Below are 70,899 nucleotides of genomic sequence, written 5' to 3' on the forward strand. Positions count from 1 at the left end.
ACTCTCGAGCTCGTTCCGGAGGTCGTCCATCCGGGCAGCCAGCACCGTCTCCACCCAATGGCCAGGTCGGAAGCCAGACTGATACGGGTCAAGGGTCAAACTTTCCTCCCAGCATGCCAGGAGCTCATCCAGCAGAGCCCTTTCCCAGAAACGCCCGAGGGTAACCGGGCCGAGATTTACTGGGTTGTGAGGATCCAGCAATGTGTTCTGTAGTAGCGGATAAACCGCTGAATCCTTAAGCCTCTCCGGGAAATCCCCCCCCCCCCATGAGAGAGACAGATGGAAAATCTCCCAGAGAGACCTTAACGCTCTCTCCTACCGTCCCGTCACACGATTGGAGTAGTCAGGGATAAGGAGGGCTGGTGGTCACCCCCACCAAATTCAGCAGCTTGGGTTAAAGAAAGCTGGCTGAAGCCATCAAAATGTCCCCCCTCCCCCCTCAGATGGCCAAAGGGAAATTGAAAGTGAAAGTGAAAGTGAAATTGTTCATTATAGCCTAGGATAGGTTCTTTTTTACTGTTATTATACTCATTTCTATATCAAGTGTGGAGGGAAGGTCATGGCAGAGTAATGAGATGCTGTGATTCTCAGACAGGATTGGACCCTGGCCCGAAAACTGGGGCAGTCTAGCCACCTGGAAGACGAACTGTGAGTGGGGGCGGTTGGGGAGGGGCAGGTGTCTCCTCTCCAGAGCAATGTCTGGCATCACTCATAATTCCTATACTTTCAGGAAGGGAATTGTTAATTTCCAACCCCGCAGCACCTTAGAAGAGCTGCTGTTTGCCCCCCACTTTTCTCTACTGAAGGAGTCTCAAACTGGCTTACAGTTGTCTTCCCTTCCTCTCCCCCAACAGCCACCCTGTGAGGGAGGGGAGAGCTCTGAAAGAGCTGGGACTGGCCCAAGGTCTCCCAGCTGGCTGCCTGTGAAAGTGGGGTGCGGAATCAAACCCGGCTCTTCAGATTAGAGGCTGCCACTCTTAACCAGGCTGCACTTAGGGACCACCTCGCTCTTTCAGAGTTTGAGCTTTCAAGGATCAAAACTCCCTTCGCCAGGGACCGCCATTACGAGGTGGTTGGAGCCAAACGGCTCTAGGCCACACACCAAAGTGTGCATAAAGCAGTCTGCAGGCCAAGAGGGTTGTTATAAAGGTGAACTGTCACGGGGATAGGTCAGATTGGGTCTCTGTGCTAGTCTGTCCGGAGCCGCAGGGAAGAGACAGATTCCTGCAGCACGCTGCTCCCTTCCTCTGGCTTTCCATTCTCTGTGGTTAACCTCAGTACTTTCCATAGATGAGATGGGTAGTCATGTCTGTCTGTCTGGAGCAGCAGGAAAAAAGCCAGAGTCCAGGAGCCTCTGAAAGAAGGACGGGAATCGGTGGCAGGGGAGGTGCTTTTGTGAGTCGCGGCTCACTTCTTCCGATCAAAAGTGTTTGTCTTTAAGGTGCCCCGGAACTCTGGCTCTTTCTAATCTTTTGTGCGTATGAATCATAACAAGGTGCTGTTGGGCTCGAATCCATGGTTCATGTAAAATGTAGAAGAAGAAGAGTTGGTTGGTGTACCCCAAAACAGCTCCCAATCCCCTTGCCTCCCTCTCCTCACAACAGACGCCCCATGATGCAGGTGGGGCTGAGAGAGCTCTGTGAGAACTGGGACTGGTCCAAGGTCACCCAGCTGGCTGCCTGTGGAGGAGCAGTGGGAAATCAAACCCGCCTCTCCAGATTAGAGGCCACCCTTCTTATCACCTGCTCCACGCTCCTGGACTCAAAACTTGCTTTTCTCCTGCAGACCACACAGGTACCCCCTGAAACCATATGCCCAATGGAGTTGACATGGAGAACTCACTCAAGGGTCCTTGGGGCACAGTCCCAATTCTGTAGGGTTGCCAGCTCCAGATTGGGAAATACCTGGCGAGTTGGGGGCGGGGCCTGAGGCGGCAGGGGTGGGGGAGGGATCTCAGTCGGTTATGATGCCGTGGAGCCAACCCTCCAAAGCAGCTGTTTTCTCCATGGGAACGAATCTCCGTCATCTGGCGATCAAGGGGAATAACAGGAGATCTCGGGCCCTCCCTTCAAGGGCTCTCTTCAGGATCCCTTCTTCCTCTTTCCCCCTCACCTTCACCTTTCTGACCTTTTGTTGGCTGGATTAGGAGGCGTCTTTCAGGGAGCGGTTCCTGGACTGCATTGATAGGATCACCGTCACCATCAACGAGAGAGGAGAGCAGTTCAAGGAGGAGATCTATAACGCTTCCTTGATTAGGGACGCTCTGCAGGTGAGTGGGGGCGGGGCCAAGCGGAAGCTGAAGGAACCCTGCCAAGGGCCTAGATGGGCCGCTTGGCTTGCAGGCCCCGCCATTCACGCCCTAGTCAGGAGGCCTTGCTTCCCGTGGGGCAGGGGAGAGGAAGAACCTTCCCCAACGGCCTTCTCATGAATCACACCCTTGGCCCGTCAAGGTCACTCTTGTCCACTCCCTGCCAGAGGGTGTTGTGATGGCCACAGGAATAGCGGGATGGGGTGGATTCATGGAGGAGAAGGCTGCCAATGGGCACTGGTCAAGGTGGCTGTTTGTATGTCCTTTGGACTGGTCGCAGCTTCCCAGAGTCTCAGGCAGGGTGCTTTCACGTCCCCTTCTGATTGGCCCTTTCAGCAAGAGATGCTACGGGATCAAACCAGGGACCTCCTGTATGCAAAGTGGAGGCTCTGCCATGGAGCTACGCCCCCTCCCCTCCTCCTCGTCCCGTTTCCCACCATGTTTCATTGCTGACAACCATGCGAGTTATTTTCTTACATGTTCCATTATCAAGACTTCATAACTAGACATTTGGGAGAGGAGCTTGGGGAAGAGAGGGGAGGGACCTCAAGAGGGTTGTTGTTGTTAGTTGCGAAGTCATGTCCGACACATCGCGACCCCACGGACACTGATCCTCCAGGCCTTCCTGTCCTCTCCCATTCCCCGGAGTCCATTTAAGTTTGCACCGACTGCTTCAGTGATTCCATCCAGCCACCTCATTCTCTGTCATCCCCTTCTTTGTTTGCCCTCAATTGCTCCCAGCATTAGGCTCTTCAACCCATGAGGTGGCCAAGTATTTGAGTTTCATCTTCAGGATTTGGCCTTCTCAAGAGCAGTCAACTCAACAGGGTACAAAGCCCTAAAAAAAGCGTTGTGCGGGAGGGTGGACTAGATGACCCTTGACGCCCCTTCCAATTCTATGACACTATGATTCCCCTGATTCGGCTCCTTTCTCATCACCCGGGGCGAGACAAGGCCGATTTGGCATTCGGGGAGGCTGGGGGGGTGGCAGCCGGCCTCCTCTCACCACCGGGACTGGTTTCTCCGCTCCCGGCGCGGGAGGAGGCCGTTTTTGCCTTCGGGGAGGCTGGGGGGGTGGGGTGGCAGCTGGCCTCCTGTCACCTCCGGGACCGGCTTTGCCGCTCCCGGGGCAAGAGGACGCCGTTTTGGCCTTCGGGGAGGCTGGGGGAGGCAGCAGTTGGCCTCCGCTTGCCGCCGGGACCGGCTGTGCCGCTCCCGGGGCGAGAGGAGGCCGATTTGGCATTCGGGGAGGCTGGGGGGGCAACAGCTAAACTCCTCTCACCGCCGGGGGCAAGGGGAGGCCGTTTTTGCCTTCGGGGAGGCTGGGGGGGGGGTGGCAGCTGGCCTCCTCTCACCACCGGGACCGGCTCCGCCGCTCCCGGGGTGAGAGGAGGCCGTTTTGGCCTTCGGGGAGGCTGGGGGGACAGCAGCCTGCCTACTCTCTCCACCGGGACCCGCTGCGCCGCTCCCGGGTCCAGAGGAGGCCATTTTGGCGTTCAGGGAGGGTCGGGGGGCGGCAGCTGGCCTCCTCTCATGAAAACCGTGGCTTTAGTGATCTAGCCGGTTTATTTTCACAGGTTTTCTTTTTCTTTTTTTCTTTTTTTTAGTTCGGATACATGTGTTTAATAGAAAAAACAGATAATTTATTTACTATTATACTTAAATAATGGTGTATTTACAATAGACTACCCTAATGTGCCTCAGAGTCCTCTGAGACATACAATAAGAGAAAACAAAATAATAAATGCGCCTTAGCATATTTCATCCTCAAACAGGGTTGGTTCTCACGAAAACCGTGGCTTAAGTGATCTAGCCGGTTATTTTCACAGATTTTTTTTTTTTTTAGAGTTTGGCATTGGTCTTCCTCTCCTTTTTTTCACAGTTATTTTCACAGATCTCTTTTTCCTTTTTTTCCCCTTTTTTTCCCCTTTTTTTTTCTTTTTTTAGTGTTTGGCATTGGTCCTCCTCTCCTTTGCACAAATGGATGAAGAGGAGCAGAGCTACATTGGGGGCAGCTGCAGGTACAGCAACCGCAGGTGAGTCCAGTGATTTCCCCTGGACTCGCTCCAGACAGCATGATGGCCATATGGTGGCACTATATAGACAATTGTGAGCAATGCAACACATGCAAAAAGGAGGCCAGGAAGCACCAGTTTCTGCAAGATGAACAGGAACAGGCACACTATCGGTAAATCAAAGAACCTGTGGAGAGAGAGGACAGGTTATTCTCAGGACTACCAGAGGGCTCCTTGCCCGAAAAGCCATAACAGTTGAAAGGGAAAGAGAAGGCAAAAGTCAAACATAAAAAGCTACTGGAGAAACTGTGGAATGGCTAATAGAAGGAATTACAGATTTTAAATAAATCAGGCGCCCACAGTTCTGCTTCCCGACCATATTCTACATGATTGTGCCACTTCTGGGGTTTCTTGAAGCCTGAATAATATTTCAGGGGTTTCTCAATGGAAAAACAGTTGAGAGAGCCTGCTCTAGAGGAAGGAAATGTTCTCTATTGGATCCAACCCATGGCCTGCGCTCAAAGTTCTCTCGTTTATGGTTAGTTCATATAGGTCACAGCCAGAAATATGGAAGAAAATGCCTTGAATTGCGTTTAGGGTTTCAGACTTCATGGGTTTCAGACTTTTCTCTTCAACTTGAGCAAACAACACCTAAAATACTTTATGGATTCTTCTTAGAGAGAAGCAGAAAGGCAAGAATTAAAGAGCTCCTACTAGGCTCATCAGACTAGCACTGCTGAAATGCCTGCTCTGGACAACTATTTTTGCACTTTACTGTCTGTGCCCATCTTCTTTTCCCACCTCTTCCTATTTTGTTTGTGCTGTAACTGGTGTGACCCACTTATGGGGCTGACCCAGCAGCTGACTATGCAGAAGTGCTGTGCTGAACAGCAGTGAGACATACTCAGTGTTCTTGCCACAATCTGACACAAGCTTTGTGGAAGTTGCTTACCAGTCTAAGAGACTTGCACACCATTTGTTGCCTGGCTTCTTCCAGTCAGGCTCATCATTGGGTCCTGCTTCATACCAGCTGGAACAGAAACTCACATATTTTGGAAACTGAAATGCTTTGGGGTGCTAATGAGATCGCGGTTCTCACCATGGGGGCAATAGGGCACACCTCAACCTGGAAAAGAGGGAGGGAGAGACCTTTACGGGGCCAAAAAGGGGAAGGGAAGGCAAAGTCTGACACTGTCCCCTTGCTTGTAATGCCTGCAGAAGGAACATCCACATGGAGGCCCTGCTCAGCAGTGATTCTGCTCAGCTGGATCAAAAGTGGGGGGTTTTCTCCTATCTAGCTTAAAGGAAAAAGCTGTGTTGGGATTTAAAGCGGGGGGGGGGGGGCTGTATTCCACATAGAGAAAAATCTGTGTTGGGAATCAGCCGCAGGGGCAACTGGGCAGAGCACTAAACTGATAGGCTGCAGGTAAAAAAGCACAGCTATTTTCTCATAATTAGGATCAAAGCATTTCCCTCCTGCCTTCCCCTGGACTACCACAAGTACTTTTGATCAGATGTATGCTGCAGTTTCTGGATTTGGGACTCGTCCCCCAAGTACAGAAGGACCACCCTTATGGATTAGGGACGTTAGCCTCACGGTTAGGCCTAGGGACCCCCTGGAGTGACGGCTCATCTCCAGACTATGGGGATCAGTTCCTTTGGAGAAAATGGATGCTTCGGAGGATGTATTCTGTGGCGTTGTACCCCACTGAAGTCTCTGTCCTCCTCAGACTCCCACCTCCAGATCTTCTGGAGTTTTCTGATAGGAATCTGGCAACCCCAGTCGTCCCCCCCCCCCAATCCCCTACCAATGGCCAGGAGGGGCCTGGCACCCGTAGTATTATCTGACTAACGTGGAGACTTACAATTCTGTTGAGACTTGTGTGACTTCTATTATCTCGGTGACTTCAGTTATTTCTATCCATTCATCCTTTGGGGGGGAAAACATTGACGCAATGAAGGTGCTTTAACACAAGTTACACAAATCTGTTACCCCTTTCATTTAAACCTTGTGATGCCTTCGCCATCTGAAAACACCCGACAACTTTTGAAGGCATTTTTGGCATGCTCCTGAATCCCTTGATAACCTTCGAACTGTTACTTTAGTTTTTCAGCATTCTGCGGACGCTTGGATCAACCACTTCCGATGGGGTTTTGCAGCTAGATTTCCCTGTGCAAGGGTTCTGCAGAGGCGGGCAAAGCAATCTGACAGAGAATAAACTCCTGCTACCCTAACTAGCCCATTTCGGTCACCAGGCATTAAATTATGACTGCTCGACCCACAACAATTGCATATAAGATGGTCTCTTACAACATATATAGTACCTACGACAATAGGTCAGGGGTCCTGCTTGTTTAACTATGTGGGCAAAACCAAATTATTTTTGAGAATGCTAATGAAACCAGTGGGCAAGGGGTTCAGAAAAGAAAAGCCTCTTGGATCACCACGTCTAACAATTTTTCTCTCCTGCCCTTCAAAGAGAACAACTTAAAATACATTTAGGAAGAGCTTCACTTCATATTCTACTTCTTCCAGCTACTCAGAACTTTATTCCCACTTCATCGTTGGCCTTTGTTCTGTTTGTCCTGCTCCTGCCCCCAAACAACTGTGCTCGGGCCCCAAAATCCAAAGAGGGGCTGCAGTGTTTCTCGTCCGTTGTAGGGATATTTATTTATCTTACTTTTTGCAACGTTTTCATTAATGGCCATACTTCTCTTGGACTGTGGCACTTCAAAGGAGAGAAGCATCACGTCCCAACATGTTCCCCAAAGGGAAGAAACACACTCTGCATACGGGGAACATAGCATATAGCTGAAAACGCTGTGCTAAACGCTTCTCCCTTGCAGTCATCTTCTCTCTGCCCGATGATTCCCCCCCCCCATCGGAATAGTCCAGTCTACTCCTTTATTTTTCTATAAACTGGCCCTTTTTCCTCTTTAAAAACAACCCCAGTTGCTTCACCCCACAGTAGCTCTTCAATAAGGCTGCCCACCACATCGAAGGGGTAAGCGTCAGCCATGGTCTGTCGCACCAAAGGCCCCGTAAGCTAGAAACTGGGGAGGCTGGCCACAATGTGTCTCATTGAGCCTGCGATACATGTCCACATGGTTGCCTTTCTCTACTTGGTGGGCCATTCAAAAAAAAAGAAAAGAAAAACCAGGACAGGAGGGGGGGGGGTCTTTTAACTCAACTCCAGTCTAATCAAAGACATGATGGGATGATGGGGTCAGGTGGCAGTTCCGGTAAGCAAGCTCCATTTGCAGTTGATACTGCATGGCTCATAATTGCGATAGCTACATAAATGGTGCTAGGTATCCAAAAGGAAGAGTCCTCCCCCCATCCATTTGGTCTTTTCTCCCCCCCCCCACCCAGCCTTAGAAAACTAATTATCTCTATGCAAGGCACATAACCCCCTCTCTACGTCCGTGCAGATGGGAAAAACAGCTCTTACCCAGGAAAGGGGTAATTAACAAATACAATAGTACAGATCTCATTGAGGAGATTCCATTAGTCTAAATGGAACGGTGAGAACAGATGATGGGGGGAAGAGATGGTGGGCTATATGGAACAGAAATGTCAGATCAAGACGTTCTGTATTTATGACCTCACACACCTGTCTGCTTTACCTTAGGGAAGAGAACAAAAGCAGAGTCCAGGGGCACCTTTACAACCAACAAAGTTTTATTCAAGGCGTGCGCTTCCGAGGGCAAGCCCCTCTTCCCCAGAGTGTGAACTGACCATCATGACAGTGGGAATGTATAAGCAGAAGTTATTGGTGTCAAAGACAAAAGAAGCAGGAGTCTTGTGGCACCCTAAAGAGTATTCCCAGTACAAGCTTTTGTGGATCAGAGCCCATTTACGTGAACTGACAATAGTCAAGATATCAGGCAACTCTGACGTTGGAATGAGAAAGGAGGAAGGACCCGTGACATTTTGAATGCTGTGCACAGGCAAGGCAGTCTGTGGCAAAAGGGGCATGAGCCGGCGTTTCAGAGGACATGATTGCCACCAGGAAGATATGAGTCACTCAGCACCTCAGGAAGGATCAAATATTTGAAAATTGTTCTGGAGGGTATAATTCAATTCACCCAAGCCAGTTTCATCTTCTCTGTCCTGAAAGTACAGTGCAACGTCAGAAAGCAACCAGAAGTGTTTATATGTAATTCCTATAGGTGAAAAGGGTCAGGCACTAGGAAGTGTCATGCGTTTTCTGAACATCACTGAACTGCTGTTTCGAAACCTTCGGAAAGATTTTCTCAAGTTTCACTGAAAGCTGTAAGAGTCTCATCTTTCTTTTAAGATTTGAGCAAAGCACTTGAAAATAGGCTTGGGCACTAAGGGCCCAATTCGGCTGATTTGGCTTTGGCACCCATTGAAGTCAATGGTGCCGTTGACTATAATGGGAATTTCAGCTTTTCCCCCTTTCCCAGGGCCTGGGGGGGATGGGGGTTTAAGTTATAACCTCCAAACTTTCAGGGTAGCTCTTCCCTGGCTCCCCTCCAAATTCTGAAATGATTGGCCCAAGGGGCCCACTTCTAGGGGCTCCTGAAGAGGGTGCCCCCACCCATCCCTCCATTATATCCGATGGAGAGTCCGTCCCATCGGAGCGGATGATTTCAGAGGCCAAATGACAGCAGCAATATGATTAGATTAGGAGTGAAGGACAGAGAGGTATCTGGGGGGAAATCAGCCCTGTCGATGAGCTATCTGTGTTAGGGACGGAGAGTAGTCCGTTCGTATTCTTGGTACTCTGCATCATTCCAAATCAAGAAGGGAGGCTTGAAGTTTCAGCACTTTTTTCATAACGGCATCCTGAATTCAACACTCAAATGGAAACAAGTACTTAAAAAAAAACAGTTTATAAAGCAGGTCAGGAAATCCTATCATGGGTGCCCCTCTTCCCAGAACAAAAGGGACCAGGAAAAAAGGTCTCTGTGTTCCATTTGTAATGGCCGCACTCACCTCTTCTTCCGTGTCAGTGCTGTCTTCTTCACTACCTGTCACCACAGGGGACGGCATCCCATCAAAAGGGTTAGGCAGACCGCCTTCTTCACCCTCCTCCTGCTGAACAAGCAAGGTCCTATCAGCTCAGGGCTCGATCAATATGGTCGGTGGCTTTAGTGTCTTCCCTCAAGGTCGCGTTTCTAGGGCAGAGAGAGCACTGCTTCCCAGGACCAAAACGGCAAGGGGTCGTCCCCGAGAAAATGCTGTTCCCCTTCCAGGTAGAGTTTGCAAGGGCTGATTGTGGAACTATCAAGGGCCAACACTGGATATTCACTACACCAATGTTAACATGGGTCATCTTCTTACTTGTTGGGATTCTTCAATCTCCACAGAGAGGGGCTGTGCATGGTAGGCATTCTCATTTTCGGGGGAACCTCTCAGCAGCCTGCATTGAACAGAGATCAGACATAGCATTTACAGGAAGGAAACATTTATTTTGGTGTGACTCCCTACAATACAGGAGAGGAGCGTTCCAGATTTGGGATGTGGAATTTACTATCTTCTACTATGTGGCCTGGCTCAAGATGGGGGCAAATAGGGTGGGAACCCCAGGTATGGGCTGGGCAGGGGGGGGGACCATATATTTAGAAATACTTACGCTTCTTCTCCTCCATAGGAATCGCCCTGCTGCTCTTGAAGCCTGCGGACGTCCGATTTCAATTCCTGTACAAATGTCACAAAGAAAACTTGGTACGCCTGTTCAACTGCTACTGTGGCCACCTAGACAGAACCACAGGCCATCAAACAGTTCAGGTGTCGATGCTTGCCTACTAAAGCTTGGGGAGTCTAGTTTTCTAGGGATGCCAGGTTTAATGGTGAGAATTCCCAGAGTTTTATGTGTGGAAACAGTAGGATTGTGTTAGAAGCTTTTTGCTTCAATATACCTCCTGCCGCCCGACCTAACAGCTCTCTTTCTTGGACAGGACTCCCTCCTACCCAAAGATAGGACAGTTGAGGGTTCACATGTATTTCTACATCCCACACTAAATCAAATGCATATTATACAATATATTACAGATAAACCACTCTGGGTAGGCTCCCCGAAGGTCCCAAATAAGGCCAAGGTCCCAAATAAGGCCAATGTTACCTGAACCATCATTTGGTATTCGTCTAGAGTCACTGTCAACTCTTCCACTTGTTTCTCTTTCTGGGAAAGCCAAAGATAATCGTAGCAGTCAGTAGAAGATTATGACAACCTCGCCTTAAAGCCAATTGCGATCTTACAACACAACAAAGCCAGAGTCCAGTGGCCCCTTGAAGACCAACAAAGATTTATTCAAGGCGTGAGCTTTTGGGTGCAAGATTCCTCAGATTGTCACTCGAAAGCTCACGCCTTGAATAAATCTTTATTGGTCTTCAAGGGGCCACTGGACTCTGGCTTTTTTTTTTTGTTTGTTTGTTTGTTTTTAATAATTTCAAATTTTATTTACAATCCATTACAAGAAAAATACATTTAGCCATCTCCAAAGTTACACACCAATAGACTATACTACATTTATAAACAATAACTTCCAACTGTATTTGTTAAAGAATTTACAAGAAAAAAACATTAATTCTCCTGTGCAAAATTTCAATCCATTCTCATTTCCCCTTAATAATTATAAATCGTAACCAATAGTCATAAATCCACAACTATACTTTTTTCTAATATACTCTATCCATGAGTTCCATTTTGTCTTAAAGTCTGTTATTAGTTTATCTTCGACATAAGTTGTCAATTTTGCCATCTGAGCAATTTCCAATGTTTTCAACTGCCAATCAAATATGGTGGGCGTCTCTTTTAACTTCCATTTTTTTGCCCAGACTATCCTTGCCGCTGTTGTCAAATATCTAAATAATTCTCCATATTTTTTATCTTTTTCATTTATCAGAAAACCTAAAAGATAAGCTTCAGGATTTAAAGCTATGGAGTCCTTAAAGATTTTTGAGATTTCTTTGTGGATATCCTGCCAAAAGTGTCTTGCTCTTTTGCATGTCCACCACATATGGAACATTGTCCCTCTCACTTCCCCGCATTTCCAACATTTGTCCGGTAGGCTTTTATTCATTTTTGATAATTTGTGCGGAGTCATGTACCAACAGTAATGCATTTTATAATAGTTTTCCTTAATATAATAACTGTTCGTAAATTTCAGATCTTTACTCCACATTTTTTGCCAGGTTTCCAATGGAATGTTGTGACCAAGATTCCTTGCCCAAACAATCATAAAATCTTTGACCACCTCATCTTCCGTGTACAGTAATAAACATAATTCATACATCTTCTTGATTAAATGATTATCATCTTTGCATAAATATAACTCTAATTGTGATTTTTCTACTTCAAATTCCCATAGCTTCCTATCCCTTTCATATCTATCCTTAATCTGTCTATATAGCCACCAATCTACATATTTATATTCTTGCGCTAATTTCTCGTGAGATTTAATTCTAAACTGCGTTATTCCTTCTTGAGTAAAAGTCTCAATTATATCCTTATAATTTAACCATTTAGTTTCTGGTGTTACTTGCCCTCTGAACAGAGCTTCCTGTGGTGACAGCCATAAAGGAATTTTAGAATATAATTTTCTTTTATACTTATTCCAAACCTTAAATAAAGCAAATCTTATAACATGATGTAAAAATTGTTTATTTGCTTTCTCTTTTTCGTACCATAAGTATGCGTGCCAACCAAACCTCAAGCCTGCACCTTCTAATGTTAATAATCTCTGATCTCTTAAAACTATCCATTCCTTTATCCAAACCAGACTACATGCATCAAAATACATCCTTAAATTTGGTAATGACTGTCCTCCCCTCTTTTTAGCATCACAAAGAATTTTCATTTTTATTCTAGGTTTTCTCCCTCTCCAAACAAAACTTGCCAAATCCCTCTGCCAAATTCTGAATGGCTTATCCGATTTAATAATTGGAATATTCTGATACAAATACAAAATTTTTGGCAAGATATTCATCTTTATGGCGGATATTCTACCCATAAAAGATAAATTGAGAGTCTCCCATTTTTTTAAATCTTTTTTGACCTCTGTCCATAGTTTCTCATAATTATCCTGGAATAGATTCAAGTTTGTGCTAGCAATATTGATACCTAAATATTTATAAGTTTTAACTATTTGGCATCCTGTTTTCCCTTCTAAATCTTTCTGACTCTCCTTATCCATATTTTTCACAATTATTTTTGATTTGGTTTTATTTATTTTTAAACCAGTTACCTCTTCGAAATCTTTAAGCTTACCTAATACCACATCTATACAATCTAAAGGATCCTCCAAAATCAATATCAAATCATCTGCATAAGCCCTCAATTTAAAGGTCTGTTGTTTAATTTTCAGACCTGTAATATTTTTGTCTTCTCTTATGTCTTGATTAAAGACTTCTAGAGCCATGATAAAAAGTAAGGGTGAGAGTGGGCAACCTTGCCGTGTTCCCTTCTGAATATTAAATTTCTCTGTAAGCTCACCATTTACTATTACTTTTGCCCACTGTTCTTTATAAATCTCCCTTATCCAATTTATAAATGTTCCACCACATTCCATCCTTTCGAGTAAGCTAAATAAAAAACTCCAATCAACAGAATCAAAAGCTTTTTCCATATCGATAAAGAATAACGCCAGTTGTTTATCCGGTCTCAGTTGGTAATATTCGATAACATTTAGTATTATCCTTATATTATTTCTAACTTGTCTACCGGGCAGAAAACCCGCCTGGTCTTCATGTATTATCTTAACCAGTATCCCTTTCAGCCGATTAGCCAGTATATTCGTAAAGATTTTATAATCTATATTTACTAAAGAAATAGGCCTAAAATTTTGCACCTCATTTGTCTCCAGTTTAGGTATAACCGTAATATGTGCCTCTTTCCAGGAATCTGGGATGCCATCAATTATAATCTTGTTCATTGTCTCCTTTAAAGCTATTAATATTTCTTCTTTGAAAACCTTATAATATGCACTTGATAACCCATCAGGTCCCGGAGCTTTACCATCTTTTAGATTGTTAATTGTGTTTATAATTTCCTCTGAGCTTATAGGCTGATTTAATAATTCTAACTGTTCTGAGTCCAATTTCAAAATATTCTGTTTTTCTAAGTATTTCTCTCTTTTCTCCCTAGAGATGTCCTGCTTCTCATATAATTTTAAATAAAATTCAAAAAAACCTTGTTTAATTTTTTCTTCCTCCAGTAATATATTCCCATCTTTCTTTAGTGCTGTAATCAATTTATTTTGTTGTTTCTTCTTTAATTTCCAAGCGAGCCATCTGCCTGGTTTATTTCCCAGTTCAAAATGTTGTTGTTTTACTTTGTTTAACTGTTCACCTAATCTGGCCACCTCTAAGAGTTCCAGTTGTTTTCTTAATAGCTTTAATTGTTGTAGAGTATTTTTATATTTTGGTTTTTCCAACAACATTTTTTCCTTGTTTTTTATTGCCTCTTCTAGTTTCTGCCTTTCTTGATCTTTAATTTTTTTTAATTTACAGCTGTGGGATATCAATAGCCCCCTCATGTAGGCTTTACTTGTATCCCACACCGTTTTCATTTTAATATCCTCCTGCATATTTAATTCAAAGAAGTCTTTTAGTTTCTCTTTACAATCTTTCACAACTTCTTCATGTAATAGTAGACTATCCATCATTCGCCATCTTTGATTACTTTTCCTTCTCTTGGACTTCAAGCTCATTAGTACAGGTCTATGATCTGATATTAATCCCGGTAGTATCTCAATTTTTCTTACATCTAAAACAATATCTTTTGTAACCCAAATCATATCCAATCTGGACCATGAACTATGTCTCTCAGAAAAAAAGGTAAAGTCTTGCATAGTTCTTAACAAAACTTATAAGAATGTCTCTTGGCAGATTTCTTTCTTTAGCATATTTTGAGTTTACACGAAAAATTTCATCCACCTCCAAATTCATTTCTCCCTCATTTTTCTCCAACATCTCACACAAAATATTAACTACTCTATGTGTATCTTCTCCTTCCAGCTCTTGCAGTGAACGCAGTCTTAAGTCTTTCCTTTTGTTTCACTTCTATCCACATTCTTTCTTGATTTTCTCTCTCCTCATTTTCCAGGCTTTCCATCCTATCTTCTAGACTTTCCAGTTTTTCATTGACAATTTTAAAGTCCTCTACTAGTTGAGATATGCCATGTTCCAGCTTTGAAATCTTTGCTGTCTCCTGTTTAATATTGCTTAAATCTTCATCAATTTTATTTACTTTTCTATTCATGTCATTTAAAGTCTCAGTCATTTGTGTTAATTTTATCATCATCTCCTGCATATTCACTTTATCTGGCGTGGGGACAGCAAACTGCATTTGTACCTCCTTTTTTTCCCTGGGAGTCATTATTCCTTTTAGATAAGTAGTAACACTATTCAAAAGTTAATAAGGCAACAACAAAAATCTTCTGTACCGTCTGTGACTTTATACATCAGCTTTCCCTTCCCCTCTTCAGTTTCTCCTTCAGCGTCTTAAACAGGGGTGGGGTGTTTCAATCAGCCTTCGGGAAATAAGAATCTAGCTCAGATGAGTTAGAAGGATTCTTCAACAATACAGCCTCCACTTTACATTTCAATTGTTTAATCACCTAGTTTTAGGAAATGAAAGGTCGCTCCAGCCTCAGTCCCCTCAGGGTCTTTCATGTTGATAGGGAGTTCTTTTTCTCCTGCCGGGATGAAATGCTGCTCTCGGGTTACAGTCACTACGACTGTTTCTCCTTCACAGCTTTCACCTTTATCAGGCACTGGAGCTCCCCCGTCGCTTCTCCTTTGTACTGGAGAATTCTAATTTGCAGGTTAAAGAGTTTTTACCTGCATTCTCTAACACGAAGAAGCTCCGTTGATACGGAGCCAGCCAGCTGGAGCGGAAGTTCCACCGGAAGCCTCTGGCTTTGTTTTGTTGTGCTGCTCCAGACCAACACGGCTACCCACTTGAGGCGATCTTACCATTTATTTTAAAAATGGCTTCTTGTCACCGACTTATGCCTAGCTATGAGGCTGCAGTGACACCTAGTGATCCATGAAGGCAGGTGTGCCCTGTTAATGCACACCTGCAAATGAACAAATCCCGCCAGAACAAGCCACGAGACTCACTTCCATTTGCACTTCCGTTTATCTAAGATCATGGTTTTCAGCGAGGTCTAATGGAAGCACTAGGAGAAGAGGAAGTGAGCTCTGGGTCAGCAGAGGCTGTCTGGTGGGCATGGGACTTGGCCATGAGACCCAAGGGTAAGTCCTGATTAAACCGATAAAGTAGCGAGCTTTCACACGAAACAGAATTCTTCTCTGCAGTGTGCCTCCTGGTAGAGAGTAGCGGGAGATTATACTGCTGCCCCAGGTACCCCAACATCACTGAACCCCACAGGCCAGAGCTCTCGGCTCCATCAGCATGACCTTACCCAGAGGTGTACTCTTTTAAGCCCAATTAAGGCAATGAATTTACACAGGTCAAAGAGAGTTAACCCTTTCAGTTTGGTTTCACTTCTAATTTTCAGGTTGGTGTTATTTGTTAGATGCAGCTCACCTTGTCAAGGTCTGCATTTTTGCAAGAGATAAGCTCTTCACACTCACAGAGTTGTCTCTGCAAGAAAGAAACACAACAAGTCATAACATAAATGATAAGAACAGAGTTTATCAGCCCAACTAAACATGTTAACAATGCTGCATAGGCTCATCAGGTCTCCCGTACCTGCATTTCGGCTTTCTCTGTGCTCAGCTGTCTGATTTGATCCTTAAAGTTTTCTTTTTCCTGAAGCAACATCTGGTTCTGTAGAAAAAACACACCAGAATTTGTACACGGTCATCTCGTGCTGAATCAACTATATTGATAATTTTTCGGTTGGGCTTTTTCTCCAGCTGAATGTGGAAACTGAGAACATCAACTATCCACTTTGGTGGGTTTCCGCCTTATGCATACTTAAGAGAAACAGACACGTACATTCGTCCCATGTCGTTTCATACCGTTGGTCACGTGTCCACTATTCCCCACCGTTTGGCTCTACATTTGGTGACCAGAAGCTACAACTGTAAAAGAAACAAGGTCCTTCCCGGAGCCCGATATCCCCTTTATAAAAAGACATTTGTTTGGGTCGTGCTCTTCAAATACTGGCCTGGCAATTGGGGTCCTTTTTGCCCTGCTTACCTCGTCGTACAGTTTATCTGCTTGACTCAAAAGGCAATGCTGTTCTTTTTCCTAAAGTTTGAAGGGGAAATGTCTTAGTTCGTTCATTTTTTTTGACATCACATTTTACAGCACCCAGGAGTGGTTCAGGAGTCTGCATACAGATGGGAACTTGTGAAAAATGGGTCATCAATTATAGACCTCTTGTCCCATGAACAGCAAGTACCACAAATTCAGAGATAGTTCACAAGAAGCCACATGGATAATATATTTACACCACACATTTTCAGACATTTTCAGATGTATTTACACAAAACGGCTGCAGTAAACAGGAGCCTGCCCACAGTTTCACAGTAACTAGGAAGCTACACTCTCTAATCCCCCCAAAGTTGTGATTTCAGTAACCTACTGCAAATTACGACAAATGCACCTACACCTACATGTTTATGGATAACCTCCGCAAGTGAATATCAGGAAGTACTGACCAGCTGCCTTCCTTGCATGTGAAGTTTTCTATTCTCCTCTTCCAAACTTCTGGAGAAAAACTTCATGTCTTCTAATTCATCTGCCATTGCTCTAGCTTGTTCTAGGGCTTGCTGATTGCTGTAATAAAGGGCAAATAGATATTTACTGAAAATGCTCACATTTCAAACTTTGCTGGGTTTACAGGTATGCAAACAAAGAGTGTCGGTGTTGAGAGGAAAGAAGCACAGTCCAGGCTGGAAAATATAGGTTGCCTCCACAGTTTCCATTCTGCTAATAATGGGGTCTTCACCTAGCATGAGGAGCCTTCCTCTGGTAAGAGAAACCTGTTACACTGGACGAAGGCTCCCACCATCAGTACATTGATTAGAAGGCATTATAGGGGGGTGGGAACAGACCTGAAAAAGGGGAGAACAGAAAATACAAAGGAGCCTCTTATTGGATTACATGGACCTCCTTCAACTCAGCTCTCAATATTACATAATCTCATATCTTCTTTTTTACTAAACCCTCTGGCCTAGGAGTGCCAACCTCCAGGTGGCATCTGGAGATCTCCTGGGATTGCAACTGATCTCCAGTCAACAAAAATCAGTTTCCCTGAAAAAAAAATGGCTGCTTTGGAAGATAAACTTTATGTCACTGTACCCCACATTCTCTCCCCTTCCTCAGGCTCTGCCCCAAAACCTCCATGTATTTCCGAACCCTCTACCTCCTTGGATTAGTCCTAATTATTAGTCAGCCAGTCAGTCTGTTTTGACGTACCCTCTCAGCTTTCCTTTCAGGTCAGCAATCTCCTCAGAAAGTCGCAAATTGAGCTCTTCTGCCGTCTCGATTGTCCTTTGCAGCTTGGCATTTTGCATGGCTAGCTGCTTGTTCCCCTGCTGCAAATCTGTGATGCTGCTCGTCACATCTGTCCCCTCCTCTCTTTTGTTAGGGGAAAAAAGGATATGGAAAAAGTAGGAAATCAGAGATTTCTGCACACTATTCTGTGAGAATGCTCACTAGACACCGCAACCATCATCATCAATTTGTCCATTCCCCTTTAAACAACTCTGGTACCTGCTTCCTTGAATATTGTGCTGCCCGTAGGGTTGCCAGCTCTTAGGTAGGGAAATACCTGGAGCAGCCTTTTTCTCCAGGCGAGTGAATCTTCATTGTTTTAAGAAACATAACTTTAATAAGTCTCTTTAGAGACTTTCAATCTCTCTTTTTTTTTACTTTATTAGTAATTTTAACAGTTACTAATAGTTAACACCCAGCATGTTCTTAAGTTCTACATATATTTTATTCCAAAATTTAACCATCCCTGGGCAGCTCCACCACATATGGGAAAAGTGGCCTTCATTTATCTTACATTTCCAACATCTCTTGTCAGAATCCTGAGACCATTTTGCCAATTTTGACGGCGTTAAGTACCACCAGTGGTCCCCAACCTTTTTATCACCAGGGACCACTCAACGCCTTTTACTGAGGCCCGATGGGGGGGGGGGTAGTTTACTCCTCTACTCTCAACCACTGCCCTAGCGCTCTCTGATCGCTATGGTAATGTTTAAACATCCCTTTAAAATAAGATACAGACACGCCACAACAATGAACATAAGGAACATTTTATTTTCATGGAAATTTTAACTCCTGACAATGACAAATCAGTGGGAACCCTGAGCTTGTTTCTCTGCAATGAGATAGTCCCATCTGGGAGTGATGGGAAACAATGACACCCGAAGTGTGTTGTAAAGGGCCGGGGGGGGGGGGAAGAAGGTGTCCTTCGGGGCCCACCTCCAATTAGTCGAAGGACCACACGTGGTCCGCAGCCCACAGGTCGGGGATCGCTAGTTTAGAGGATCCTCTAAGAAGAAGACCACGTCATCAGCAAATGCTCTCAATTTATATTCCTGCTGACCAATTTTAGTGCCCTTAATCCCTTGTTCAGATCTAACTTTATTACATAATACCTCAAGAACTAATATAAAAAGTAGGGGTGAGAGTGGACACCCTTGCCTCTTCGTCCCTCTATATATTCTAAATTCTTCTGATAAATCACTATTTACTATAGTTCTTGCCTTTTGATCTAAATAAATTGATCTTATAAATTAATCTTAATTGCCAGGAGATGAACTGAGATGTTGGGAGATCGCCCTGTTTTGGTGTCTTTGCAAAACAGGTCCCTCCTGGAGGTTAATGGGCGTCTGAAATGCCACAAGCTAAGCTGAGCTATTGTATGACCTCAAACTCTGTCAAGAGATTTCTTAATGAGTTGAAGTTGGTCCTTAGATATAAAAAACATTGTCCCTTGAAAAAGGCGTAGGCGAAACACGTCGGGACTTGTGTGAAATAAGGATTAAAGAATAACTGAAACTGAAGAGAGACGACTCAATATAAGTCCAATTGGGATATTTTTTATTGCCATATTGGTTTCCCAGTGCTTCTGTACTATATTTGTCTCTTCACTGGGACCCACCCCTCCCAGTTCATCCATTTTTCCTCCTGGAGGTTGGAAACTCTTTTCTGCAGATACTACAGGCAGCCTCTTCTCGTACACAGAGACTAGCCCACAAAGATCTTCTAGGAAACAGAAAAGAAATACAACAGCTTTCTAGAAAGGGAGTCCCTGATCTGAATCAATGCCCTTCAGGCCAGACTGCTATTTCTCTTTTTAAAACTCCAGAAATGTCTATTTACAGATTCCTCTCGTGTCACATCTGTTTGGGTCCTCAAAGGCTGGAACTTACAAACTTTCCCTGGCCAGCCCCCATAAATGCTTCTAACCCATCAGGACTTTCTGTTCAAAAAAGTGAAATTGTGAAAGCAAACCTGCCGCTTTCTGACTCCCTTTTGCTGTCGGTATGCGCGTGTGAAAAACAGAAAGGCAGCTTTAAGTAAACTTGTGTCAGGCTCTGACTGTATTGATTGATGGCCATCCAGGAGGGCTCATTGAAGAGCACGTTATGACCATCCAGCTCTTTTCAGTGTTCATGAGATTTCAGCCCAAGACTGACCAGCTGCTTTGCAAGGACATCAAAACATGCTGTTGATGTCTTTATTTACTAATCAGCACACACATGTATATCTTTGGAAGGAGAATGCTATCCATTTGGCAGTTCTCTACATGGGCTTCTCTTCCCCACCCCCCCAGCCCCCACCCCCAAAAAACCCAACCCGGAAAATTCTGAATATCTTTCTGCCATTTTAAAAAACAATTTTTCTTAATTATTATCAGGATTGATTGAAATAAATACATCATCCTTGGCAACACATTCATTTTTATAGCTGAAACCCTTCCTAACAAAGAGAGGTTAAGTTTATTCCATAAAATTAGATCTTTCTTAATATCCTCCCATACTTTCTCATAATTATTACATCAAAACATGCTGTTGATGTCTTTATTTACTAATCAGCACACACATGTATATCTTCGGAAGGAGAATGCTATCCATTTGGCAGTTCTCTACATGGGCTTCCCTTCCCCACCCCTCCAGCCCCACCCCCCCAAAAAAAAACCAACCCGGAAATAGATTGCATTTTAAACAGCGACAAGTTTCCTCACAAGAGAGGAAGCCATCTGTGCAAAGTCAGCACCATGTCCCAAAAGAGGCTGCATCACTGACCACACTATATTTAGAAAGCTAAGGACAGTGTCCTCTCTTTCTTCATTTGCTCCTTTGTCTTTTTTCAGCACAAGCATTGACCAGATGGCAACATGTAGATATAGCCTATAAACGTCTTGGGTACTGTCTAATCTCCTATATAAGACACAGATTAACAGCCATCTCTTCTGCCTTATTATCAGCCTGAGAAAGTAAATCGACATTGGATGATCTTTCTTTGTTTGTCACGCTCTTTCGTACAGTTGTTTTCCTCTACTTTGTGCTGGGGAAAAAACATTGACTTACCTCCGATGCACAAAAAGTTGCCCCCCTAATCTTAATGATATTGAAAAGTACAAATTAAAGAGTAAAAAACCCTCTGAGGACCAAGCCCCATGAGTGAAGGCTGAGGGACTTGGGAATGTTCAGCCTGGAGAAGAGGAGGTTGAGAGGAGACATGATTGCTCTCTAAGTCACTTGGAGGAGGGCAGGGAAAGGTTCCTGTTGGCAGCAGAGGATAGGACCCACAGTAATGGTTATAAACTACGTGTTGTACGATATCAGCTAGATATCAAGAACAAAATTGTCACATTCAGAGTAGTTCAGCCGTGGAATCGACTGCCTAAGGAGATGGTGAGCTCCCCTTCACTGGCAGTCTGCAAGTAGTGGCTGGACAGATAGTTATTAAGGATGCTTTAGGCTGATCCTGCATTGAGCGGGGGTCGGACTAGATGGCCTGTATGACCCCTTCCAATTCTATGATCCAAACTGTAGAGAAAGAGTATTGCATGTTTTTATTCATTTATTAAATGTTCTTACATCATGAATTCTCTAAGTCTGATCTCTGTAAACACATTGTGCCTATTCCGTCTTGTTATCAGAAGTGCCATAATGTAGAAGGACAGAAATGTAGAAGGCCATTCCCGGAGTTGCCATAGCCCAAAACTGTAAAACTGTAATTGATTATTGACTGTCTCCATGATAGCTTGTAGGGAAACAAGGCAACCAGGTGGAGTCTCTAAACGACACCACAAGTGTAGATGTGCAAATCTGTCCAGGGGGAGATACTCTTTGATTTACTGGGACCAGCGGTTACTACTCAGTTTGTTCTTGATCCCTGCCCAGGATTGAGGGGAAAGGACAAAGAAGGATGTCAAAACAATTAGTAAGCCAACGCATATGACTTTTGTTAATACTTTTTGGCATTCGGCTATCCATTCCTTCATGGCTTGACAGAAGGTAGGAAACTCAACAAAAATGCCTCTCTCTTCTGGATCCAGTCTTCTATAGAGAGACTGAAACCTACAGTCTTCATCACTCTGTCCTGTCATCTCCTGTAAGTATTCAATGATTCGGAAAACAGACACCACTCCTATAACCAGAACACAGGTGAGCAAAGTCAGAGGTAGCCAGTAAAATCCAAGGACATAAAGTTATTTAAAACTGGATCTTTCTCTCATTTCTTGTTTACATTATTCCGTATTTGTGTTCCTGTTTCTCCTATCTAGAAGAAATTTGGATTAAACAATCTGTGTCAAACTGCTGGAGACAATTAATGCTTGAATCGTGTTTTTCTGCGCAAGAACCACCGTGGCAGCAGTTCCAAGAGGATTCGATTGCACTCAAACCTCTTGAAACAATGACATTCTCCCATTTTATTTGCTTTTGTAAAACAAATTAATGCTGGTAGTTGCTCATCACACCACATAGACCTCCACCATTCAAATATACCATTCCAAAACAGGCATCAAGGGAAAAGAGGCAGTCTGTTGCTAAAGTGCTAATTCCCTGTAATTGCAGTAAACCATCATTGGGTAACAGGACATGGACACTAGAGTCTTTAATAGGCGACACAAAAGGAAATCTGGGACTGCTAGCCTGCTTGTCAGGTAATTATAAAATTGGCCATCTGGTAGCAGTGTACATAAGGGGAGGAGCAGGATAACTCCTCCAAAGGTTCAGAGCATGGTATGTCATTGGGTGGAGACTCAGGATGACTACTGGTGCCTAGATGCCTCAGAGAATTTAAGCAGAGCAGGGTCTAGGCTGTTCTGCCACAATAACTTTGAAGTGGTTATCATCAATTGAATAACTGAACATATGGACCCATGAAGCTGGCTAATATTTGGTCTATCAAGTTCAGCATTGTCTTTTCTGACTGGCAGCAGCTCTCTAGGAAGTGACCCCTCATCTCACCTACTACCTGATCATTTTAATGGAAGATGCCGCAGACTGAATCTGGGACCTTCTGCTTGTAAAGAAAATGCTGTACCACTGAGCAGCAGACCCTTGATAAAAGCTTAACCGTTTTTTTTTAAATCTATCTTTTCTTGGACGTAATGTCATTAAATAGTTACCCCAGATTTGCTGCTATTTTTACCCCGTAATATTTGAGAACACTGAATTGGGGTAAAGAGTGTGATGCTAAAGACTTCTTGTGCTCATGCTAACCAATTAGGAAACAAATCTCTGCTCCTGCTAGATTTGAAGACTGGATGTCTCTACGTGGCACGAAAACACTTTCTACCTGCTTCTTCCGGATCACAAGCCTGGAATGTGCATTTAAGAACATCATCCTCAGAGCACTGGCTGGCACTCGGAATTATGCTCTCGCTGCTGACGCCAATGTTGTCCCTTGGCTCCACTAAGGTACAAGAGGAAGTAACATTAAATGTAAATTAGATTTTTTTATTCCTAAACCTGAATTATCTGCAGTCATCCTTCCGGAGCTGTTATGAAATGTATTTACAATCCCATTACTAAGGTGAGGATGTCTAGAATAAAAACTACTTGGAAAAGGCTCGATTAATTTAATATATCACTGTCCAGGGAGGGGAGCAAACCAGCAGTGAGGTGGTTGTTGTTGGTTGCGAAGTCGTGTCCGACCCATCGCAACCCCATGGACAGTGATCCTCCAGGCCTTCCTGTCCTCTACCATAGCAGTGAGGTAAGGCAGTGGCCAAGACTGAAGGGGGATCTGAGTTTACAATGCCAAAAAAGCAACTGTCTGTTAAATTATGTTTCTTCCCTCTTCATAAGGGCAAATGAGACATGAGGGTTCCATGGGCTACAGTCCCTAGTTCACCCAAGATGGTAAGATAGCCCCACTTGCTATGAGAACCTAGCCATTAAGACTGAACCATAAGGTGACCAGATTGTCCCACTTTTAAAGGGACATCTGGGGGCACCTGGCAAATTGTACTTATGCTGCAAGTAAATATATATATATTACAATACTGTTTTTGCGTTCTATGACCATTTTTGTTGCTCCATATAGACCCCCCCCCCCCAGTCAATGGTGTCCCACTTTACCAATGTTAAAATCTGGTCACCATATTAAAGCAGCTACCTGCCAGCTCCCCTTGGGTTGGCCTGTTACAAACCCATGAGGGAGATGCCCTTTTCCATGAAACTGACCAGGGAGAGCAAACTGTCTCCCACAAGACGTTTCTCACATCACATGAATTGTTACAAACCGATCTTTTCAGGAATGGCTAACACGTATTTCCTGTCGATTCCGCAGTTAATTCTGCGAATTCGGTACTCTCGAAAGAGCTGTCATATGCGTCCTCCATCACTGCACAGAAACACGTTCCTGAGTGAGGAATTTCGCTTCCCTGGAAGCAGTTTGGAAAGGAAAAGCAGTGCGTTAAAACCCATTTCTCCTTCTATCTTTAGCAAACGAAATATGAACACACACAGTTCTAGTATCTGCACAGCAAAAAGCCTCTTCGGGTAATTCTTTACCAGGTTTTGTTAATCCAATACAAACACTTAAATTATCTCTCATTCAGAACTAGAGTAGACAAACCAAAGCATGGAAATCCCATATGTTTTAGGACCATCATTCTGACAAATCATTCTGACTGGTTTAATAGCTACATTAAGAAATCTCGTGCTGATAAAATTGAAATTAATTTCCGTTTCCTTTTCTTGAGGGTATAGTTGATTAGCTGCCATCAGAATGGTATCAGTTATGAGAACTCAGATGCATTTGAGTTTATTTGTAGGCCTCACAAAATTTGGACTAGGAAAATGGCTAAACAAAACACTCTCTCCTCTAGCATTCTGCAGTGCATATACATGAAAGGCAGAAGTTTTCAACTCTCTCATACATGCTAAGGGAGTACCAAATACAAGCCATGGGAAACAAACACTTATCACAGTTATATGCAAAAACAACCCAGTATTTCAAATGTGTTTAAATCCCAGGGGCATCTATTTATAACATCCATTTATAAGAAGGCACTGTTATAGTAAGAATTTTCCAGCTTATTTGGAGTATCCCAGGCTAAGTTTAGAGAACAGAAATGCTATGGCAAGAAGCAGCAGCAGCTTTTATATGCCGCTTTTCTCTACTTGAAGTAGGCTCAAAGCGGCTTCCCTTTCCTCTCCCCACAACAGACACCCTGTGGAGTGGGTGAGGTTGAGAGAGTCCTGATCACTGCTCGGTCAGAACAGTTTTATCAGTCACCCAGATGGCTGCATTTCGGGGAGTGCAGAATCGAACCCGGCATGCCAGATTAGAAGTCCACACTCCTAACCACTACACCAAACAGGCTCTCAGTTTGAGGAGGACTTAGTGGATAGCTGAGAAAAGCCCCGATGAAAGGCTGGCATTTTTTCAGGTGGGGCAGCTCAACTCATATAACCCTGGGACAATCAGAATAGAAATGTCATGGGCGACTACACTAGGGGGAAATACTCGATTCCAACTGCGTTTGAACAAGCAGCAGCCTAAATGCAAAATCCTGAATGGTGGGATCGCCCCTGCTGAGGGAAAGGCCACACAGAGCAACGAGGCAAGAATTATTACTAGCAAGCAGAAATATCTGGAACTAGAGCTAAAGGAGGGACAGGGAGAGGAACCCTGTGAAATGACAATCTGTACACAGCCCGTGGCGCCACGGGCGCCATGGACTGATTAAAAGAGTAAGGGGTAGTGGGGAGGAGTTAGGGCGGGACCGGTCCGGCTCCTGATTGGCCCCTCCAAGTGTCAATCCCGCCCCAAGCAGGCAATGGGGAGCCGCGCGAAGCTCCCCATTGCCTGCTTCACTCGCTCAGGGAAAATGGCGGAGCGGCTGGTGAGAGACTCAGCTGGGGGGTGGGCCGGGAAGCCTTCTCTCGGCCGCTCCACCGGCCGGCAAAAAGCTCCGGAGAGCCTCGTCGTAGACGCTGTGAGGCCGCTCCGCCAGCCGGCAGAAGGCTCCGGAGAGCCTCGGGTTTCAGCTCAAAAGAGACCTATTGGAAATGTCAAGAGAAGCAAAGAGGTTTTGTCAAGTGAAATGTCTTGGGGATTCTGCACATGTCTGAGTGAAGGTCTCAACGCAACATCGGAAGCGAAAGGTTGATGTGAATGCTGAGGAGAAACATTCTGGAAATGGTAAAGCCCTCAAAAATTACTGGGAGTGGGAGTGGCTCTTGTGGATCCTTTTCCTGCTTATAAATCAAGAAATCCAGAAAAAGCAACCTTTCCTTTCTACTCGAGGAGGCAGAGCCTTTCCATCATAACAGCTTTTCTGCTTTCCCAAGAGCCTATAGCATACTCTCTTTAATAAGGGAAAGCAATCTTGAGCTAGCAGCTGTTCTGGTGGTTAGAAAGCCTGGGGAAAGGTTTAATTTAAATTTGCCTGTGGTGGTTTTGCCTTAATCTCTCTATAGCCTGAGTCCAGTTCTCTTGAGTTTCCTAAACTGGCGAGCCTCCAATCACTCAATAACAATTTCTCCACAAGAAACATCAGGGTGGATCCAAGCAAGCATGATTGGTGCTCCTGGATTGTGCGCTGGGAATACTTTAGACAACTGCTTTTATGGTCTTGGCACAGAATCTCACTTGCCTGCTTCTTCCATCCCTACCCCCTTCAAATCAATTTCTTCTTACAGCAAATATAAATACTCAAAATTAAAATATCAAGAGAGACATTCATTTTATAGTTGTATAATTCAACGTATAAGAGCCTCTTGTGGCGCAGAGTGGTAAGGCAGCCGCCTGAAAGCTCTGCCCATGAGGCTGGGAGTTCGATCCCAGCAGCCGGCTCAAGGTTGACTCAGCCTTCCATCCTTCCGAGGTCGGTAAAATGAGTACCCAGCTTGCTGGGGGGTAAAACGGTAATGACTGGGGAAGGCACTGGCAAACCACCCTGTATTGAGTCTGCCATGAAAACGCTGGAGGGCGTCACCCCAAGGGTCAGACATGACTCGGTGCTTGCACAGGGGAAACCTTTACCTTTACCTTTAATTCAACGTATATTTGTTATTGAATGACAGAGAACTGAGAAGACAAAAAGCTTGCCACAGTTAGCAGCTGCAGGCCAGCTCATTCCCTAGCCATGAGGCAGGCTCTCCAGGGGTGATGGCACAGAGGCTGCCAAAGTGGCTTCTTTCAGTCGCTTTCTTCTTCAATAGGTGAGACACTCCAGGCAAACTTTAAAGGATGGATTTATGGTGTGGGAGAGAAGCTGTACAGAAACATCAAGCTGTAAAAGGACACAGCAGTCTGCTTCTTGCCATGTGAGCCACTGAGAGCAAATTGGGTAGCCATGTTGACCTGAAGTACCACAACAAAACTTGAGTCCAGTAGCACTTTTAAGGTTGACATTCAAGTATCTGCTCTGGATTTCCTCTCTGCAGCATAGTTTTCGGTTGCATCTGGGTGTGATGATGCTCTAGATTATAAGCCCATTTTAAAGAGTAATGAAATGGGCGCTAGGAGGACTCGGGCAGCCTCGGGTGGGGGGTGGGCCGGGAAGCCTTCTCTCGGCCCACACAGACCCCTTTCGCCATCGCCGTGCCCTTGCCGGAGCCCTCCTAGCGCCCATTTTATTACTCTTTAAAATGGGCTTATAATCTAGTCAGTCAAATAAAATAAGACTTGGATATCTTGTGCGATAAAAAAAAAAAACATCCAACTACACAACAGCTCTGCAGATTTAGGAAAAATGTAGGACTTTACGTCAGATTGTTTAAGGCACCTGACACAGACTGGTAGGAAATACATAATATACTTTATCTTTGTATCCATTTATGACCCAAGCAGCAATGGTCAATCAATGCTTTCGTATATATACTCCTTGCGCGTGAGACCGCCCTTGAATTGACAATATTCTCTTTCTTTGTGTTGTTAGTTTTGTTTTTAGTATTTTAACCGCCATTGTATTCGTTTATTTAATCTGTCCAAACTGTTTACTGGGAGGGGGAGGTTTATAAATCCTTAAAAGAAGAACCAATTCGGGTTTGGTAACCAAGACAGCCACGAGACGCCGTCTTCGGGCTTTCCTAGTGATCCTGGGCTCGTCTTTGCTTTAGCAGCGCCTTGTTTCCCCCCAACCCACAAGGAAGAGGCAAAGACGGAGCTCCCTTCGCTACGAGGCTCCCCGCGGCTCCCCCTCCGCGCCTTTCGCAACCACGGCCCTTAGGGGGCGCTGCCTTCTGCAGCCGCTCTAGGGGGCGGGGACGATACTGACCCGCGAGAAGGGCGTGAAAATGACAAGCGGCAAAGGGGTCCAATCGCTGGGCAACTCGCGACAGTGAGAGGCGGGTCCAAAGAAAGGGCTCAGAGACGCTCCCTCCCTCGCGGCGCACTCAGCAACGCTCAGCCGCGGCGGGGAGTACCGGGACCGTCGCTAAGGCAATGGGCACGCGCATGCGCGGCAGCGGTCGCCGATCGAATCTTGCTTTGCGCGTGGGTTTCGCGGCTTGGGAGCGACGTGGCCGCGCTCCCGAAGCACGTTTAGCATTTGAGGTTTTATGCAAGGCGCAGGATTTAATGTGCAAGGATAATTCTTCAGCAAAGCGGATGCCTTGGATAAAACTCGGCTGCTCTTCAAGGCGGCGCTGGTCGTCTTCTGCCGCCGCCCCGGCGTCTCTGCACCCCCCTTGGCATCCTGCAATTCCTCAGCTGCCCTATTTATTCATTTTTCTGCATCCCACCCGGATCCTTTGCACGTTCATCCCTCCTTCCCGTCTGCATTTTCTCGCGGGTTGGTTTCGTTCCGCGTCCCATCAGCTGCCTTGTGCCGTTTTCGCTCCCCCCGTAGCACTTTATCCTTCCTCCCCTTTTGCAGCCTGTCTAGGTTTGCCACGTTTCCCATGGCCAAAGATGGGCTGGCGGGTGAGTTATCAGATCCTGGCTGGGGAAAGTGCTGGAGATTTGGGGACCCTCCAAAGCATTTTGCCCGGAGGGACTGATCAATGTGCTCTGGGAAAGACCTGCAATTCCGAACCACTCCTTAAAAAGCACTCCTTAAAAGGTTGCCAAAACATCGTGATGTAGATTGAGCAAAGAGGCTGCTAGGGGATGAGTCCCCCCAGTTACAGCTGGCCACATTTTGTGTCACCACCATAAAACTCTGATGCTCCAAAGTAGCATCGTTTTAAGTTCTGTTTTATGATCTGTTTTAAATTGTATTCCATTAAACGACCATATTCTTTTGGTCTCTTATGTACTGACTTAATAGAACTTGGCCTGAACGACTGTAATAAAGTTTGATTGAGTGATTGATCTGTAATTCCAGGGGATCTCTTGGTTTCAAGTGGAGGCTGGTATCTCTATCATCATTATTATTAAAATTTATATAGCATCCCATGAAACCTCCTGGGTGACCTTGGGCTCATCACAGCCCTGATAAAGATGTTCTGACCGAGCAGTAATCTCAGGGCTCTCTCAGCCTCACCTCCCTCACAGGGTGTCTGTTGTGGGGAGAGGAAAGGGATGGAGACTGCAAGCTGCCTTAAGACATCTGGTAGAAAAAAAGTGGCATATAAAAACCTTTCCCGTCAACCCCCATGATGTATTGTGGAATTTGTTTTCTATTCTCTAAATCACATTTTTCTGATGCTATATTTTTCTATGGAAAACTTTCTGACCAATATACTCTACCTTTAGTTGTCAGGCCTATTATTTATTATATTTTTATACCACCCTCCCCTTAGGGCGATTCACATGGAACATAAACATAAACAATCTTATGCTGCAGATCAATCATATTAGATGGGCCAAATGTGAGAGACAGAAGACCGAAGACCCATATTAATGTTCTGACCACTCCTAATTGCCCCTTTTATTTCTTTCTGCAGCCTTGCCATTCTGTTTCCTGCCCACAGGTCTTCCCATCTTCAAGGTTCCTTAGAGCAGTGGTCCCCAACCTTTCTGAGGCTGGGGACCGGCAGGGCATCGGGCTGCGCCCACGGGCCGCACCCGCGCATCGGGCCGCGCCTGCAAATTGTGCATGCGCAATTCGCGGGCGCAGCCCAGCCCTGATTCCCTCTCCTCGCCCTCCCGCAGTAAGAAGCTTCCCGGGCCGCAAGCTTGCGGCCAGAGAAGTCTTTTACTGCGGGGGGGGGGGGGGGCGGGGAGAGGGAGCCGCGGCCCGGCGCCATGGCCCGCAGGTTGGGGACCACTGCCTTAGAGGGTTTGGGTTTTGTTTGTTTATTAATGAAACGGGATCCGATTTTTTTTCTTCGCCGGAAAGCCTAAGAATGACGGTCAAAGCGTAAACAGAACAGCATTGTCACATTAATGCTTTTATTAACAAAAACAAACGTTTGTCATGCACAACGTAGACGTCAGTGGGATAGGAGGGGCAAGGCCAAAGAGGGAAAGGAGAAAGATGAGGATGGCAAGGAGGAGGAGCAAGCTGTGAAAGTCTCAGGCAAAAAACCCTCGAAGTTAGTAAAAGCCGGGTCCAAAGTACTGTCCCATTTGGTCAGCCAGCTGCTCGAGTTCCTGGAAATCCGACCGGTTGGGATCGTCCCTTTCCTCCCATGGAGACAGTCTCTTCTCTTCGTAGTCTTCACTCAACTCAGCATCTTCCATAGAATAAAGGCCTCTGGGCAGGCTGACTATGGCCAGTTGGCCCTCTGGCCTCGAGTCACCATAGGAAGCCTCCTCCTTGTTCCGGTTCAACAGGATAGGCTGTAAAACAGGCAGCTGTTCACCGAGGCTGTTGATCTCCATGCTGTTCTCTGGCTTTTCACATGTTGAAACGGCATATCTAGGAGGGAAGGGAACACGGTGGCAGAAGTGGGATTAGTGGGAGACATACAAATGTAGTATCATTTCATCGCGGTGCAGATCTGTTGCATTCCTGTGTTCTCTGTGTTGTTTGCCCTTCTTTTCTCAGACCCAATTTGTGGTTGGTTAGAGATCGTAGTGCCTGCATGCCTTGCTCAGAACAGCAAAATGCTTGCAATCCCAGGGCTATTTTCATGGAAATAAAATGTTGAATTGCTCTGGGTTGTTCAGCAATGACGAACATGAACCAAACGTGAAAAAACAAGGACATAAACCTGATTACCGAATGTAGATTAGTTTGATCTATCGTATTTCCAATAGCCACTTATAGCTGTGAAAATTGGACATTGAAAACAGACAAGAGGAGAGTCCATTTGTTTGATTTCTGGTGTTGGAGAAGGCTTCCACTGATTTTGTGCACAGCAAAAGTTACAAACAAGGGAATACTATAGCGCATAAATCCTAATATATCACTGGTAGGCGAAAAGCACGAAACTATCACTATGTCAGCTCAACGGAGAAGGCAATTATGCTAGGATTGGTCAGTGGAAAAAGGAAACCAGATTGACATCACGGTGGTTAGATGCAATCAAAATGGACACCGGACAGAGCATTATAGAACTAAAAGAAGAGTGCAAGATCAAAAACCATGACCACAGTTGAGCCATAGGCTCGCCACCAATTGGACGCGACTGAATGGCCAACGTGATCAGCATGTTCAGCTGCTTTCTGTTGACTTGGCAGGAGTTTTGCCAGGCTGATCTTCTCTTTGCAGCTGCAAAGCAATTTCTCATTATTATTTTTATTTTCGATCACACACAATTGCAACGCTAGAAAAAAAAACATTCTAAAAATGGTATGCATCGCTCTAGCAAAGAAATCGGGCATTAAATCCCATCTGCCCAATCCAGCCACAACTAGGAGTAAACGAGAATCAGCTGATTGAAACAGCAGGAGCCACTTTAAAAGAGCCTTCTGTTCATTTTAGAACTAAGTGACACAACAAGGAAGGGGATTCTTTTGACAGAATTAATCCTCTGACCTTTTACTTCTGCACTGCAAGCCCTAGGCACATGGACAATACTGCCCGGATTTGGCAAATGCCGCCTGGTTACCCCAGCCCATCAGCCCAAAGAAGGTTGTGCTAGGTGTCTGGCATGCTTCTCCTTTCGGATGTGGAGCGCAGACTGGAAATGATAAAGCTGCAAGGAGATAGGGCAGAAATAGGGAAACCTGACATGTGCAAAATGCAGCGATCAAAAGAAGTGCCGAACGTCCCCTCTGTTAGCCCTACTTGAAATGAATGGGGTTTCTGCAGGAGAAGTTCTCTGGATAGTCAAGAAATGTTGGCTTAATTCTCAGCGAAATTCAAGGAAATGTAGGCAAGAATTTCTCAAAGCTATTGTTAGGAGGTAGCATTGTCCAGATCAGAGGTCCTCAATATGGAGTCCGCTGGCACCCTTTCTGATGCCTGCCAGGACTTCTGATTACTCACTGGAGGCTGGATTCCCTGTGTTGACTTTTTAACCATTGTTTCAGCATCTGCTGCCACCAAAACATAAGGCTCTTTGCTGCATCTGATGGTAAATTGTTGTATGCATAAAAATATTTTCAAACAATGTTTCTTTTAAAGGCATCCTCCCAAACAGACTTTCGGCCCCGAAGTGTTGAAGAGTTGCTGTTACACTTATGTTGGACCTCACTTCCTAACCTTTTGTGGTTGGCTCCGCCTCTTGTGACAGCCATTTTGGAGTTGGCGGTCCCTCCTGCGGCAGCCATTTTGTAGTCATACCCAACAGTGCTAAAAAACGAAAAGCCAGAAGACTCCTGCTGCAGACATATGTCCTTACGTCCCCCAAAGAGGATTAAGATCTAGTAATCAAAACCGAAAGGACCGGATGAGGGTCCATGGGGGCCAAGGGGAAGCCAGTAAAACTCAGTTGCCACAAAGGTGATTGCCTTTTTGCAGAGGCTGTATCCACGAAATGTAATGCCTAGCCATGCCCCCCAGCAAGTAACATCTGGGGTAATCAGACTGCCCAAAGCGCCCCCTTTTATTGCATCACTAATCTGCCATGAGTTCCGGGGAGAGCAAAAGGGGAAGCATGTAAAGGCATCTCACAGCTCCTGGTGGCACAGCACAATCCTGAAGCACATTCGTCTCTGTTTGGGTCGCATCTCGTCCCACTCTCTCCTTGGCTCACACCTTCTGCGCACTTGCCCCATACGCACAGGTAACCCAAGCAGCATTCGCCATCCTTTAGGCAAGTCTAGGAGACAGAACAAGCGAGGTGCAGGGAGCTTGTACCCCATTCCTTGAAACACCCCAATAGTCTATTCCAGCCTTTCTCAACTTTTATTTTACCATTGAGAAACCCCTGAAACATTCTTCAGGCTTTGAGAAACCCCAGAGTGATATGGTATGTGTCAGTAGCTTCTGTACATTTAAGCTTTCGTACGTGCTCAGAAGCTACTGGCACACACTAGAGCTTTTTAGCAGCTGTGGAGAAGGAGACTTACATTTGATAAGTGGACATCTATTTTTGTTATTCGTGCAGAATTTTAAAAATCTCACTGGCTGCTTTCTCTACTCTGTATCATGTGGGCTGTGTCTATGTTTTTCACTTTATAAGTTTGCACAACGAGGGTTAATATAATCTGAACATTTTTCGGATATTAGATTTCAGATTATTATAATATGACATTTTGCGGACACCTAACCCTCCAGGAGGCAATATCACCAGGGGGGAGCCGTAGCTTCTGTTCCTTCATGCAATACTTTTAAAGTCACTTATGCCATTAAATGTTGAGTCTACATTTAAAGTCCCTGCATTGTCATGTCCAAGTCTATGCTGGTTCTGACTTTACCGTTTGCATACTTCAATTTCAAGATGTACGCACGGAATCAGGAGGAGAACATTCCATGGAGATGAAAAATTTGCTGCGTCAGAAAAACCAGAGGCCATTCCGACATGCGTGCGTTACACAGTGGATGGCGTGGCTTGCTGGCAAGTGGGAGTCACAGGACCGCCCATGTTCAGCACTTCCCTTCAGGGGAAAGACCATGTTCCCACAATGGATGCAGCATCGAAGCCGCATGCAAACAATGCTCTGTCAAGCATACCCCGATGTACTCTGTTATAAGGTACTCTCATTGCTTTTCATATGCCTCTGATCGGAATTTTTACTTTTTGTTGTCTATGCACATCGAATTCTATGCCAATAAAGGTTTTCTGCATCTCTGTCTTTACCCCGGTGTCCTCACCATATCCTTAGCCTTGCACTGCTGACACCGGGATGCAAGCAGCGACCGGAAACAGAATTGATCCCTTTGACAATCATTGTCGTTCTCGCACACCTGTCGGGGAGGAAGCAAACACATTAAAGGCCACTGGACTATCAGGTCAGCTTTTCCAGTCCTGGGGAATAGCTAGAATTCCAGCAGATCCCCTCTCTTGCCGCAAGCCTTACGTGAGGAAACGGAGATCGGGGTTTAGAGTTGCATGCTTTGCCAGGCAAAGGGGCTGGGAGCAGGGATGGAGCACCTGCAGATGCTGGTGGGCTCACCCACCTAAGCTTGAGATTGGCCAGGATCATTGTGTCACCTGATTGGTTTGGTCTCTCTCTCTCTCTCTCTCTCTCTCTCCAGTGACTGCTGGCCGAATGCTTCCTGCACGGCCTGAGTGTAAATCTTATACAGGAACTTGCTCCTGATTGAGGTTGTTATCAGTCAGAAAGGAAAAGGAAAAGGCACCTATTCCCTTCTTTTCCGTTTGGTTCTCCACTCCGATGCCACAGACTGCTCCAGTGTAAGATAATACGGCAAGGACGGGAAAGCATTCAGACTTACTGGCACTCAGCAAATGTTTTTAAAGTTTGACTCATGCCGGCTGCAGGGAGTGAAAGCGAGAGAGCGCGTTCAGCGTATAAAAGCACGGGAAACGGGTTAGTGGCCAACTTAGGGGCATGCGGGTCAGTGGAAGCCAACTTAAGAGGAAGGAACATAGAAGGAAGCCAGAACACAGCCCTGTCGTACGCCTACTTGCTGACTAACCGATGTAGAAATCTTGGAAATTATATTGCATTTCAACGAGGAATGCTTAACAAGTTGTTAATTAGGAATACGAGGGTCAGAGGTACCGTTGGGACTTCTTCTGTTCAGGAAACTGAATCAAACGCTGAATCAAAGTTGATAAATACCATATTGAGCTTTCCCTTTTGAGAAGATGAAATCAAACAAGACAAAACTAACATGTGGTGCAAAACAGAGCTATTTTTCCTGAAGCCTCTCCGTTCCAGACCCAAAATCTCAGTTGCCTGCGTCTGAGGCTGCCATCTCTGGGTTGGGAAATACCTGGAGATCTGGGGCAGGTGAGCTTTGGGGAGGGGAGAGCAGGATATAAGGCCCTATAGAGTTCACCCTCCAAAGCAGTCATTTTCTCCAGAGGAACTGATCTTGGCTGTCTAAAGAGCACTTGCCGGTGATCTCCACATGCCACCTGTGTTGGAATACTCAGAGGGGATACGTAGTCAGCATGCTTAGATTAGGAACTTTCTGGTATTTTTCAAACACGCTCCTATGTCCTGATTGGCTGGATTAGAAATTTTCTGCTTCCCTGAGTACACTTCCTGCCTGCTTTCCCCTCCAGTACATTAGTTAGGACTCTCCGTCTCTCCTTTCTTACTCACAAAGATTGTTTCTCTTCTCAATAAAACTATTGTGTTTTTTAAGCTGCAGGTGCACCTCTGTCTCGCATATTTGAACTCTGCGAACAACCTGGAAGATGGCGACCCTAGCTGGATCCAGTTATCCAATTTAATTTGCACAAGGGAAGCATACAATTTACCCAAAACAGAGAAAAGGCTAAGAGGATGATAATTAGGAGGGTTGTTTCTGGCTGGGAGTGGTGGGTGAATGAATGAATGAATGAATGAATGAATGAATGAATGAATGAATGAATGAATGAATGAATGAATGAATGCTGCCTCTGATCCGGTATTATCCTATCCTATTATCCTATCAAATGCTGGGAGGAATCAAATCTGGCCCAGGGGCCATAACAGTCTGGTTAATCCATAGCCAATTTTGTCTGGTCGTAATGGAACCCAAACAGACAGATCCACTGGCTTAGGATACATCTGTTAAAACTGCACTGGAGTCTTCGAATAATGGGCTTTTTCAATACTTGAAAAAATACTTGTGGCATTGTTTAAGTGATGGAAGTCTTCCCTAGGGTGGTGGTGGGGGGGGGGGGTTTGCAGAGGGAAGGTAGCAGTGGCCAGGTGGTAGCTTTCCTTGGGGTTGGTTGAGGCCTGGGGCTCTTAACCTAAGGTGACCAGATTGCCCCACTTTTGGAGGGGCATCTGGGAGTACCTGGCAAATGGTACTTATGTTGCAATTAAAAATATGTATATTACAATACTATTTTTGTGTTCTATGAAACTTTTTGCTGCTCCATATAGACCAAATTTTTAATCAAGAACCCCCCTGGTCAGTGGTGTCCCGCTTTACTAATGTTAAAATCTGGTCAACTTATCTTAACCAGCCAATGGGAGGGGGTATCTCTGTAGCCCCTCGTATTTTATTTATATTATATATATATATATATATATATATATGTATGTATGTATGTATGTATGTATGTATGTATGTATGTATATATATATATATATATATATATATATTTGTATACCGCCCTCCCCGAAGGCTCAGGGCGGTTTGCGTGAAACAGAGCAGAAACAAAACAGCAGGTAACTTAGATTAACAATAATGAATGAAGTGAAACAACCAGCAACATGGAACCGTAGAAAAATTAAACATTGAAGTGACTCCTACTGAGAGCCCAGTGGGTTGGACAGAATTAGGGTGGGTGCCATAGGAGGGAGGCTCAGGGGGGGAGGGCCCTTGGGAAGTGGTGGTTCAGATCGACCTCCTCTACCAAATGCCTGTGGAGGAGCTCTCTTCTGCAGAACTGTTCATAGGGTTGACCTGTACTTTAATGCCACCTGTGCTGCTTCTGGGGATCCTGCTAGTCCTTCAACGGCTGTGGAGGTATTTGTAGTTATCAGACAGATTGAGGTAGACCCCCCCCCACACACACACACACACACACGTGTGACATGTGTGTCTGTGCCGGGTGTACGGACACAGCAAGCCTACCCTTTTCAACCAATCTATCTTTACTGGTCTGGTAAAGGTTACCAGGACGTCGGCTCTCACCCTCTGGTACCATCGACCTACCCATCTCTTCCACCACTCCGAGGTCGGTACCCAGCATGCTGGGGGGTAAACGGTAATGACTGGGGAAGGCACTGGCAAACCACCCCGTATTGAGTCTGCCATAAAAACGCTAGAGGGCGTCACCCCAAGGGTCAGACATGACTCGGTGCATTTTCCAAATGTGGCCATCCCAACACCGACCTCTGGATATGTGGGGGTGAGGGGAGAGAGAAAGAGACCCCGATGGTCCTAAGAGAGTCCTCGGTGCTGTGTCCCCTCTTTCAGGCAGGAACCTGACTGTGGACATTCCGAAGTACCAGGCTCTAATGAAGGAGTGGGAAGAAGAAAAGACCTTCTGGCTGGCCTGGTTCTCCGACGGGAGCTACGCCACCATGGTGACCGCATTCTTGTCAAATCCTGCAGTTTGCACATTTGGGGTTCAGGGATGCTGCAGCACTGTCCCTCAGAGCACAGAAGCACCTTAGCAGCAGGGGATCCCTGGTAGGGCTGCCAAGATCGCCTGGCCCATGAGGGAGGTGGGGCTGAGAGAACCCTGACAGAAATGCTCTGAGATCTAACAGGACTGTGACTAGCCCAAGGTCATCCAGCTGGCTGCAAGGGGAGGAATGGCGAATCAAGATGAGGAGACAGAGATCCGGTTGGAGTTGGATGGCAACTTCTGTGTCTTTAAGAAAATCGAGGCCAGCCCTGTGCTCCTAACAAAGAGACACCGGAGACACAGGGCCTCCCAAGATGACTGTGGGCATCTTTGTGAGAAGGAGCCCCCTAGGGGCAAGGAGGGCCACGGATCAAGGTAGAGAACTGCAGCCTTGAGAAATACCTTTACAGATGGCACATGGCGCTGGCACACCGATCCTGTGACTCTGTGAAGAAGCTTTGGAAGGATTGTGATTTGCCAGTGGTAGAATGTGATGCAAGTAGCCATAGTGAGATTTGGGTCTTAGCAAAGGGAACAGCACCAAGTTACAGCAGCCATTTTGGCTTGGCTCCGCCTCCAGAGGCAGCCATATTGGGGTGAGGCTCACTGCCTTCAGTCAAGATTTCAAAGGTGCCTGCAAGCTCCAAGAGGTTAGGCGATGCCGGACTGCACTTGGAACTGAATGGTTCTGGACATGGGAAGGAGAGGTGGCTGGCCTTTGCCTTCCTCTGCAGAGCCTTCCTTGGTGGTCTCCCTTCTAAGTTCCTACCCTCATCAACTTCCAACCTATGGCAACTCCAGCAAAGGGGTTTCAAGGCAAGGGAAAAGCAGAGGTGGTTGTCCATCGCCTTCCTCTGCAGAGCCTTCCTTGGTGATCTACCTTCCAAGTACTGACCCTGCTGAGCTTCCTAGATCTGATGAGATTGGACCACACCATGCTGCCTTCCCTTCCAGCACCTGCTTTCCCTCCCAGTTCCAGTTTGGTATAGAGGTTAAGGCCAATGAGCTCTACTCTGGAAATCAGGCTGAGTTCCCCATGTCTCGTCCACACGCACAGCCAGCTGGGCAATGTTGGACCAACCACAGTTCTCATGGAGCTGTTCTCGCAGAGCCATTACCACAGAGGACTCTCAGCCTCACCTACTTCATGGGGTGTCTGTTGTGGGGAGAAGTAGGGAATCAGGGGCCAGCCAGTCCCTCTGGAGGGCCAACAACAGGGCATGGAGGCCAAGGACTCCATAAGAACATCAAAAGATCAGAACAGTGAAGGTCCATCTACTCCAGCTTCTTCTCTCAGGGGCCAGCAACAGGGCATAGAGGCCAAGGCGTTAAGAGCTACTTCTAACGAATCTCAATACCTTGGACAATCCTGGCTCCCACTGGGGGGAAAATACCTCCCCACCAACGCCTGGTTCTCCTGAAATCTTTATTCATTCATGTATTCATTTGGAAAAGAGCCAGACCCGTCTCCTCTCCAACCCCTGCTCTTCTGTGAATCCACCCCGTAAACCTCCTGGAATTTCCCAGTCCAGAGCATGCAGCCTTACCTGTAGGTGTGGAGATTCCTTCTAGTGAATCCCTGGGTGCAAGGCAATATACATTACCCCCCTCCCATGCGCACACTGGCTGAAGCCCCCTCCTTCTCTGTGGTTGAACCTCTTGTTGGCTTCCTTTTCATCTCCTGCTTTCCAGGTTTTCAAGAAACTGCTCCGTCCCGAGGAGCAGATGGATTTCATTCTGATGGCCATCAGGGGCATGAGGCACGACACTATCCACAACACCAAGTGTGCCGTCCGCATACTAAGAACCATGCTGAGGAGCCCCGTGCCCGATTTGGTGAAGGTAAGAGGCGGGGGGTGGGGGGATGTCCATTTGATTGTTGTTTCTGTCCTGTTTTGCCTTTCTTTCCCCCCAAAATCATCTTCTGCCCAAGTAGGTCTTGCAAAATTCCTTTAAGTCTGGTTTGGTTAAGAACATGTAAGAAGAGCCTTGCTGGAACAGACCAGTGTGTGTCCCTCTAGTCCAGCATCCTGACTCTCACAGTGGCCAACCAGCAACAGGGCTCAGAGGCCAAGGACTTCCTCTGATAAGAGAAAAGCCCTGCTAGATCGGGCCATTAGTCATAGAATCATAGAGTCATAGAGTTGGAAGCGGCCATACAGGCCATCTAGTCCAACCCCCTGCTCTACGCAGGATCACACCTAAGCATCCTAAAGCATCCAAGAAAAGTGTGTATCCAACCTTTGCTTGAAGACTGCCAGTGAGGGGGAGCTCACCACCTCCTTAGGCAGCCTATTCCACTGCTGAACTACTCTGACTGTGAATTTATTTTCCCTGATATCTAGCCTATATCGTTGTACTTGTAGTTTAAACCCATTACTGCGTGTCCTCTCTCTGCAGCCAACGAAAACAGCATCCTGCCCTCCTCCAAGTGACAACCTTTCAAATACTTAAAGAGGGCTATCATGTCCCCTCTCAACCTCCTTTCCTCCAGGCTGAACATTCCCATGTCCCTCAACCGATCTTCATAGGGCTTGGTCCCTTGGCCCCAGATCATCTTCGTCGCTCTCCTCTGTACCCTTTCAATTTTATCTGCATCTTTCTTGAAGTGAGGCCTCCAGAACTGCATACAGTACTCCAGGTGTGGTCTGACCCGTGCTGTATACAATGGGAGTCTCTTGTGATTTTGGTGTGATGTCCCTGTTGTTACAGCCCAAAATGGCATTCACCTTTTTTACCGCTGCATCACACTGCCTTCTCATGTTTAGTTTACAATCCACAAGTACCCCAAGGTCTCGTTCACACACAGTGTTACTTAGAAGCGTATCCCCCATCCAGTAGGCATGCTTTTCATTTTTCTGACCCAGATGCAGAACTTTACACTTATCTTTATTAAATTGCATCTTGTTCTCATTTACCCATTTTTCCATTGTGTTCAGATCTCGTTGAACTCTGTCTCTATCTTCCGAAGTATTTGCCAGTTCTCCCAATTTGGTGTCATCTGCAAACTTGATGAGTAGTCCCTCCACCCCCTCATCTAGATCATTAATCAATATGTTGAAAAGTACCGGGCCGAGCACCTCCCTCCAGACTGATGAAACACCATTGACAACGACTCTTGAGTGCGGTTCTCTAACCCATTCCCTATCCACCTAACTATCTGAAAATCCAGTCCTTCAATTTATGCATCAGAACATCATGGGGAACCTTATCAAAAGCTTTACTAAAATCCAAGTAAACAACATCAACCGAATTTCCACAATCCAGCAAACCTGTTACTTGGTCAAAAAAGGAAACCAGGTTGGTCTGAAAGGACCTGTTGGAGACAAATCCATGCTGACTTCCTTGGATCACCAAATTGTCTTTCAGATGTTTGCAGATCGATCCCTTTAATATCTGCTCCATTATCTTCCCCACAACAGAGGTCACACACACTGGTCTGTAGTTTCCCGGGACTTCCTTCCTCCCTTTTCTGAAGATCGGATTAACATTTGCTCACTTCCAGCCCTCCGGGACATCTCCAGTCCTTAAAGAGGTCCCGAAGATGATGGACAAGGGTTCTGCAAGTTCTCCGGAAAGTTCTTTGAGCACTCTCGGGTGCGTTTCATCCGGCCCAGGGGATTTGAACTCATCCAATTCAGCTAAATGCTTCTCGACAACAACCTCTCTATCCATGTCTAAGAGGACCAGAAGATAGATCTCCCCCTCCTCACCGAGATCGGACACGGGGTCGAGAGGACAGTCTCGAGTCCGAGAAGCCATTTCTGTGTCGGCCGTGGAGCATGCCGCTGTATCACCGACAAGGGGCCCCTCGACGTGGACAGAGGTGCTGGTTCGGGCTCAAGAGCCTTCGGCGTTGAGACATCTATCTTCGGTGGCAGTGGAGCTCCCGCTTTCAGCTGAGACCCACAGAGATGCCTCGGTACCTCGAAGTCGACAGTCGCTGCTGAGGTTGAGATTGCACAGTTCACCATTGTTGTCTGACGAGGACGTACCTTCGAAACCTGCTTGTCCATGGACCCCCCCTTTCTGCAGGTATCCCGGGACAAGGTTATTTTGCGCCCTAGTGTTACCTTTCTACCAAAAGTGATCACCAAGTTTCATTTGGGACAGTTGTTGGTGCTAACAGTTTTTTTCCCAATCCAAGCTGCATAGAGTTTCTTCCTACAAGTATGAAGATATTTGTCGGCAAGAGAATAGAGGGCTAAACAGTGGTCTAGAGTAGAACAATTTTTAGTAAAGCCAATTTGTTTGGGACCTATTAGGTGTTTTTTCTTCAGTGCCTTTCCCCCTCTAGTTTTTAAGGCTTCTACCGTCTCCCCACTGGGGTTTCCCAGTGATCCTTCACCAGACTCAGCATCCTATGCCGATGTGTGCAATAGAACAGAACTTCCAGAGTTTCATCCCCTGGCAGAACGCTCGGCCCCTGTATCTCCCTGCAGCACACTGGTGATAAAAGCAAGGGTCTCATTAACAGAAGGTTTGGCTTTTGGCACAGGTCTGCCTTGAGAACATTCAACGCTCTAGTGAAGAGTGCATGCCATGAGGATCAGGTCCTAATCATGCTCAAGAGAAGAGGGTCCGAGTTTCTTTTGAGGCCCTCAACTCACCAGAAAGGTCTCTACCTCTTTGCTAGGTAAGAACTAGGCTGCTGCAACAAAAGACTAACTTGCTCCCCATTTTGCGAGTGTCCCACATGGGTGGAATTTTTTTTAGGCGGGAGGGAGCAGGGGCCCTGTAGATGCTGCTTGTTCACTCGGCCTCAACCAAATGCCTCGTGGAGGAGCTCCCTTTTTCAGGCCCTGCGGAACTGTTTTAGCTCCATCAGGGCCCTGATCTCCTCCGGGAGCTCATTCCACCAGGTGGGGGCCATGACCGAGAAGGCTCTGGCCCTGGTTGAAGCTAGGTGGGCTTCTTTAGGGCTAAAGATAGAAACCCTATACATATAAATTCAAGAAAACATTCTAATAATAAAAATTTGAAGCCAATAGTGGCGCAAATACTTTCTGATGACGTCCACTGAGCCTAGATCTCAAAGGAGCGCTGCGTAACAGTGCTGCCAACATCAATCTCATAAACAACAGTGGAATGTCCAAACATTGTCAAGGAAAGGGGGGGGAGCATCAGTTTGAGGGAGAGGACCAGCCTGATCTTATCACTCCATTCATTCCACCCGGCCTCAACCAAATGCCCGGCGGAAGAGCTTCGTTTTGCAGGCCCTGCGTAACCCAGAGAGTTCCGACAGGGCCCGCAGCTCTTCCGGGAGCTCGTTCCACCAGAACCACTTTCCTGTGGCCTAGTAGTTGTAGTCGAATATCACAATATTGAATTTGTATACCACCCCTTCCCATATGAGATTGGAGAGGTTTACAATAAAAACATTAAGTCCAACCAGAAAATGGCTTTAAAATGGAAATATCGTGAATAGATTGCTGGCCAGATGCAGGTGGCAGGTGACATCATGCAGAGCACCCATAATATAGCATCTGCGGGGGCTGAGTATGACTATGGTGTGCGGAATGGCCCTAAAAATTGCTCCAGCTGATTAGGGTAGCTTCCTGATGACATGAACTGAAATCTGAAATGAAAATAAATGTGGGGTGTGTGTGTGTGCTAAGGTCAAAAAAATAAAGGCCATGCCTACGTGCTCTCTCTTCCTTGTGCATCAACAGAGCCATGATCCGGAACGAGGACTGCGGGAGCATCCTGCCCTACCTCCTGAAGACTCTGGAAAGCCCAGAAGATTTCCGGCATGTCACTCTGCTGACCTTCCTAGTTGAGGTGAGCTTCGCTGGTGTCTACAGGACACGGAGGCAGGAGAGACCCAAGTCATGTGTTTTGAATGAGAGGTGGTGGGCTGACCACGCCAGCAGAGGGCAATGGCTTCGTCTCAAAAGTCAGAACCAATGGATGAAATTAATCCAAAGGATGTTCCATCTAAACCTCCAGAAGAAGTTCCTGACAGGGCAGTTTCTCAGTAGAACAGGCTTTCTTGGGAGGTGGTGGGTTCTCTATTTTTGGAGATTTTTAAACGCGGGCTGGTAGCCATCTGACGGAGAGGCTGATTCTGTGAAGGCACAGTGCAGGGGGTTGGACTAAATGACCCAAGAGGTGCCTTCCAACTCTAGGATTCTATGATTCTGTGAATTAGTGAGGGGCAAATCAGGACCCCTACTCAGCTCTCTTGGTCCTTGCTGCATCATATCATGGTGGAGAAGAGTGGGGGATCTTCCGCCAGCAATACAACAGGGAGGGGGGAAGGGGGAAATGAAAAACGATTAAGGGACTGCAGCCCCTTCCCTACAAAGAAATGTTTCAAGAGGTTAAGGCTCTACAAGCTGGAGAAAGTATGGTTGAGGGGTGACATGAGAGAGGTTTACAAGACTATGCATAGGGTAGAGAGGGTGGAGAAAGAATAAAAAAATAAATAAAATATTTTCTCCCTTTCTTCATCCCTTTCTTGCAATACAAGAACTTGGGGGCGCTCGATGGAATTAACAAAGAGAAACAAAAATGTTACTCACTGCTCGAGAAAGTGGTGACAACCACAAGGATAGACAGCTTCAAGAGGGGAGGGGAGAAATTGATGGAGCAGAGGCCCCTCGTGGCTATGAGTTCTAGATGGAACACTCTGTCTGCGGCAGTGGCACTCTGTACTCTTGGTGCTTGGGAGAAGGTTTTCTCAAGGGCTGAGTATGCACTGACTTTGTTTTTTCCAATGTGGATCCTGCTGAATTGATTTCAACTCGCGTCTTCCTGAGGGCCAATCCTGGGGAGAAGGCAGGGAGCAAGGCAGCCTGCGAGTGTGTTGCCAGTCCTGCTTTTCTTCCCCTTCTTCTCCAGCTCCTCCGCCACCAAACCTTCCACAGCACCACCGAAGACCACATCATCCGGCAGCTGAGGAAGCAGCTGAATGCCACCAAAGAAGAACTCCGGTCCCTGGCTCTAGACGGCATGCTTCAGCTAGCTCCTCATTCTGAGAAGGTGCGAGGGGCTCAGCACCCCCACGGGGAGGGGGGCATCAGAAATGTCCCACAGGGGCTCAGTTCCCACAGTATGTGTTTTCCTCCGGGGGCCAGGAGCCTTCCCCCAGGCAGGCTCTTTCTGCTGGGGTGGGTGGGGGATGTATGTCGGCAGAATTTAAATATGAGAAGGAGGAGCTGGGTGCTGGCTGCTTAAAAAAAACTCCTGGTATTTACCAATCCAGAATTGGTAACCCTATGCCCGCTTTTCTTCCTAATGGGGACCCAAAGTGGTTTACAAGATTCCCCTCTCCCCTAATTTACCCTCACAACAACCCTGTGCGGTACGCTAGGCTGAGAATGTGTAACTTGTTGGCAGAGTTTAAATAATGAAAGTAGGCTCACAGCGCCGGCTGCTTAAAGAATGAATCATTTTATTAAGAAAAGAAACAAACTTGTTTGGGTAGGAGAGAGATAGTCCTACCTGTCTAATTGACAAATATTCAGGAGGGAAAAGAGAGCAGGAAGTGTGCTCAAAGGAGCAGGAAGTCTCCGACTGGACCAAGCAGGAGGAGATTATTTGAAAAACACCAGGAGGTTCTTAATCTGAATATGCTAATTACACATCTCCTCTGATGCCCCCTACAGGATATGCTCCACATGTAGTTGAATCAGGCCCTCTACAGATCTAGCATATTCCAACATGGTCATCATAGGCAAGAGAGACCCGCAAGACCTAACACTGTTGCCCTTTCACACAATAATACCCAAGGAGCAGTGCAGTCCCTCCCCAATAGCGGATTCAACCATCCCTCTGGCTCTATTCAGAAGTAACTCTCTCGAGATTACCCAAATATCAGTGGTCACCACAGAAAATGGGATGGGGGGGGATTCCTAGAATGTTGCTGACGATGTGATATCACTTCCTGGTACTCGGAAATGACATCAAGGCATCAGCAACACTCCCCCTCCCCTGCCTCCCCCTAGGTTGCCGACCTCCAAGTCAAGCTTTGGAGAGCTCCAGGAATCACCCCTGAGGTCCAGATTTCAGACTAGAGTTCTCTAGGAGAAAATATTGGCTTTGGAGAATGGGCTGTATGGCCTTACGCAGCCAGCTGGGTGACCTTGGGCTCGCCGCAGCACTGATAAAACTGCTCTGACCGAGCAGGAATCTCAGGGATGTCTCAGCCTCACCTCCCTCTCAACATGTCCATTGTGGGGAGAGGAAGGGAAAGCGAATGTCAGCCACTTGGAGCCTCCTTCAGGGAAAGAAAAGTGGCATAGAAGAACCAACTCTTCTTCTTCTTCAGTAATTTTAGGGCTCTCTCAGCCTCACCCAATTCACAGGGTGTTTGTGGTGGGGAGAGGAAAGGGAAGACAAATGTAAGCCACTTTGAGCCTCATTCGGGTAGAGAAAAGCGGCATAGAAGAACCAACAGTTCTGACCGAGGAAGAATATCAGGGCTCTCTCAGCCTCCCCGCCCTCTCAGGGCATCTGTGGTGGGGAGAGGAAAGGGAAGGAGGTTGTAAGCCACTTTGAGCCTCCTTCAGGGAGAGAAAACCAATTCTTCATCTTTGTGGGTTCTGTGCAGTCCCACATGGGTTCTGTGAAGATCGCAGGCCTGCTTCGGAGAAATAACTAGCCAACTTAAAGCTCAAAATACTCCCAAGAGTGCTAGCCCCTCCCTTCACAGAGTGACTTTCCCGCCGAAAGTCACGTGATGTGGGAGGAGCTAGCAATCTCCCCTCAGTCCTTTTCTTGCCGCTGGTGGAGAAAGGACGCTAGCCGACTAGCTCTGTATTTTACCTCAAGTGAGAGAGATATCTCTGTGAGGATTCCTTTCTGTGAGGAAAAGATTTCTAATGGCTCTCTTCAAAAAGTGTAGTCAGTGTGGGGCCAAAATGGCTCAGACTGATCATTACTTTGTGTCTCCTTTGTCTGGGTGAGGGGCATTCTACAACCCACTGCCCCTCATGCAGGAGACTTATGCCTAAGACCCATGACGAAAGGGCCAGGCGAATTAAAGCGGCCTTATGGGAGAAATCATTAATGGCTTTGGACAACCCTGGGCCTTCAACCTCCTCAGCTCCCACTCAGCAAGCTGTAGCAGTGGTGGAGAGAGCAACCTCAGAGCCACCGAGGAGGAAGAAGAAGAAGAAGGAGAAGAAGAAGAAGAAGAAGAAGAAGAAGAAGAAGAAGAAGAAGAAGAAGAAGAAGAAGAAGAAGAAGAAGAAGAAGAAGAAGAAGAAGAAGAAGAAGAAGAAGAGAGCTGCCCCCCCTCCCATCTAGGGCCCGCTCGCCCTTGTCTTCAGGAGGAGCCGAGAACAATAGGAGGCAGGCTTCTCCTTTGCCACTGAGACATCGGTTGGAGTCGAGGGGGCGACCACGAGGTCGAAGGACTGCATCGCAATCGGCCGCCGAACAGCCTGACTCCCCTAATCGGATGTCGGCGCCAAAACTTTCGGTGGAGCCCTCGTCGTTGAAGGAGCCCGCTTTGCCAACGTCGGAGGAGCAACTTGAACAGCTTACGGAGCGGCACAATTTGTCGTCCTCTCATCGTCGAGGTTCACCGCCAATGCTTCGGCATCAACATTCCCCATCATCATCTGATGTTGACATGCCAGCAAGACCACGGCATCAACGTCGAGTCTCTTCGTCTCCCTCTTCAGCCGAGTCATGGGTCCCGATGCTGTTCCCGGCGTCCTGGCGTCGTTGGGGGAAAGATCTTCCGACGTTGAAAGACTTTGCCACAACAGGACGACAACAAGTGCGAATGTCTGGGCAGATGTGCTAAGCAGGGATGTCAACTAGCTGCAGGAGTGGTCCCTAGCATCCCAATACCTTACCCCTATTTTTCAAAACTGGGGAGAACCTACAATAGATTTATTTGCAACAGCAGAAAATGCAAAGTGCCATCTGTTTTGCTCGAGGGGAGGGGCAGATCCCAGGTCAATAGGGGAAGCCTTCCTCCGCCACTGGGAAAATTACCTTTTCTATGCATTCCCTCCCTTCGGGTTGGTAGGGCGTGTAGTGACCAAAGTTTTATCAGAAAACACACATTGCATTCTGATAACACCCTTTTGGACCCAGAAAACATAGTTTCCGACACTTTACCGATTAACCAGAGGTCGGTTTGTGCACCTGCCTCTTCAGAAGGATCTATTGCATTGGGGAACGTTTCTCCACCCCGATCCACACCCTCTGCACTTAACAGCATGGCTCATACGCCCCAGAGTACCCTTTCAGTAGAACGCATCTTGGAGTCGGCAAGGAGGCCTTCTACACGCCGCTCTTATGCATCCAAATGGGGGAAGTTCGAGGAGTGGGCCACCTCTTGAGGTTGTGATCCTCGTTCCTGTACAGTGGCTAATGTCCTGACTTACCTGACGCTTCTGAAGGAATCTGGACTGTCGGACTCATCTGTAAAGGTCCTCCTGGCTGCTACCTCGGCTGCACATATTTTAATAGATGGCAAACCAATTTTTCCCATCCTAAAGTATGTTTGTTTATGAGGGGGTTAAAAAACTTGTTTCCCCTTTTGAACCTTTGGCAACTACGGATTTGTGGTTTTTATCATACAAAGTAGCTTTTCTGACTGCCATTACATCTGCACGTCAGGTAGGAGAGCTGGCAGCATTGTCCATGGACACGCCCCCCCTTTCTGCAGGTATTCCGGGACAAGGTTATTTTGCGCCCTAGTGTTACCTTTCTACCAAAAGTAATCACCAAGTTTCATTTGCGACAGTTGTTGGTGCTACAAGTTTTTTTTCCCGATCCATCTTCCCTATTCGAGAAACAAAGGCACACCTTAGATGTCAGAAGGTCATTGCTTTTTTATTTGGACAGGACAAAACAATTCTGGAAGGACAAATCACTTTTTGTATGTTTTCGTGGCACTAATAAGGGGAATAAAGCCTCTTCTCAGACGATATCGCGATGGATTGTCCAGGCTATTCGTCACGCTTATAAATTGTCGAAGCTGGATTGTCCTTTGAAAGTCACTGCTCATTCCACCAGAGGACATCAGCTGCATTTGCTGCAGGACTTCCGATGTCTGACGTCTGCAGAGCAGCCACCTGGTCAACGCCAGGGACATTCATAAGACCCTATTCCCTGGATGTTGACGCTACAAAAGATCCGGCTGTGGGGAAAGCAGTACTCCAATCAATACTGCACTCGTAGCCCACCCCATCTCCACGGTGAGTCCGCTTGCTAATCTCCCATGTGGGACTGCACAGAACCCACGAAGATGAAAACAGGGTTGCACTTACCTGTAACTGTTGTTCATCGAGTGGTCTTCTGTGCAGTCACACAACCCTCCCTCCGTCTCCACTGGGCTGCTTCTATTGATTGATTCAGCGGCAAGGGGAAGGACTGAGGAGAGATTGCTAGCTCCTCCCACATCACGTGACTTTGGGCAGGAAAGTCACTCTGTGAAGGGAGGGGCTAGCAGTTTTGGGAGTATTTTGAGCTTTAATTTGGCTAGTTATTTCTCCGAAGCAGGCCTGTGATCTTCGCAAAACCCATGTGGGACTGCACAGAACCCACAAAGATGAACAACAGTTACAAGTAAGTGCAACCCTATTTTCTTCTTCGTCTTCTTAGGTCCCACTGAGGTCCCTCCCCCTTCACAAAGCTGCCATCCCCAGGCTCCAGCCCCACATCTTCAGGAATTTCCCAACTCAGCATTAGCAACCCTACCCCTGCTCATAAAAGCCCCCAGAGATTGCCAGCACAGAGGTGGTGATCGTAGATGGGGAGGGGCTGAGCCCTTCCAGTCGGCCTTCCTGGGGGCACCAGGTTGTCCCCTGTGTGAAACAAAGGGCTGGAAGGGATGGATTGTTGGACTAACCCAGCACAAAGGCTCTCCTGTTCTTCAAGCCACAGAGGTCAATTCCCTTGGAGAAAGCAGCAGCTTTACACGGTGGCCCTCTATGGCCCTGTGCCCCACTGGGGGTTGCCCGTTCCTGGCCACAGGCAGGGGCTAAGAGGGTATGGATGCTATATTTAGGCTGAGAAACTGCTGGAGATTTGGGGATGAAGGCTGGGGAGGACAGGGGCCTCATGGGGTGCAATTCCATCAAGCCCATCCTCCAGAGTTTCCCTTTTCTCCAGGGGGACAGACCAGTATCGACTGGAGATGCGCTGTCATTCCAGGGGATGCCTAGGTCCCACCTGTAGTCTGCTAACCCCTGGTCCTTCCCCCAATCCCGCCCTCCCCAGACTCCACCCAGACATCTTCAGGAATTCCCCACCCCAGAGAGGGCAAACATGACTTTTGGGAGGGTTGTCACGCCCCGCACTTCTTGGTCGTGCAGATGGCTAAGCTGGAGCCTGCCGTGCCAGACATCTTGAAAAGGCTGAAGGAGTCCAACCGCACCATCAATGTGAAGGCCCTCAAGGTCTTGCGGTACCTTTTGAAGAGCCTGGAGGGTCAAGCCATCAGCCACCTCACCATCCAAGTGGCCAACCTGATCATCCCGCTTGTCGATGACGTGAGTTTGGCCAGTCGTGGGCGGAAATCATCTCTGCATGTTGGGGGGGCGGAATGAGGATTGGAAACTCGCTTTTCTATGCCTCTGTCTCTTCTCTCCCTTTTCTTTTCACTAAGAGAGATTGGAGGGGGGTGTTTCGTTGTGTCAGTCCAAAGTTCAATCCCTGGCATCTCCAGTTAAAAAGGCCCGGGCAGGAGGTGATGGGAAAGACCCCTGGAGAGTCACTGCCAGTCTCAGTAGACAATACAAACCTTGTTGGATTAAGGGAAGGGCTGGTGGCTCCACAGCAGAGGTTCTGCTTGGCATGCAGAAGGTCCCAGGTTCAATCCCCGGCATCTCCAGTTAAAGGCTCTAGCAGTAGGGGGTGTGAAAGACCTCGGCCTGAGACCCTGGAGAGCTACTGCCAGGAGATAATTTGGACCTCAATGGACCAAATGTCCAGTTCAGTGGAAGGCACTTTCATTGGCCATCCAATCCCTTCCTTAACTGGATGTCTCTCCACCTTTTATCCGGCTGAGCCCAGGCATCGCACAAAGTGAGACTGGAGGCCATCTCCACCTTCAGTTCCCTCATCGACAACATCAGGAATGAGGACAAGGGGAGCATGAAGGAGCTGGCCGTGCAGACCCTGGTGCCGCTCTTGGTGCACCTGCACGACGTTAGCCCTCAGGTAGCCCAGGTGAGTTGATCTGCCCCTCGGCAGCCTCTGAAGGTCCTAGGCCATCCCTCTCTGTGGCTTCGAAGTCCTCCCCGCTGCTTTCAACACGGTGTCATCATGTCCTGCCTCGGGCAACCGCCAGGACCCAGGATATATGCTGACCCCACCCTGCGCCCCCCTTGTCCCCACGCATGATCCCGGCTGCTCCTACGGCTGCAAGAGACCTGGAGTCCTTGGGGGTGGAGCCTGAAGAAGGCGGGGCTTGAGAGGGGAGGGACCTCAGTGGGGTCCAAGTCCTCCTTGTAAGCGGCCCTTTTCTCCAGGGGGACTGATCTCTGTGGCCTGGAGATGAGCTGTTATTCCGGGCTGGGGATCCCCCGGTCCCCTCTGGAGGCTGGCATCCCTAGCTGCTCAGGTTCATTCCCGGAAGGTGTGTGAAGGGGCAGAATCTAGCAGGACCCTCCAGGACCTTGGCTCGTTCCGGAGCACTTCGGCCAGGGAATAGCAACATGAAGGTGCCAGCCTCCCTCCTCCTCCGATGGAATTAATTACTCTCCACTGTTTAAGTTAATTAAACTAAAACAGCAGACACACCAAACATTTAAGTTTTAAAAGTATTAAAATATGTTGAATCTGCCTATTTTGGTCGGTGAATTTCCTCCAGGCCAGGTTGGATTCTGGAGATGTTTGGTGTAGGGATCCCTCGGGCCAGAAATTGGCGTCACTGTGGATGAGCAGGTAGCTGTGAGTTCCTGCATTTGGGGGGGGGGGGTTGGACTAGATGACCCTGGAGGTCCCTTCCAATTCATGATTCTATGATATCCTCAGGGATAAACAGGTTGAAAGGGCGATTCATAGAGGATATGTCTACCAATGACTGTTAGCCATGTTGGCTGAGGGGAACCTTCACCTTCAGAGGCACTACATCTCTGAATCCCAAAGCCAGGAGGCAACATCAGAGGAAGGCCTCAGCCTCTTTGTCCTGTTGCTGGCCCTCCAGAGGAGCTGGTTGGCCACCATATGAGATGGGAGGGTGGACTAGATGGACCCTCCCTGGTCTGATCCAGCAGGGCTCTTCTGATTTATGGAGGCCAAGGCCTCTTTGTCCTGTTGCTGGCCCTCCGGAGGAGCTGGTTGGCCACCATATAAGATGGGAGGGTGGACTAGATGCACCCTCCCTGGTCTGATCCAGCAGGGCTCTTGTCATGTTCCTATGTAGGCCTCCCGAGATGCTCTCAAGAAAGTGGACCGATTTCTCAAATCCATCTTCCAGATGACAATCAGCAAAAAGGATAGCTGGAAGTACTCCATCAGTTTGGTGAGTACGGAGGCCGGACTACAGATGGGGCTACAGAGGGGCCTTGAGGTGGGCACTTTCTCCCTGCTCAGTCCTACCTTACAGGGCTGTTGTTGTATTCGATGGTTAAAAAGTCAAATGGGATTTTGGTCTCCATCAAACGGAGTATCGTGTCCATGGGAGGTGATGGTACCGCTATACTCTGCTCTGGTTCGGCCTCACTTGGAGTCCTGTGTTCAGTTTTGGGCACCCCAGTTGAAGAGGGATGTAGACAAACTGGAGCGTGTCCAGAGGAGGGCAACAAAGATGGTGAGGGGTTTGGAGACCAAGACAAATGAAGAAAGGTTGGGGGAGCTTGGTCTGTTTAGCTTGGAGAGGAGACGACTGAGAGGGGATTTGATAACCATCTTCGAGCATTTAAAAGGCTGCCATGTAGAGGATGGAGCAGAGTTGTTCTCTCTTGCCCCGGAGGGAAGGACCGGAATCAATGGGATGAAATTAATTCAAAAGAAATTCCGTCTCAACATCCGGAAGAAGTTCCTGACAGTCAGAGCAGTTTGTGGAACTGGAGATTTTTAAACAGAGGCTGGATAGCCATCTGACGGAGAGGCTGATTCTGTGAAGGCTCAAGGGGGTGGAGGTGACAGTGGATGAGCGATAGGGATGTGAGTGTCCTGCATAGTGCAGGGGGTTGGACTAGATGACCCATGAGGTCCCTTCCAACTCTTTGATTCTATGAATCTATTCTGTTTATTTTATTCATTTATTCCTTCAATTTGCACATGGCCCTTCTTGAAACATTTGATAAGACCTTAAAAATGAGCAATTTGTGATTTTTTTCTCTAGGGAAGGAAAAGAGAGCTTCACACGTGTACGCACGCATGCACCCCTTCATAAGAATGGAATTTGAATGAATTTCAGTCCCCCCCCTCTTCTATTCTAGTTGAGGTGCTACAGAAAGCTTGGTGAACACCTTTTCGTAGAACAGGCATTTTTCTACCTTGACAACTCACAACTCTGTCTTAGAGAGGCATCGCTCAAGCTGTTAGGCAAGGCATATTGGGTTTACCTTTATTGTTGTTGTCGTTCTTACCATTACTATTATGTCCCACCTCACGGACCCTTCCAGTCCAATACTCTGTGACACACAGTGGCCCAAACCCACCAGGAGGTCCACCAGTAGAGCCAGAGCTCCAGAAGCCCTCCCACTCTTGCCCCCCCCCCCCAAGCATCAAGAGCATGGAGGATCACTTCTATTCAAGTAGAGCCAGTCCACATTCAGGATGCAGTCAAAAGGGGAGAGAGGGGCCAATCCAAAGAGTCCTTCCTTATCACAAATGGCCAGCTTTTCCTGGGAAGAAGAGGGCATGGTCCCTATATGGGAGGCCGGCAGAGACCTGTGTCTCGATGGAAGGCTATGTGGAGAAAGGGAGGGAAGGCCAAGTGAGGAGACGGAAAGGACAAAGGGAGGAAGGAGTGGGGCAGCTCCCAGGTGAAGACAAAGAGAGGCATCCCGGTCAAGAAGCTAGCACCTATACGCCCAAAGAGTGATGTGATCCCCCAAAGTCTAGGTTTGCTGACTCATTCCAACCCCCCCCCCGAATTCTTGCACAGTAAAGGAGCATTTCTTGGCCCCATCTTTGAGGTTACCGAGCAACCAGGTCTGTTCAGAAGGCAGCATAGGAAGCTCTTTGGGTCACCTTGGGCCTGTCAGATGTTCTCAGCCTAGCATACCTCGCAGGGTTGTTGTAAGGATAATATTGAGGGAAAGACATGGTGTGGTGGAACAGGCCGGCTTTTATTTTGTCAGCCCTATTCTGCCTTGCCCACCCCCTTTTCTGGCTGGTTGCCAACTCCAGTTGTGCTGCAAAAGGGTCTTTTTGGGTAACCACCTCCACCTGGTTTTAGCACAGGGCCATGTGTAGGGAGGATCAGGTCTTTCAGCTTCCCTTTCCCTCTGTGTCTCCCACAGCCTAGCACGTGAGCACCGTGGGGATAATTTACTGCAACCTATACACCCCCCCTCCCAGAGGAGTAGCTGCTTGTCAAGGTCCCTCCCCTGAATCTGAGACTTCCCCTTGCACTGGACTGGTGTTTCCAAGACTGGGAGCTGCACATAGATCAGAGAGCCACTGCCAGCTTCAAATTTATTCAGGATTTATTTAAAGGTTTATAAACATATCTTATAAGCAAAGTTAAGCAACAAGTCAAAAGAAATTGTGTAAATCACAACCCTTTTGTCCCTGTCCTAAAACATACCCTATCTGGTGTTAAAAACAGAGTCAGCACCTTCCTTCAGAGGTTCCAAGTTTTGCTTGTTTATTCATGAGCTCACCTGGCAGCCATGTGGTCCAAGATGGCTGCCCATTTCCTCTCAAACCAGTGCAACCCCAGGCCAGTTCCATCACAGTAGGATATAAGCCACTCTGGTCCCCATTGATGGGCTGTAAGTGAATAAGGGTTGTTTTTTATACCCCACTTTTGACTACTACAAGGAGTCACAAAGTGGCTGACAATTGCCTTCCCTTCTTCTCCTCCCAACAGACAACCTGTGAGGTAGATGGGCTGAGAGAGCTCTGACAGCTCTGTGAGAACAGCTTCTAACAGGACTGTGATGAGCTCAAGGACCTTAGTGGGTATAATGCTATAGGGTCCACCCTCCAAAGCTTCCGCTTTCTCCGCTGAGTTGATCTCTGTCCCCTGGAGTTCAGTTGTGATTCTGGGAGATCTCCCTGCCCAATCTATAGGCTGGCAACCTTCTCTGGTCCTCTCTGATCGCAGTTGGTATTTGTGTCCCTAGAAATCATCGCTATCGGATCGAGGAGTGAAGACACCCTGAGTGCAATTTCGACTGGTGAGTTGCAGTTCTGTTGCCATGCCCCCTGGACTTCCCACACGGACTAGAGGACCTCTTGGTGGGGGGCACGGCTGAAGCATGGCATCAGGGAGGATTGCTCTGTGTTGGGAGATTCGTGCAGATTTGTCAGTGGACCTTGGGAATGGGAGGGCTGTTGTAGGCCAAGAACCTCAGCAGGGTGTGTGGCCTCAGCTCCTGGTGGGGAATTCCAGCAGATTTGTGGGTGGACCCTGGGGACGGGAGGGGAGGGATCTCCGTGGGTCATGAGGCCCTAGAGTCCACCGTCCCAAGCAGCCATTGTCTCCTGAAGAACAGATCTTGACTCTGCTTTGGAGCCCTGTGTTCAGTTTTGGGTGTCGCAGTTGAAAAGGGATGTAGACAAACTGGAACGTGTCCAGAGGAGGGCAACAAAGATAGTGAGGGGTTTGGAGACCAAGATGAATGAAGAAAGGCTGGGGAAACTTGGCCTGTTTAGCCTGGAGAGGAGACGACTGAGAGGGGATCTGATAACCATCTTGAAGCATATAAAAGGCTGCCATTTAGAGCAGTGGTCCCCAACCTTTTCATCACCGGGGACCACTCAACGCTTGACAATTTTACTGAGGCCCGGTTGGGGGGGGGGGGTAGTTCACTCTCAACCACTGCCCTAACGCTCTCTGATCGCTATGGTAATTTTATTTATTTATTTATTTATTTATTTAGATTTATGTTTAAACATCCCTTCAAAACATCCCTTCAAAATAAGACAGACACGCCACAACAATGAATATAACGAACATTTTATTTTCATGGAAATTTTAACTCATGACAGTGACAAATCAACGGGAACCCTGAGCTTCTTTCTCTGCAAAGAGATAGTCCCATCTGGGAGTGATGGGAGACAATGACACCTGAAGTGTGTTGTAAAGGGCCGGGGGGATGAAGTAAGGGATGAAGTAAAGGCCCGGGGTAGGGGGAAGAAGGCGTCCTTCACGCCCACCTCCAATTAGTCAACGGACCACGTGTGGTCAGCGGCCCACAGCTTGGGAATCACTAATTTAGAGGATGGAACAGAGTTGTTCTCTCTTGCCCCGGAGGGAAGGACCAGAACCAGTGGGATGAAATTAATGCAAAAGAAATTCTGTCTAAACATCAGGAAGAAGTTCTTGACAGTTAGAGCGGTTTCTCAGTGGAACAGGCTTCCTCAGGAGGTGATAGGTTCTCCATCTTTGGAGATTTTTAAAGAGAAGCTGGATAGGTATCTGATGGAGAGGCTGATTCTGCGAAGGTCCAAGGGGGCAGAAGGTGACAGTGGATGAGCGATAGGGTTGTGAAAGTCCTGCATAATGCAGAGGGTTGAACTAAATGGCCCAGGAGGTCCCTTCCAACTCTAGTATTCTATGATCTCTGTAGTCTGGATAGAGTCTGTAACACCGGCATATCTCCAGATTTGGCCTGGAGGTTGTTAGCCTTACACAACATGAGAGCCAGTTGTAGGACTAGCGCTCATGACTGCTTGGGAGGGCAGACTCCTTAGCATTAGCCTCCACTGAGGTCGCTCCCTGCCCCAAACCCTGCCCACTCTCGACTCCACCCCCAAAGTCCCCAGGTATTTCCCAACCTGGAGTTGGCAACCCTTACCATCTGCCTCCCCATCTTCTCTGGCTCACCTGTCCGGTTCCCTCCCCGTCCCCGCCCTCTCTTCTGGGCCCTCTGCCCTCTCAAAGCCCGGCCTCCCTCTGACTTTTCTCTCCTCTCCTTCTAGTCGTCAACTTGGTGAAAAGCGACCCTGAGCCGAACACCACGGACCTGGTCCCCCTGGTGATGCAAGCCATGGCCAGAGATGCATCATCCGACACCCTTCAGAGGAGCTGCTTTGGGAGACTAAGAAAATTCTTCCTGCGATAGTGTTATTATTAGATAGTAGAATTGTATATAGATATTAGATATTGTAATTAGATATTAGATATATTAGATATATAGATATTGTAATTAGATATTCCAGTTGTATATAGTTTTAAATAATTATTGTTGTTACAGTCCTTTTATGCAGAGCTGGAAATAACCAAGCTGTTAAAAAAAATGAAAACGTCAGTTGAGAACAATTTTCGTCCCCAGGACTGTTTTCAAAGGCATAAAGATATACAATGAATATTACAGGTAGACAAAAATAGAGGAGACACTCCTGCAAGAAAGAAGATTGTCAGTGTGGGGGCCAGGTCTACCAGACCTGCCCATAAATGTTATCTGTAAAGTAGACATGTGGCGGTATACAAGTAAGATCTGAAAAGCAAGAGTTACACGTTCCTTCAAACATCCTGCAAACAGGTTGCTGTGACGGACGGGTCCTCAGGTAGGGCGGCCAGCAGCTACATGGAGCTGCTGATTGGCAGTTTGGAGCTGGACTGACAAGCGCAGGGACCAATCGGGAGGCAGGGCCCTTAGTCTATTATTTTATCCGCTCCGCAGGAGCGGTTAAAGATATATATTATGATAGAAATACACAGTTCTGTTTTTAAGAACTAGAGGACAGATTGTGGGCAGGGGACACACTTTGGGCGTAAAATTACAGTGAAGGGTCCCAGGTTGAATCCTGAGCATCTTTGACAAAAGGATCTCTTTTCTTGCAGTGTTATAAGGGGAAGCGTGCAGCCTGCACTTTCAAGGGATGAAATCTGCAGCAGAGACAGGACCAGGGCTTGTTTTGGTTCCAGATAGATACCCCCTGCCCACTTTCCAGGGTAGCCCTGGATACCCTCAGAGGTTGTAGTCTTGTATTCTGCTAATAAATATTGTGTTGCTGCTGTAAGTGATCACACAACCCAAAGTTTCTTAGAGCCCAGCAAGAACAAAAGGTAGTGGCTCAACCCAGCCATGCTTGAGATTGTGCAGCTTGTTCTCAAAAAAGTCCCGATTTCAGATGTTCTGTCATGTAATCATTTGAGTCATGGTAGAGCTGAATGAAGCAATGTCCAGCAGCCAAACTCTGCACCGATATAAAGGCATTTAGCTTGATCTGGGCATTAAAAGACACAGAAAGCTCTGTCTGCCTGAGCCAAGGGTAGGTCAGCCCTCAGAGCTATCGCAGCCTCGGGATCTGAACTCGCATCTTTTCTTTCTCTATTCCCCACAGAGAACTCCCAGGCCTCCTCCTCAAGCTCACCTCCGGCAACTGCTTCTCACCGTGGCCCAAGAGCGCCCTCCTGAGGCAGTCCATGCAAGAGCCCCTGTTTGTGGGGTTTGCCGACTGCTGCCTGCAGATCGTGGGGCCCCCTGAGAAGGAGACTGAAGCTGAGACAGGCAGAGAGAGGAGGGGAGGCCCTGGTGGGGTGTCCGAACACAGAAGGGCTCCCCTTGTTGCCAGCTGCTGGATTCGCAGTCCCGTCCTTTCTGAGAAGAATCCACTGCTGGGTTTGGGGACAGGAGTGTTTCTATACCAGAACCCGTTTTTCTTTTGTGCTTCAAAATCCACCTGCCGGGTTCTGCAGTCTTGGAAATGGTGTCCAAGAAGTGCTAGATTTGTCACAGGTGGAAAAAGCCGCTTTGTGAGTAAAGTAGGACCTCCCTCTCTGTGTCAAACCCTGACTTGACATTTCCTTGGGACTTGGGGTGAATTCAGGCTTCACACTCCACCTAGTGGGCCCCATCAGGCCCCGATCCACTTGGACACACGTGGCTCCTGCCAGGTGGAAAGCATCCCTGGGTGGGCATGGGGCTGTGGCTTCTGCCTGCAGCGTCCCCAGACTGAGGCCCCCTAATTCGGGAGGGGGAGAGGAGTCCAAGGCCAGCGTCCCTGTCCTTGGAGCTCTCCTGCCAGGCTGGGGACAGGATGGGTGGGATCCTCCTGGGGAAACACGAACAAAGACGTGGACCTGTTGGGAAGGAGGGAACCGGGTGGGCCGCTCCCTTGCTGGGGTGATGGAGCAGCAGGCGTCTGCCACCCACCACGTTCCACCATCGAGGGTTTTCTGCAGCGGTGTGGAAAGATCTTTATGCACAAGCACAGATTGGGGTTCAAAGCAGAAATTCCTTGGCAACTCAATGTATTTAATTGGGACTGAGATGGGGGCTGCTTTCCCCTGGCTTTTGGTGGTTGAGGGTCAAGCGGAGCTGGAAGAACCACAGCTGCAATCTCAACCTGCTTAGAGGAGACTTGATTTTTTAAAAGAATTCTGGACCCATTTTGGTGCTTTGGGGGGATCCAGAAGTCGCGGATGCAGCACATTTTCTGGGCTGGGCTCAAGCTGTGTGGTGAATCTCAGTCTGCAGGAATTCTTGGAAGAAATGCCCATTTGAGCACAGTGGATGCGCATTAGGCCTAAATAAATTCTTTCCTCATGCTGGGGGTTAAAAATACATTTCCCCCTCTTCTTGCTTTGATAAGGGTGGGGGCAGGGAAAGAATATCAGAAGAACATTAATAATAAAATTCTTTATTTAATTCATGTCAGTAGATCGGGTGAATTACAGCGCGTGTGACGGGGCCAGACCTGCATGTAAGGGGTCCATGCCCCCCTCTGGACTGCAGGTCATTCCTCTTCCAGTGGAGATGGGATCCAGCCTTTGTGTTTGGGGGATTGCAAGGCTGGTTTTGCCCCAGGAAGAAGACTTGCTTCAAGTCAAACAAGGGCGGGGGGTGGCGGGGGGTGCCGTGTTCCTCCATTGGGGTGACTTGTCAGGGGAGCAGCTCTCCCCCTCCTCCCGGTTGAGCCAATCAGGACACAGGATTTGAAAAATACCAGGAATATGCTAACTGCATATCTCCTCCGATGTCCCCCGTTGTATATCCCTCATGTGGTGTTGAATCAGGCACATTACAGAAGATGACGAAGAAGAGTGGGGTGTTTATACCCTGCTTTTCACAACCCGAAGGAGTAGTGACTGAGGGGAAGCACTCAACCTCTGCATCCCAGAACCAGGAGGCAACCTCAGCCTTTATTCCCTGTTGCTGGACCTGCAAAGGACCTGGTTGGCCCCTGCTGGAGACTGGATGGGCCCTCCCTGGTCTGGCCCAGCAGGGCTCTCCTGAGGCTCTTAAGCTCTTCTTATCAGCCTGGGAAAATCCGTTGGTGGCCCTATTTGAATAGCTCCGCCCCCTGTGACATCACCAACCGCCATAGTCCTTCCCTTCTACAGCATTAGCGCTTTGACGACCTCCATATCGGCAAAGCTCCCTTGTTGGCTTCCTTGGTCGCTTCCTGTTGTCCGTTGAGCAGCTCCGCTTGGAATCGGTGACCCCAGAGGGTGCCCCCCTTCTCGCCTCCTGAGCAAAATGGTCAACGGGTAAGAGAGGGGTCCACTGCAAACCCAAACGTAAAAGGGGGTCCGGATGGCCACCTTCCCCTTGGCCACAAGCAGGGAATGAGCCGGATTCAGGATGGAAACTACTGGAGATCTGGGGATGGAGGCTGGGTAGGACAGGGACCTCAGTAGGGGACAAGGACACAGTGTCCTCCCTCCAAAGCGTCCCTTTCCTTCGGGGGAATTAACCTCTCTAGACTGGAGATGAGCTGGAGTTCCCCTGATAAGAGCCCTGCTGGGTCAGACCAGGGAGGGTCCCTCCAGTCCAGCCTCCTGTCTCAAATGTGGCCAGCCAGTTCCTCTGGAGGGCCAGCCACAGGGCAGAGAGGCCAAGGCCTTCATAAGAATACCAGAAGAGCCCTGCTGGGTCAGACCAGGGATGGTCCCTCCAGTCCAGCCTCCTGTCTCAACTGTGGCCAGCCGGTTCCTCTGGAGGGCCAGCCACAGGGCAGAGAGGCCAAGTCCTTAATAAGAATATCAGAAGAGCCCTGCTGGGTCAGACCAGGGAGGGTCCTTCTAATCCACCCTCCCGCCTCACACAAGCTCAATCCCCAGCATCTCCAGTTCAAAAGGACCAGATCCCAGGTGTTGTCAAGGACCTCTGTGTGAGATCCTGGGGAGGTGCTGCTAGTCCGAGGAGACAATACAGACTTTGAGGATTTGACATAAGGTGTCTTTCTTAGCCTGTTTTTGGCAGGGGTCCTGGCTCAGAGGAAAAGCATTTGTTTGGCAAGCAGGAGAGCCCAGGTTCAATCCCACTGTCTGTCCGTCTGTGTAGAGAAGACTGGCAGGGATGGAAACAGGGTCGTCACGCAGCTTCGCGTGTTCAGGGGGAGACAGAGGACAGAGAATTTCTTCTCCCACCCCCAAAGACCTGAACTGGAGGGCTTCCCATGATGCTGGTGGGCAGGAGGTTCAGGAGGGCCAAAGAAAAAAGCTCTGCCACTGAACCACGGCCCCTTTTCTATGATCAGAGAAGAAGCTGGGAAGTTTGTACCGTGCTCTTTATTACCCGGAGGAGCCTCAAAGCGGCTTCCAATCGCCCTCCCTTTCCTCTCCCCACAACAGACACCCTGAGGAGGGGGGAGGCTGAGAGAACCCTGAGATTACTCTCCCCACCAGAGAAGCCTTGTGACAGAGGTGAAGCTGGGAGAGCTCTGGGAGAACTGGGCCTGGCCCAAGATCACCTAGCTGGCTGCATGTGGAAGAGGAGTCGGGAATCAAACCCCGTTTGCAGATTAGAGCCCGCGACACCAATATCACCTATAAAGGGGCGACCTTTTGCTTGCAGGAAGCTTCCGTGGCTGGTTTGATTGCGCAAAAGAAATGTTTAGGCCTCTATTAAAGAATTCCACCCCATCCTGCATCCAATGTGCCCAGCTGTCCGTGGAGGTGTCACTTCTGAGGCCACTTCTGAGAAAGTACAATTCACGTTTCACCCCCTGGGAATTCCCACTGCAGGCGTCCCCTTGTTCATGAACTGGCAGGACTGTCATTCGGGGGGGGGGGGGTAGAATGAATACCAAATTGGGTCAAATAAATACTTGAGCTTTCTCATTGTGCATTCATCTGATAAGCCACTTCTGTTTTTAACGTGAGCCGGGTGCTTATCGTGGACAAAATGTTTGGCCGATAGGAGGGACGCTGGGTGAGAACGCAGGCAGGGGGTCAGAGCGGAAATCGGGGAAGGCAACTCTGTCTGGGCTCCGGGGTTGCCAACTTCCTTACTGGCCTCTGCTCCTGGGCCATTAATAAAAGCCTGATCCGCCAAATCAACCCCGTTATCAAACTCCTTCAAAGCATTGCTTGCCGTTTTATGCAGAGCCATTTGTCGTTAAAGGCACGGGAGACAGGGAGAGCTTCAGGGGCAGAGGTCCCCCACATGGCTCCCCTGGGCACCACAGTACGACCCACCAGCACTTTTCCTGGAGCCCAAGAACATTTAGTAGGTGGGTGGAGCAGGCTGGGTCTTTGGCTTCTGGCTGGCCATGGGAGATCTGATTGGCAGTGCCATTCTTAAAAAATGTTGCCTTGGCAGTAGCTGCTACAACAGAGCATGGATCTCATCAGCGCAAAGGATGGTCAGGCACAGCGGCCACATTGGGGCAACCATCCTGTGGCTGACATGCAGGACATTCAGGAGGTATTAAAGGGAATTCTGCATTGCAAAGAGAGGGATTGAAATGCGGGTTTTGCTGCCATAGGACCTAGTGATGGCCATAGGAAACATCAGAAGAAGAAGAAGAAGAGTTGGTTCTTATATGTCGCTTTTCCCTACCTGAAGGAGGCTCAAAGCAGCTTACAGTTGCCTTCCCTTTCCTCTCCCCACAACAGACACCCTGTGGGGTGGGTGAGGCTGAGAGAGCCCTGATATCACTGCCCGGTCAGAACAGTTTTATCAGCGCCGTGGCAAGCCCAAGGTCACCCAGCTGGCTGCCTGTGGGGGAGCGCAGAATCGAACCTGGCATGCCAGATTACAAGTCCGCACTCCTAACCACTAAACCAAAGTGGCTCTTGAAAAGTTAGACAGATTTCTGGAGGAAAAGTCTGTCAATGGGCAATAGCCATTGGGGCAGTCAGCCTCTGCATCTCTGAGCCAGGAGGCAACATCAGGGGAAGGGGAAGCCCTCAGCCTCTGTACCCTGTGGCTGGCCCTGCAGGGGAACTGGCTGGCCCGTGTGAGGCGGGAGGCTGGACTGGAGGGACCCTCCCTGGACTGACCCAGCAGGGCTCTTCTGATACTCTTATGAAGGTTTTGGCCTCCCTGCCCCGTTGTTTGGCTCTCCAGGGGAACTGGCTGGCCCCTGTATGAGACGGGAGGCTGGACTGGAGGGACCGTCCCTGGTCTGACCCAGCAAGTCTCTTCTGATACTCTTATGAAGGTTTTGGCCTCCCTGCCCCGTTGTTTGGCTCTCCAGGGGAACTGGCTGGCCCCTGTAGGAGACGGGAGGCTGGACTGGAGGGACCCTCCCTGGTCTGACCCAGCAGGTCTCTTTGGAGGGTCTTATCAGGGGAAGGCCTTGGCCTCCCTGCCCTATGGCTGGCCCTTTAGAGGGACTGGCTGGCCCCTGTATGAGACGGGAGGCTGGACTGGATGGACCCTCCCTGGTCTGATCCAGCAGGGCTGATACTCTTATGAAGGTTTTGGCCTCTCCGCCCTGTGGCTGGCCCTGCAGAGGAACTGGCTGGCCCCTGTGTGAGACGGGAAGCTGGACTGGATGGACCTTCCCTGGTCTGATCCAGCAATACCTTCCCTTGTGGGACTTCCCTGCTTGCTTCCGTCCATGGTGAGAGCTCTGCATTGATGATAGCTCTTTGCTTCCTGTCATTACCCCAGTTTCTAATCCATAAGGGTGCCCAAACTTTGGCTCTCTATGGACTACAGTTACCATGAGCCCCTGCCAACATGCACCGTTAAGAAACCCCAGGGCTTCACAAACACGGGTTGAGAAAACCTGGTGTGGAGCTTTGTTTCAGGATGGGTCAAGTCGAAGGGGTCACAATACGGGGGGTCGTTAATGTATACAAACTCAAAGGGGGAGAAGAGGACGTTTCTCTAACTTTTCTGACTCCATGACAGGAAAGAATCTCCGTTGCCTCCAACAAGCCCCTCCTACGCCTGGGGGGCGAAGAAGAAGCAGGCCCAAGATGGCAGCCAAGTGCCAGAACGCCAACGGGCTGGTTTACTGAAAGTGGCCAGCTCAGGCTCTTGTCCGACACATGCAGGTAAGCTGGATGCCTCTTGCACCTGAGTCATTGTCAGAATGCCATTTAGCAAGGAAAGACAAACAGCTGGGAACCTGGAAGAGGGTTGGGAAGTATCTGAACTGGGAAATTCCTGGAGATTTGGGGTTAGAGCTTGGGGAGAGGAGGGGCTTCTGCGGGGCATAAGGTCCCTGGGCCCGTAACCCGAAGCAGCCAATCACTCCTGGGAAAGTGAGAGATATCCAGGCCCCACCCGGAGGTTAGCCACCCAGGACACCAGGGGACGGGAAGGCGGCACAGTGGGCATCTACTCGCCTGACCATCTTGCACAGGGGCCAGGGAGTCTTAGTCATGCATGAGGACACCTAGGCCCATTCCGCACACACAGGATAATGCACTGTCAATGTGCTTTGGCAGCTGGATTTTCCAGTGCAGAACAGGAAAATCTACTTCTAACATGCACTCAAAGCGCATTATCTAAGATATGCAGAATGGCCCTGGTCCTGGGTTCAGTTCCTAGCCTCTCCAGTGGAAAAGATCTCCTGTGGCAAAGTGTTTGTTCTCTTTAGCTTGGAGACATGACAAGTGAGGGGTGACATGAGAGAGGTTTGCAGAAGAGTGCCTGCAAGAAAGAAGGCAGAGAAAGAAAGGATGGAAGAAAGATAATGCAGTAAAAGCAAGGCGATATATATGCATGATCATTGCAATATCTAGTTCCATGGACAATCCCCTTCCTGAATTGTTTGTTCTCCTTCAGTTCAAACCGTTTTCTAAAAATTCCAGCCTGAACATTTTAGGTTTGCACCTTCCCCCAAGTGAGAGGCTTGTCAACTAAAGTCTCAGAGACCATCCAGTTCAGCCGTCTAACTTCTCAGGGACTTTAAAATCACACAGGTGCTCATCCAATCTCCTCCTAAAACTTCCGACAAAGGAGACTCCACCACCTTCCAAGGCAGCATAGCCTGTCTAGGGGTAGCCCTCACTGTTGGGAAACGCTTCCTAATATTTCAGTGGAACTTCCTTTCCCGTTATTTGAATCCAGGGCTCCTAGTCCTCGTTTCTAAAACTGAAGTAAACAAGCTGGTTCCCTCTTCAACAGGTCTACCTCTTGCATACTTAAACACAGTTACTCTATCACCACTTCTAGAAGGTTTTGGCCTCTCTGGTTTGTTGCTGGCCCTCCAGAGGAACTGGCTTGCCCCTGTGTGAGACAGGAGGCTGGGCGAGATGGGCCCGTGGCCTGGTCCAGCAGGGCTCTTCTGAGGTTCTTATTCTATGTAGTTCCCAAGTTAACTCTTTACAGCATAGTGAAAGTGTCAAATAGGAGCTGGGAGACTCGGGTTTGTGCCAAGGAAATTTGCGGGGTGGCTCTGGACCAAGTACTCTCTTAACCTAACCAACCTCACAGGGTTGTTTTGAGGGCAAAATGAAGGAGTAGAGTATGGCAGAAGCCACTTTGGGTCCCCAGTGAAAGAAAAGATGGGATAAAAATAAAGTTAAATAGATAAACCAAGTTTCTGATGGCCTTTTGGTGACCAGTCTTTATTCTCTGGAGTTGGAGTGGGTTTTTCTCGAAAGCAGCTGAGACATCATGAGCTCAGTCAAGTGACAGTCCTTAAGAACGTTGTCCTTCCTCTGCAGATTCCCCAACTTCGGCATCAGACACAACTATTATTTCAGCGGCCTCTGAGGCAGAAGTAAAAGAAGCTCTAAATGTAATGCAGAAGTTTCTTCAGGAAGCTCATCAGGTATCAGCATTCTGCCTTCCTTACAAATAGAAGCTTCCTCAGGTTGCCAGCTGTGGGTTGGGGAATTCCTGGAGATTGAGGGATGGATGGCGGGGAGAAACCTCAGCAGGATAAGACACCTCAGACTCCCCCCGGCCAAGCAGCCATTCCCTCCAAGAGAACTGGTCTGTCTTGTCGGGAAAGCAGAGGCAACTCCAGTTGACCTCCAGACCCAACCAAAACATAACAAGGTAGAAATACACAGAGGAGGATGTATGCAAACAGGAAAACGAAAACATGTGGATCTAGAAATCTCGCAGGTAACCGAAGAATTTGTGTGTGCCAACTAGAAATCAACATTAAACATGAAGAAAAGTTCTTATTGTTAGAGTTTTCAATCATCCTCCTCACAACAACCACTGACGAGAATCCGAGGTACCAGCTAGTTTCGTTGTGAGACTTCCTCAGCTTTGTAATCATGACTGTATGCGACCCAAAAATTCAAGCAGAGCTCAAAGTCTCTTAGAAACAGGATAGGGGTCATTTCACGTCTAACAATAAAACTAGATAGTACCTGTTAATCTAGTCTGTGGTTTTCTTGAGGAGGTCAATGAAAGACTCAGAAGATAAGAACTTTTCTCCTTGTTTAATGCTGAGCTCCAGCTGGCACACAAAATTTCCTCTGTTACCTACAAGATTTATTGAGCCATGTGGTTTGTTTCCTGCTTGTCTACCTGGAAAATGGCAACCCTTAGACCAGGCTTTCTCAAAAAAGTGTTTCATGAAACCCTGGGGTTTCTTGATGGCCTTGGAAGGGTTCCCCAAATGGGTGGGAGTTTGTTAATTTATATATATACATATATTTTAAAAAATGCAAACATTTATCAGGTGAGATGACCATATATGGACATGTTAACCTCCCCCCTCTCAAAATGGCCAGTGATGGGCCTGGGGGGTGGGGAGGGGAGGGGAGGGGCTCTGGGTGGGCGTGGACACAGCTCTGCTTCCTAACCATAGTCTGCAGCATCGCGCCACTTCAGGGGTTTCACAAAGGTAAAAATAAGTTGAGAAAGTCTTCCTTAAACCCTCCATGCTGTAGTGAGTTTTTCCTGCATCTCCTCCAGCTGAAGACCCTTGATTCACCCCCTGTGTCCTCTGGGTGGATTAAGGGGGAAGTTTTAAGTAGGGGATAATTTTCAGAACAGAGAGACTCAGCCACACGTCTCCTTTAATCTGGAAGGCCGACAACTTCTCCAGCATGACGCGAGTGGACATGGGCTGTAATTCCTCAATAGAAACACAGGCGCATAGAAAGACCGCCCCAAGAGTCATGTAGACCAACCCCCTGCACAACACAGGAAACTCTGCAGCTGTGCCCGCTTGCAGGGAGGGCAGTATATAAATGGAATTTAAAAATATGAATAAATATATAAACGCACAGCTATATCCCTCACCCTTGGACCTCTGCTCTATGACAACAAGAAGGCAAATATCCACCAGGATCCCTGAGACAATCTAACCTGGAGGGAAATTCCTTCCTGACCCCAACGTGTCTGTCGGCATTACCCAGGGCATGTAAGAAAGCCTCCCTCCTCTCACTCCCTCTCACGGTTTGTCTAAATAGCATGGGAAATGCACTCTGTGCATGCTCAGAGGCACTGTCCTGACAAGACCCGATATTGGTCTGGGGCCAGGGGACCTGTGTCCGGTTCTGGAGGAAGGAAATCAGCCATTTATGGGCTGTCCCCCGAATTCCAGTCCCGGCGAGCTGGTGGAACAAGCCGTGTTCCACGACGTCAAACGCCGGCAACAGATCCAACCTCCCAAGGAGTGCTGACCCGCCACTCCCGAGCTCGTTCCGGAGGTCGTCCATCCGGGCAGCCAGCACCGTCTCCACCCAATGGCCAGGTCGGAAGCCAGACTGATACGGGTCAAGGGTCAAACTTCCCTCCAAGCATGCCAGGAGCAGATCCACCACAGCCCTTTCCCAGAAACGCCCGAGGGTAACCGGGCCGTAATTTACTGGGTTGTGAGGATCCAGCAATGTGTTCTGTAGTAGCGGATAAACCGCTGCCCCCTTAAGCCTCTCCGGGAAATCCCCCCCCCCAGATGAGAGAGACAGATTGAAAATCTCCCAGAGAGACCTTAACACTCTCTCCTACCCTCCCGTCACACGATTGGAGTAGCCAGGGATAAGGAGGGCTGGTGGTCACCCCCACCAAATTGATCAGCTTGGGTTAAAGAAAGCCGGCTGAAGCCATCAAAATGTCCCCCCTCCCCCCCCCCCCAAGATGGCCAAAGGGTCTCCATTTCTGAATCAAGCGTGGAGGGAAGGTCATGGCAGAGCAATGAGATGCTGTGATTCTCAGACTGGGGCAGTGTAGCCACCTGGAAGACGAACTGTGAGTGGGGGCGGTTGGGGAGGGGCAGGTGTCTCCTCTCCAGAGCAATGTCTGGCATCACTCATAATTCCTATACTTTCACGAAGGGAATTGTTAATTTCCAACCCTGCAGCACCTTAGAAGAGCTGCTGTTTGCCCCCCACTTTTCTCTACTGAAGGAGTCTCAAAGTGGCTTACAGTTGCCTTCCCTTCCTCTCCCCCAACAGCCACCCTGTGAGGGAGGGGAGAGCTCTGAAAGAGTTGGGACTGGCCCAAGGTCTCCCAGCTGGCTGCCTGGGAAAGTGGGGTGCGGAATCAAACCCGGCTCTTCAGATCAGAGGCTGCCACTCTTAACCAGGCTGCACTTAGGGACCACCTCGCTCTTTCAGAGTTTGAGCTTTCAAGGATCAAATCTCCCTTCGCCAGGGACCGTCATTACGAGGTGGTTTGAGCCAAACAGCTCTAGGCCACACACCAAAGTGTGCATAAAGCAGTCTGCAGGCCAAGAAGGTTGCTAGAAAGGTGAACTGCCACGGGGATAGGTCAAATTGGGTCTCTGTGCTAGTCTGTCTGGAGCCGCAGGGAAGAGACAGACTCCTGCAGCACGCTGCTCCCTTCCCCTGGCTTTCCATTCTCTGTGGTTAACTGCAGTCCTTTCCATGGAGACGGAGGAGATGGGTTTGTAGAAGAAGAAGAGTTGGTTGGTGTACCCCACTTTTCACTATCTGAAGGAGGCTCAAAAGAGCTCCCAATCACCTTGCCTCCCTCTCATCACAACAGACGCCCCATGATGTAGGTGGGGCTGAGAGAGCTCTGTGAGAACTGGGACTGGCCCAAGGTCACCCAGCTGGCTGCCTGTGGTGGAGCAGTGGGAAATCAAACCCGGCTCTCCAGATTAGAGGCCACCCTTCTTATCACCTGTGCCACGCTCCTGGACTCCAAACTTGCTTTTCTCCTGCAGACCACACAGCTACCCCCTGAAACCACATGCCCACTGGAGTTGACATGGAGAATTCACTCAAGGGTCCTTGGGGCACAGTCCCAATTCTGTAGGGTTGCCAGCTCCAGATTGGGAAATACCTGGCGATTCGGGGGCGGGGCCTGAGGAGGCAGGGGTGGGGGAGGGGCCTCAGTCGGTTATGATGCCGTGGAGCCAACCCTCCAAAGCAGCTGTTTTCTCCATGGGAACGAATTTCCGTCATCTGGCGATCAAGGGGAATAACAGGAGATCTCGGGCCCTCCCTTCAAGGGCTCTCTTCAGGATCCCTGCTTCCTCTTTCCCCCTCACCTTCACCTTTCTGACCTTTTGTTGGCTGGATTAGGAGGCGTCTTTCAGGGAGCGGTTCCTGGACTGCATTGATAGGATCACCTTCACCGTCAACGAGAGAGGAGAGCAGTTCAAGGAGGAGATCTATAACGCTTCCTTGATTAGGGACGCTCTGCAGGTGAGTGGGGGCGGGGCCAAGCGGAAGCTGAAGGAAGCCTGCCAAGGGCCTAGATGGGCCGCTTGGCTTGCAGGCCCCGCCATTCACGCCCTAGTCAGGAGGCCTTGCTTCCCCTTGGGGCAGGGGAGAGGAAGAACCTTCCCCAGCGGCCTTCTCATAAATCACACCCTTGGCCCGTCAAGGTCACTCTTGTCCACTCCCTGCCAGAGGGTGTTGTGATGGCCACAGGAATAGCGGGATGGGGTGGATTCACGGAGGAGAAGGCTGCCAATGGGCACTGGTCATGGTGGCTGTTTTTATGTCCTTTGGACTGGCCGCAGCTTCCCAGAGTCTCAGGCAGGGTGCTTTCACGTCTCCTTCTGATTGGCCCTTTCAGCAAGAGATGCCGTGGGATCAAACCTGGGACCTCCTGCATGCAAAGTGGAGGCTCTGCCATGGAGCTACGCCCCCTCCCCTCCTCCTCATCCTGTTTCCCACCATGTTTCCTTGCTGCAAATCTCATGGCTGACAACCCTGCGAGTTATTTTCTTACATGTTCCATTATCAAGAGTTCATTTGGGAGAGGAGCTTAGGGAAGAGAGGGGAGGGACCTCAAGGGGGTTGTTAATTGTTAGTTGTGAAGTTGTGTCCGACCCCATGGACAATGTTCCTCCAGGCCTTCCTGTCCCCCACCATTCCCCGGAGTCCATTTAAGCTTGCACCGACTGCTTCAGTGACTCCATCCAGCCACCTCCTTCTCTGTCGTCCCCTTCTTCTTTTGCCCTAAAGGGCTCCCAGCATTAGGCTCTTCTCCAGGGAGTGCTTCCTTCTCATGAGCTGGCCAGAGTATCTGAGTTTCATCTTCAGGATCTGGCCTTCTCAAGAGCAGTCAACTCAACAGGGTACAAAGCCCTAAAAAAAGCTCCAAAGCAGCCATTTTCTCCAGGGCACTGATCTCTGTCACCAGTGAACATTCTGAGAGATCCCCAGGATACACCTAGACCTTGGCAACCCTCTACTTGCCTTTTCCCCCCCCCTCCCCAATCCTTATCATTCTCAGGTTAAGGATGCTTCCTGCGTTGTGCAGGAGGGTGGACTAGATGACCCTTGAGGGCCCTTTCAATTCTATGACTCTATGATTCCCCTGATTCGGCTCCTTTCTCATCACCTCTTGCTTTGCTTTACCAGTTCCTTCTTCCCTTGGCGTTCTCCTCTTGCTCCGACGAACGTGAAATGACCTTAGCCAGAATGACCCGGCTGATCGGCTGCATCCCAAACCGCGCCATTGGCAAGGTGAGCAGCCTCTCGTGTCCCGGAGGTGCCGGCCCGGCTTCTGCCAGGCATTCAGCGGATGGGGTGGGTGCACCGGGGCCGGTTGGGGAGCCCAGGTGGGGGTGTTTCTGTTTGCATTTGCGTTTTGTGTGTATGGGTGTCCCCATGGAGCTGGGCCCAATCCTGCCAGCCCTGAGAAGCAAAAAAAAACAAAATGGGATGCACAGGGGTTAATGGTTATACAAAAAAACACAATCCACTGTGTAAAGACAACACAATAAGAACTAAGATAATATGAAGGAAAGCTTAAGAAGAAGAGGAAGAGGAAGAGGAAGAAGAAGAAGAAGAAGAAGAAGAAGAAGAAGAAGAAGAAGAAGAAGAAGAAGAAGAAGAAGAAGAAGAAGAAGAAGAAGAAGAAGAAGAAGAAGAAGAAGAAGAAGAAGAATTGTTGGTGCTGGATAAAGGTTTTCTAAGAGCCTCTTGTGGCGCAGAGTGATAAGGCAGCCGTCTGAAAGCTCTGCCCATGAGGCTGGGAGTTCAATCCCAGCAGCCGGCTCAAGGTTGACTCAGCCTTCCATCCTTCCGAGGTCGGTAAAATGAGTACGCAGCTAGAGGGCGTCACCCCAAGGGTCAGACATGACTCGGTGCTTGCACAGGG

General features: G+C 48.0%; 1 protein-coding gene and 1 long non-coding RNA gene across 5 annotated transcripts; both read right to left on the reverse strand.

The window, feature by feature from the left end:
- Positions 1 to 3,981: 3,981 nt before the first annotated feature.
- Positions 3,982 to 24,262, reverse strand: LOC143824280 (protein KASH5-like). The gene is made up of 16 exons (XM_077311373.1): positions 24,012 to 24,262; positions 23,040 to 23,156; positions 21,709 to 21,884; positions 20,203 to 20,207; positions 17,691 to 17,852; positions 16,931 to 17,048; positions 16,467 to 16,517; positions 16,014 to 16,091; positions 15,849 to 15,905; positions 10,416 to 10,475; positions 9,927 to 9,991; positions 9,635 to 9,713; positions 9,287 to 9,388; positions 6,189 to 6,253; positions 5,276 to 5,353; positions 3,982 to 4,510 (listed from the first exon to the last, which is right to left on the reverse strand). The coding sequence occupies exons 1-16, from the start codon at positions 24,085 to 24,087 to the stop codon at positions 4,309 to 4,311; spliced, it is 1,491 nt and encodes a 496-aa protein (XP_077167488.1). The 5' UTR covers positions 24,088 to 24,262; the 3' UTR covers positions 3,982 to 4,308.
- Positions 24,263 to 31,594: 7,332 nt separating this feature from the next.
- Positions 31,595 to 34,342, reverse strand: LOC143824446 (uncharacterized). Of its 4 annotated transcripts, XR_013226774.1 has the most exons (4): positions 33,996 to 34,111; positions 33,790 to 33,882; positions 32,647 to 32,794; positions 31,595 to 31,726 (listed from the first exon to the last, which is right to left on the reverse strand). It is a non-coding gene; the product is annotated as an uncharacterized LOC143824446 (long non-coding RNA). The 4 variants fall into 4 exon arrangements; XR_013226776.1 differs by lacking the exons at positions 31,595 to 31,726; positions 33,996 to 34,111 and adding an exon at positions 34,279 to 34,342 and having other exon boundaries at positions 32,513 to 32,794; XR_013226775.1 differs by lacking the exon at positions 31,595 to 31,726 and having other exon boundaries at positions 32,513 to 32,794; positions 34,096 to 34,126.
- Positions 34,343 to 70,899: the final 36,557 nt, after the last annotated feature.

The sequence above is a fragment of the Paroedura picta genome, chromosome 15 (assembly GCF_049243985.1).
Source record: "Paroedura picta isolate Pp20150507F chromosome 15, Ppicta_v3.0, whole genome shotgun sequence".
NCBI lineage: Eukaryota > Metazoa > Chordata > Lepidosauria > Squamata > Gekkonidae > Paroedura > Paroedura picta.

Bases quoted from the DNA above. Each gene is read 5' to 3' on its own strand.
- LOC143824280 (XM_077311373.1), bottom strand. From the start codon at position 24,087: ATGGAGGACGCATATGACAGCTCTTTCGAGAGTACCGAATTCGCAGAA. The intron at 21,885-23,039 runs GTAGAAAGTGTT...TTCTGGTTATAG, and splicing joins TTGTGATCCGGAAGAAGCAG to GAGTGGTGTCTGTTTTCCGA. The intron at 16,092-16,466 runs GTAAGCAGGGCA...TTTTTTCTACAG, and splicing joins CAGATAAACTGTACGACGAG to AACCAGATGTTGCTTCAGGA.